Source organism: Phacochoerus africanus, chromosome 11 (genome assembly GCF_016906955.1).
Source record: "Phacochoerus africanus isolate WHEZ1 chromosome 11, ROS_Pafr_v1, whole genome shotgun sequence".
NCBI lineage: Eukaryota > Metazoa > Chordata > Mammalia > Artiodactyla > Suidae > Phacochoerus > Phacochoerus africanus.
This window is the reverse complement of record NC_062554.1, coordinates 22894968-22967056: the sequence shown is the minus strand read 5'-3', so window position 1 is coordinate 22967056 and position 72089 is coordinate 22894968. Positions and strand designations below refer to the sequence as shown.

Genomic DNA, 72089 nt, shown 5'->3' with positions numbered 1-72089 from the left:
AAGGCAGTAAGTTGGATCAATAGTATGGTTGACCTCATTTGCTTTCCCTCTCTCAGATGCTGATGGTTCAATTTCTAAAACACCATTGACTCTTATACTTTGTCCTACTTTTTATTTGTTTAAGGCATGAGGGTATATCAAGGCCTTTATTCCATATGGCCAGAGGCTGATGCCTAACCCGATGTTGTAAATACCAGCTCTATGCTAGTACCACAAAAAGTAAAATTTTAGTTCCGAACTCTCCCTTGAACTACAGAGACATCCACAATTGGATATGTGTATATTACGACTGACTCTCTTTGCTGCACAGCAGGAATGATCACAACCTTGTAAATAAACTAAACTTCAATAAAACTTAAAAAAAGAACTCGGAAGACATCCATTTCCCATTTTATGTTTCCTTAAATCCTATTGACATTCTAAACCCAACTTATTCAAAACAGAATTCAACTTATCCAAAGCATGAAGCACATTCTTGATTCACTCCACACACCCCCATCCATTTCTCTCCTGCTCACCCCCAGCCCCCTCCCTAGACGTTCAATTCAAATATCTGAGTTATCCTTGACCCCTCTCTTCCCCTACTGTCATATCCAATACATTAATAATTCCTATTATCCCATTTCAAAATGCATATAAAATACAACCTCTGTCTCTTTTTACATTACTTCCACTCTCAGAATCCCTCATCTGAACCATTGTAGAAACTTCTAATCTCTTTACTTCTACTCTTGCTTCTCCTCTTTCATTCATTATATATAGCAGCCAGAATATTTTTTAAAAAGTACATGATATCCTGTTACCTCTCTCATAAGACATTTTCAGTAACTTCTCATTGCAATTAGAAAACATTTCATGCACACTGCCATAACCCTCAAGGCCCTACTTGATCTAGTTACTGTCTTCATCTATACTCTCATTTTATACCCAGTATTCTAGGCCCAGAGTCTTCCTTGCTGTTCACAGAATACACCAAGCACCTTCCCATCCCAGAGCCTTTATGCTTTTCCCTTTCCTGGGATATTCTTTCCTCAGGCTCATGGTACGACTAGTTTTCTCCATCATTCCGGTTTGAGCTTTCTTCAGAAAGTATTTCATGACTACCCTATTTCAAGTTGACGTCCCACCTCCAAGTACTTTCTTTCCCATCATAAGATTTATTTCCGTCGTAACACTTAAAATGACTTTTCATGATCTTGTTTACTCACTTCTGTGCTCATTTATCATGTTTCCTAGACAAAAACCTCTATAGAAAAGAAGGCCAACTATGGTTTTGGACGACTGTTTCGCAGTGTACAACATGGTGTCTGATAGTTCTTTAAAATTTCTTGAATAATAAATCAATGAAGATGTAAAACTTTTTACACAGAGAGGAGGGAAGCTAATGTCATGGTCCAGGCAAAATCTGACTTAGTGAGCAAGAATCTAGATGAAGAGTGGATCAAATTAGCTTATTACCTCCTTTTGTAAATAAAGTCATGTTGAAACACATCATGACCATTATATTATGTATTGTCTGTGGCTCCTGTGGAGTGGTTGAATCAGAGACCCTCTGGCTTAGAAAGCCTGAAATGTTTACCATCTATCCCCTTATAGAAAATGTTTGCCAACTTCTGATTTAAACATATGTGGAGATAATGGAGATAAAGCAGGAAAACAAGAATACTTAAGCCCCACTTTTGACCGCGCGTCTGTGTTCCATGACAATACACATGCAATTCATCTCTCTCCCACTTCATGGTCTGTTCCATACATTTTCCCCACCACCATCCCCCTAGGGCTAGAACAACCTTTTTTAATAGTGTACGTCCTATGTTTCTGAGCCCCTGACTATAAATCTTAAAAACTCCTTCTTTATTACTATAAAGGTATAGTCAGGATACGATTTATACACTTCTGTAGTTTGTCATGATATTCCAGAACTTTCACGTTACGTATCCTGGGTCCAACACTACCATCACTCATGCCATTTCTTTTGCATTTTGAAAATGTTGCCATTTCATGCAACTTATTAAAATGCATATTGTTTTTGCTAGAATTCTATTAAAATGTAATTTCAACCAGAAACAGTGATCCATCTTTCTAGCATCATTAGGTCCTTTTAAACGGGCATCCCATGCATTCAACCTTCCAGACCATGGTAATGTTAGCTAGGCCACTGGAAATGTAGTATATATTACCAGTACTTTCCAAAGTTCTTAAAATCAATCCAAAGAAAATATTTCACTCAACTAGCAATGAGTGTTTGTGACAAAAAACAAAATCATCCCCTTTTTCCTGCCTTCCAGCATACTCATACTTGGAGGTAAGAGGCCATGGAAGACTTAATTTGTCTACCAAGGAAGCCTCAGATTTTCCCAGGGTCTTCTCACTTTGTCACCATGAGCTTGTACAAATGGTGACCTGTCAACTTCATATGACCACATATCAAATACACAGTACTATTACCACCTAAACACAGACGATGTTACAGTGTGACTATTTTCTGCTCCAAGATGAAAAGTGAGTGAGAGACCACGAGGTCACAAAGGAAAAAGCTGAATTTAAGGAGGAGATTATTGTGGGTCCATGCAACTTACTTCCCTGCCTTGTCCTACCTGCTTATATCCTTAAATGACTATAGAATTAAAAATTAGGCTATTGATATTAAGTGGAAATCTGTTACCACATACGACATTGGTCACTACAGGTGAAAATGGAGACATATTAAGACAATGTGAATGCTCTTTATGGGTGTCTGTCTTAGATATTTTGTGTCTGTGAATAAGCAGCCCACATGAAAATTTAAATGCCCTGGAAACCTGCAGCCTTACACTTTTAGCAAAACCAAAACAAAATAAAATGGTATGCTTGCTTGCTTTCTGTAACTCCATCTTCCATTACTTAGTATGTCCTGCAGCAAAGATCTAGGAGTCCTTTCAAGTAAGTAGAACCAAAACCAAAATAAATCGAGACAAACCTAACAAAACAAAACCCTGAGAAAGTAATCTTTAAAGACCAAGTTATTTGCAGAATGCATTATTTAACATTCAAGCCTCTCATATCAGCATGGTAACATCTAAAAGGTATGCAATATAAAATTAATTATACTAAGGTACCAAAGAACCAAGTATATCAACTTTTCAAATGCTCCTCTGAATATCAGAGCAATATGTAAATTTACCATTAAAAAATCAGCTTACATTGTTTTGATGTGTTAGACTTCTGTCAACCAGAAAATAATCTACTTTTCATGATTATTGACCTTATAGATTCATTTTTATTCCCAAATTTAAGAATATGGAAGGTAATTTTTATAAGTACTAAATACCAAGGATTTTAACTTTTCTTTTTGCTAGTTAAATATCAATCAATACCAACATCTCACTGAAAAGGGGTAGAAAAAATCCAAATTATAAAAGTAGGAGTTCCTGTTGTGGCTAAGTGGTAACGAACCCAACTAGTATCTATGAGGATGCGGGTTTGATACCTGGCCTCACTAGTGGGTTAAGGACCCAGCATTTCTGCGAGCTGTGGTGTAGGTCAAAGATGGGACTCAGATCCTGCCTTGCTCTGGCTATGGTGTAGGCTGGCAGCAGCAGTTCCAGTTTGACCCCTAGCCTGGGAACTTCCATATACCTCAAGAGAAGACCTAAAAAGAAAAAAAAAAAATTATAAAAGTAATCATTTGGGGGCGGTCCTGTTGTAGATCAGCCAGTTAAAAACCCGACATAGTGTCTCTGAGGATTCAATCCCAGGTCTTGCTCAGTGGGTTAAGGATCTGGCGTTGCCACAAGCTGTAGTGTAGGTCACAGATGAGGCTCAGATCCAGCATTGCTGTGACTGTGGCATAGGCCAGCAGCTGTGGCTCCGATTCAACCCCTAGCCCAAGAATTTCCATATCCTGCAGGTGCAGCCATAAAAAGGGAAAAAAATCATTCGGGCCTAGGCAACGATGCTCAATATTTTGTAATAACCTAAAAGGAAAAAGATCCTGAAAAAGAATAGATAGGTGTATAACTGAATCTGTGCTGTATGCCTGAAACTAAAAAAAAAAAAGAAACATAATGTACAATAAAAGGATATTACAAAATTTGAAAAAGATACATTTGGATGTGTAAAGCAAAAATATTTATGATATGCCAATATCACAAAATAGTTTATTCATCTGTTCAAGCAAACAAGACACAACTTGAAATGTGGATAAGAGGATGGGAAATTGGCTTAGATGATTTCCAGTTTGTATAATTTTATTTACCTACTTTGCTGAATACGTACACATACTCTATTCTTTCCTTGACCAAAAATTCTCTCAACTTCTCAAAAAGAGCTTGGTATAAGGAAAACAATGCTTTTTATGCAGTCTTTATAAAAGGTTTTTTTTTTTCACATAAAAACAGCCTCACTTTTTCCCTGCAAAAGAGATGATAATAATCTAATGGTCTCCATGTGAAGTAGGCGATCTCCCCTTCTTCTCGAATTAGCCCATCGTTCATACACATTTCCACCTCCTGAGCCTTTGGTCCTGCCATTCTTTCCAGTGAAATGCCCTTCACTCATGCTCTCTTGCATCAGGGGACAATTCAACTAAAACTGGTATCATCAAAACATTAGGAATCTCAAGGCCTGTGGACTCAGCTCCTCTACTAGCAATATTCCGCATGTTTGGTATTCCTCGGGGTACTCTGCTTATCATGCCCACCTCCCCTTCTCTAAGCGATACTCATCATGCTCAATAGTAAATATTCATTACGCTATATTATGTACTACATACCTTTCTAAATGCTGGTACTACCATGAGTTGTAAGAGGCTACAGTTAGTTTACTAGGTACCATTCTAAATGCTGGGACTTCAATAGAGTTGTCAAATGACCACCAATTTAATTGGGGGTTCAGCTCCTATATATTATAATAATAATGAATCATAGAAAATATGGCATGTCAGGTGATTGTCCTAGAATGTAAAATGAGAATAAAGTTCAGAGGGAAAAAAGGCACTGTTCTCAGTAGGAGTAATCAGGAACCACATTTTGGAGTAAAAAACAAGTAAAGTAGGAAAAGTTTTTTTTTTTTTTTTTTTGGTCTTTTGTCTTTGTAGGGCCACACCTGTGGCATATGGAGGTTCCCACGCTCGGGGTTGAATCAGAGCTACAGCTGCCGGCCTACACCGCAGACACTGCAACACAGGATCTGAGCCAGTCTGCGACCTACAGCACAGCTCAGGGCAATACTGGATCCTCATGAATCCTAGTCGGGTTCATTCACTACTGAGCCATGACAGGAACTCCAGGAAAGGATGATATTCTAAAAGAGAAAAAATAATTGTGGTGATTATCTGATCACTGACACAGATAATTCACATGAAAAATACATGGGCAAAATGTAATGATATTACTGAAAAATCATAGAATTGGTGAGTGACATTACATAGAGAGGAAGTTAGAGAGAGGCTAAGGCTAGAAAGGAATGAAATGTACACAGAGGAAAGTCAAGATCAGTTCCTACGTAGAAAAAAGTGCTGTTTTTTTCCATTGGCTACCTTTTTTATTTATTTTATTTATTGTCTTTTTTTTTTTTTTTTAGGGCCATACCTGCGGCATATGGAAGTTCCCAAGCTAGGGGTCAAATTGGAGCTACAGCTGCTGGCCTACACCACAACCACAGCAATGCTGGATCTGAGTCACATCTGCTACCTATACCAGAGCTCACAGAATGCAAGATCCCTTAACCCACTGATTGAGGGCAGGGATCAAACCCACAACCTCATGGTTCCTAGTCGGATTTGTTTCTGCTGCACCATGACAGGAACTCCTCCAGGCTACCTTTTTTAAAATCAAAGGCACAAAATTCTTAACAAAGAATTATTTAATAGGATCATTATACATGATATTAGATAAAAGTACAGAGGGCTGTGAGACTTTATAGTGGAAGGAATTAATCTGGTAAGACATTCTGAGAAGGATTCCCTGACAAATTAAAACAATCTTTCATGTGAAACTTGAAGGATGAGTAGGAATGAGCTAGGCTAGGAAGGGGGGGGGGTGTGAGAGAGAGAGAGAGAGGTGCATGAGATACCTTACATGGAGGAGACAGGATGTGCGAGAGCCATAAAGGCAAAAGAACTTAAGTGTATTTCAGGAACAGAGAATACTAGCGTGGATGGAGCAAAGTGAGGAAGAGAGAGATGCGTGAAAGATGAGGATGGAGAAAGAAGCAGAAACCGTATTTTCTAAATCTTATAGAATTTATGTTTACCTACAGAGCAACGGAATGCTATTAAAGGCTTTTAACAAGGTGTTTCACACTCCGGTAAAAGTGTGGGTAGTGAAATGGAGAAAGACATGATAAGAAATAAGAAAACCAGTGAGGAGGCTATTTGCCTAAGTCCAGGAAGTTGATCGTGGGGGATTACAGTTGCAGCAAGAGAAGCTGAGAGAAGTGAACACAGTCGAGACAAATTTTGCACATGTGGGAAGGAGAACTGACAAGATTTGAATTGAATATAAAGGAGTAAAGCAGAGGGAATGTCAAGGATGACTCCCAGGTTTCTGAAAAGAACTCAGTGGACTTTTTATTATCTAAATGGGTGTTGAGATCAATTTAGATTTAAGGGTCAGTGCCTAAGTAAATGGAGCCTAGGTAAACTTAAAAGCTCTTACGCAGCAAAGGAAACCATAGACAAAACAAAAAGACAATGTATGCAATGGAAAAAAAGTATTTGCAAATGATACAATCGACAAGGAATTGATTTCCAAAATATATAAATAGCTCAATATCAAAAAACAAACAACCCAATAGAAAAAATGGGCAGAAAAAAGTGCTCAAAATTTTTAGTTTAAATTAGAGAAATGGAAATCAAAACTGCAATAAGGTATCATCTCACACCAGTCATAATAGCCATCATCAAAGATTCTATAAATAATAAATGCTGGAGAGAGTGTAGAAAAGAGGGTTTCTTCCTATACTATTGGTGGGAATGGAAATCAGTACAACCACCATGGAAAACAGTATAGGGATTCCTTAAAAAACTAAAAATAGAGTTACCATATGGCCCAGCAATCCAACTACTGGGCATATATCTGGAAAATATGAAAATTCTAATTCAAAAAGATATATTTCCCAATGTTCATAGCACACTATTTACAATAGCCAAGACATGGAAGCATCCTAAATGTCCATCAACAGATGAATGAATAAAGAAGTGTAGTACACACACACACACACACACACACTCACGTACACAATGGAATATAACTCAGCCATAAGCATGAATAAAATGCCATTTGCAGCAACATGGATAGACCTAGAATTATCATATTAAGTGAAGTAAATCAGACAAAGACAAATATCATATGATATCACTTATATGTGGAATCTAAAAAAAGGATACAAATGAACTTGTTTACAAAACAGAGATAGAGTCACAGTCATAGAAAACAAACTTTTAGTTACCAAAGGGGGAAACGGAGGAGGGATAAATTAAGAGTTGTGATTAACACATACACACTACTACATATAAAATATATAAACAAGAAGAAGGTACTTGCAGCACAGGGAGCTATATGCATTATCTGGTAATAACCCATAATGGAAAAGAAAAAGAGAAAGAAAAATCATACACATACACACACACACACACATACACACGCATGTATGATTCACTTTTCTGTACACATGAAACTAACACAACATTATAAATCAACCTTCAATTTTTAAAAATCTCTAATGGTCAACGCTTGACTGAATGAAGCATATTTGAGGGGAGATTTTTGATAAGTAACATTACGTAAAAATCGTTTTCATTTACAGTTTTTATATTAGATGAACATGAACTATAGCTTCTCTATTCACTTTATCCAAAGTGAACCTGGAAGCTTAGAGACTATGTACAGTTTATTCATTTAATTAAAATTCTGATGAGAAGAAATTATCTTTTCAAGAGAAGATCAGCTAATTTATCTAATGACAGTATTAAGTAAGTACTATTCATTTAAACACAAGTAAGGTCAAATTTCCTCCTTTACAGAAAGGCATAATATTTAGCAGGCTAACATGCCATCCCTCCCAACCACTTTGTACCTTTCCTTTTTTTTTTCCCCACACAAGTAGCAGTGTATTTTTTTTTTAAGGATTACCTGTGAATCAAAAAAGATATGTAGTTAAGAAGAATACATTTAATAGACACCTCCTCCTCTCAAAAGATCAAATCTTCAAGAAGTAAATGAACGGCTGGACTAAAGTTATCTTAGAGATAATTAGCTTTTCTCCAATGAATGAGTTCTTTCCATATCTGAATATGTTGTTCAAAGAGTTCAAACTTTGCTTGAACTCTTCTAATAACAGAGAAACTATACTTCAAGGAAATGATTTTATGCAATCATCCAATCGTGCAATTATTTCTTTATTCCTTCATTTGTTCTACATATAGTATATTAACAAAGCACTATTAACAAAGCACTATGGTAGATGCTAGACAGGGAGAAGTGGATAAAAAAGATGAATCGGCTATAGGTACTTGCTCTTCCAGCAGCTTAAAGCCTCGTGGATGTGAAAGAAAATTGCAATAATATGAGGAAAAAATAAGAGCAAAGAAAGTACATAAAGAAAACATGATGTAATTTGAGAGATGGAAAGTCCATTTTTAGTTGGTAAATGACTTAAGGCTTGTAGTGAATATTGTACTTTACATACTCAGAATACAAAGTTTTTATCTCCATTATGAAGCAGCTGTGAAGTTGATAACTTGCAAGCTCTGGGGTGAGGAGGGGGGTTATGAGCTAGCTTAATGTAGAAGTAGGGCCTTGGTGACCTAATTTAAACAGCATTTTTCTGACCACACAAGTGAGAAGCCAAGGTAATTCCGTGTGAAGCCAAGGATGTTTATTGAATTGGGTGGTCACAGGTAGGGTGGGGGAGGTGTTTTCCTTCCTGCTTTTGCTCTGTGTGATGTGGAATGCAAATATGAGGCCTTGAATTGCCACAACATTGTGTAACCATGAAGAAAAACAAAATGAGAAGGAAAACAACATGGCGGGATGGCTTTGGGATCTGATAAAACTACTCATAAAGCCTTCACTTTATCTTAGTTTTTCACTGGCATGAGCCTTTATTTCCTTTCTTAATCACAACAATTTGAGTGGTTCTCTGTTCTTACTCTTCTAAATGCTAAAATAATCACAGAGGAATTAGGGAGTTCCCATCGTGGCGCAGTGGTTAACAAATCCGACTAGGAACCATGAGGTTGCAGGTTCAATCCCTGGCCTTGCTCAGTGGGTTAAGGATCCGGCGTTGCCGTGAGCTGTGGTGTAGGTTGCAGACACGGCTCAGATCCTGCATTGCTGTGGCTCTGGCGTAGGTTGGTGGATACAGCTCCGATTAGACCCCTAGCCTGGGAACCTCCATGTGCCGCAGGAGCGGCCCTAGAAAAGGCAAAAAGACAAAAAAAAAAAAAAGGTTTAAGCATCTGAGCTAGAATTTGAAAAATGTTTAAGGAGCCTAAAAACATGAAAGGAAACAATCCAGGCAGAAGGAAGAAACACTTAGGAAATCAGGGAATGTCTGTGGCTAAATGTAACTAAATTTGACTATAATAAAGACTGAATGAGGATACAGTGTGAACGTGATGGTTAAGGTTCTAGAGGAAATGAGTGCCTGGCTCAGGATGGCATTCTAGATCCCAGTGGTTTCCAATTATTAATAATCATACACCTTTATCAGAAAAATATCTCACCCCCCACTTTGATATTTGTTCACTTATTTATAAAATACAGATTCTTTATTACTATGGTAATACAAATAAAGCTTTAACATTGTTCTTCCCATATCCTAGTGCATCATCTTGTGCTTTTGCTCAAATGTGCTCCAGCTTCTTTGGAATGTATTGCAAGACAATGACAAGCCACAGCAAAACTTTTAAATAAAGCATAATGTGATATCTGTATATTAGAAAGATCTATCTGAGAGAAACATCTACAATTAATTTAAATAGATGGCATATAGGCAATTGATCGTGGGGGTTTGGGAATAAGCCAGTAATCCAAGAATAATTAAGATCTTTAATTTGTGTAGAAGCAGAGGAAAAGAGGAGGTGAATCTCATAGCTCTCGTGTAGGTTGAACTGGTTAAAAACATACGTTAAATATCAACCCAAGGCCAGTCAGTCACTTGGTAGGAATGCAGTGCATTATACTAGTTCCTTTTTTATTTCTCTAGAATTGACCATACTTAGCAAGGGAAATAAAACTGGACTCAGCATTAATCAGGCCAATTTTGTTTCTGTATCCATTAATACTTTAAGAGTAAGCACCATATATACAAATGTGCATGTATGTATATAGGATCTTAGGCTAGCTTAGGCCGGACTTTGGAAGATTGGATAAAGTGTAAAGAAAAAAGAATAGGAAAATCATGGATCATCAAAAGAGCCTACTTGAAATGGTCCAGACTGAGTAGGGAGGCATTGGAGAATGTGATCTCTTTTGAATAAAAGATGCTATCAAGTGATTAGAGACATCGACCTACCGAAACCACATAAAAGCGCCATTCTGTGCAGTGTAAGCAGGAGCATTTGAGGAGTAGTTCTGTCGGACCTGACAAAGTCACAGTTTGTTGATTCACAGCGTTTCCTTGCCTTTGTCAACAAAATGCTATTTCCAGAGAAATCAGATTGAGCACAAAACTGAAAATGTTTTGACTACATTACTAAATGTAAACTGAAATTCAAACAGCACATGTAAGTGCTAGGTGGGAAATAAACTAGCATAATAATAAATTTTGTGACACGCTATAAAGTACTTGTTTCCTACTAATAGAACAAACTGTGTTAGGTACTTAAAGAAATGCCAATAACCTAATCTCAGAAAATATTATATATTCTAGTATTTGTCACTCTAGATTATGAAAATTTCATGTGCTAAGCATTCAATACTTGGCTTTATTTTTACTGTTGTTCTTTATATTAACATATTATTATGCTTTAAGAAATTAAAAAAACATGGTCTTAGTAACATTCACCGATGCGAAACAGTCATTTTTCACGACTTTTTGATGAGTTTATGGTTCACTTCCTTTCCTCATGTATTAGCTATTTCCACATATATAAACAAACATTAGATTTTTATAAAAACATGCTGTACATACTTGAAATGTATAAATGCTTTGAACTTTACATTTTTGACAGATATTGCAAAAATGTTCAATATTGAATTGTGCAACTCATTAAACATGGATTTTTTTTTTTTTTTTTTTTTGGCTGTACCCAGGCCAGGTATCAAATCCATGCCACAGAAGTGACCCAAGCTACTGCAGTGGCAATGCTGGGCCCTTAACCCACTGAGCCTCAAGGGAAATCCCAAGGAGATTTTAAAAAATACTATCAAACTGTTGAACTGATTGGAAACTAGCAAAAGATTATCTTATTATTATGATTCAGAACTATATGTATTTTTTTTTCTTTATAGGGTTGCATCTGTGGCATATGGAAGTTTCTGGGCTAGGGTTTGAATCAGAACTGCAGCTACAGTCCAACACCACAGTGACAGCAAGGCCAGATCAAAGCTGCACCTGTAGGAGTTCCCGTCGTGGCTCAGTGGTTAACGAATCTGACTAGGAACCATGAGATTGTGGGTTCGATCCCTGGCCTTGCTCAGAGGGTTAAGGATCCGGCATTGCCGTGAGCTGTGGTGTAGGTCACAGATGCGGCTTGGATCCCATGTGGCTGTGCCTCTGGCGTAGCCCGCTGGCTACAGCTCCGATTAGACCCCTAGCCTGGGAACCTCCATATGCCGCGGGAGCGGCCCAAGAAAAGGCAAAAAAGACAAAAACAAAACAAAACACTGCACCTGTAACCTACACCACAGCTTGCAGCAATGCCAAATCCGTAACCCACTGAGCAAAGCCAGGAATTTGACCTGAATTTAGTGTTCATCTTCATGAACACTATGTTGGGTTCTTAACTGATTGAGCCATAATGGGAACTCCTGGAACTATATTTTTAATGTACAGCTTCCAGACAGAAAAGAAGGGGAATTTTAGCATGATATAAAACAAGCAGAGCATGTACACCGCTAAACCCATTCATGTAGAAATCTCCCCATCGCCTTCTTCCAAGTCCTGCAAAGCACACATCCATCACAAAGCAACTCTGAGCAATTACTTCTCAAATGTCATCGGCACGTGGAAAAGATTCCTTTTAAAAATTTAATGTTTGCTTAAATCTTAATATTTATGGCTTATAGATGTTTAATTTTTATTTTTTGAGGTAGATACATTTGCGGTTTTTAATTAAAGCATAGTTGATTTATGACGTTATACCAATTTCTACTGTAAAAATAAACAAAACCCAACCAAAAAAAAAAAAAACCTAAACAAATGAACAAGCAAAAGGAGTTCCCCTGTGGCACAGCAGGCAGGTTAAGAACCCAGGGTTGTTACTGCAGTGGCTCATGTTGCTGCTGTGGTGTGGCTTCAATCCCTGGCCTGGGAATTTTCACATACCACAGATGTGGCTAACCCCTTCCCACTCCCACCCCCCAAAAAAAACCAAAAAACAGAAATTAAAAACCCAACATATGTTATCGAATATTGTCATTAAAAATGTTAAATTGCAGTTGGCCCTTGAACAGCACTGGGGTTAGAGGCAATGACTCTCTGCACAATCAAAAATCCTAGTGTCACAGTAAGCCTTCCCTACACCTGCTTCCTCCACATCCAAGGGTTCAACCAACCACTCCAGTATAGTATTTCCTGTTGAAAAAAACCCGCATGTAAGTGTAAACATTCAGTTCAAACCCATGTTGTTCAAGGGTCGACTGTACTTTGATTCCCTTGGGGGGACAAACAAGTGCTTTGTTAATCACTAGCCAGAAATTTATTTCCCTCAAATATCAGCCCCCTGGAATATATGCCTCCTACTTTCCAAAGACGATGCTAAAAGTTCCCAGGCTAGTGGTTGAATTGAAGCTGTACTGGCCTGCCACGGCCACAGCCACAGCCGTGCCAGATCTGAACCACATCAGATCCAAGCCACATATGCAACCTACACCACAGCTCATGGTAACCCTGGATCCTTAACCCACTGAGAAAGGCCAGGGATCGAACCCACATCCTCATGGTTACTAGTCAGGTTCATTACTGCTAAGCCACAACAGGAACTCCCATATATTCATAATTCTTGGCTAAGACTCTGCTCACAAATTCTTTTTACTCTCTTCTCCCCCCAAAAATAAAAATAAATAAATAACCTTTTCAATTCTCACTCAAATCCTAGACAGAATCATCTCTGCAAAGTCATTCCATATCTCCTTTTCTCTTAGTGCTACCATAGACCTGTGTCTGGCCTTTGCAAGAGGAGGGCTTCTCCAGCAGAACACATACTTGGCATTAATGCTCCAGATGCAAAGGACAGAAGAAGAACCTTCCACTAAAAAATGATCTCTTTACCTCCCACAAAATTCTAGATCATGTTTGTTGGCTACATTGTTTGCCTTTCAGGCATCACACCAAAGCTTTGTACATACTCACACACACAATTATATTCTTATATATAGTCACTTTATTATGTGTGTGGTCATAATACAAATTTTATAACTGAGTTATGAAAACATAGAGAGGTGAAAAACTAACCCAAGTGCACACAGTTGAGATCTGTGTACCGTTTGAATTTAGAACAAAAAGGTGAGGATATGCGATAACACAACCGTTGATGCAGAGATGTGGCTATTTCTGTTTTCCTGTACTATCTTAGCAAAGTCATTTACAATAAAATCATAACTAGAAATCTGTGGGGAGCTTCATATTTATGTAAATTTTTCTATAGAAACTTGACAAAAGCTTATTGAACATCCAAATTAATGATATGAAATAGCTCACACTTACCATATTTATATTTTATTATCTCAGGAAAGATAATATAAGCAGGAAAGATTACATAGGCATGTCCCTTATAGAAGTACAATCACATACCTTGACCAATTATGTTCAATATACTTTGGAAGAATCTTTGCATATATTATCTCATTTAATTCTCAAAAAGAGATAAGTAACAATATTTCTATTTTTAGGTTGAAAAAATGGAGGATCAGGTAATTTAAACTACTTTTCCAGAGTCACTTAGTTTTATGTAGTGCTATTGAAATTCAGTTTTCACTCCAAAGCCCATGATTTTTCTTCTGTACTAAACTCCTGTACTTTTCCTTTCTGCTATAAATTGTGTTTCCTTAAGGTTTTCCTTAAATGTCCCTCAAGTTCCACACCATTACTTGTAAATTAAAAGAGAAAGAGAAAGTTATTCACTTGTAAGAATAATAGCATCCACTCTTCATTAAGATAGGTATTGTATTACGACCTAATTTATTCCCTACATCCACCTACATCAACCTCATGAGGTAGATATTGTTGTGCCTACATTACAGACAACGGAATTGAATCTTAAAAGACTTGAGGAACTTGTTCAAGATCTCACAAGTAGCAAGAAACAGAACAAGAATTTGATCATAGGGGAGTTCCCGTCGTGGCGCAGTGGAAATGAATCTGACTGGTAACCATAAGGATGCAGGTTCGATCCCTGGCCTCGCTCAGTGGGTTAAAGATCCAGCGTTGCCATGAGCTGTGGTGTAGGTCACAGATGCTGCTCGGATCTGGTGTGGCTGTGGCTTAGGCTGGCAGCTACAGCACTGATTGGACCCCTAGCCTGGGAACATCCATATGCAGTCCTTAAATGACCAAAAAAAAAAAAAAAAAAAAAAAAAAACAGAAAAAAAAGAATTTTATCATAAATGCAACTATTTTATACTAATGACCATACTTTCAGCCATTATTTTAAAGTTGGTAGATCTAGAGATGTTTGGAATAAAAATTTACTTTATATGGAAATCATATTAAAATTCTGCCAATTCTCTGGTACAAAAATTAAGGAAGCATTAAAAATAAAGTTAATAATAGGGAGAACTCTGTGCAAGACAAGAGAAGCTATGTGAGAGCGCTCTATAATTTCTGCTGTCTTTCTAGAGACCTAAAACTGCTCTAAAGCAATCTTTAAAAAATAGTTAGCAATCTAAATAAAAAATAGTCCAATCAAATGTCGATGGACATTTAGGTTGTTTCCATGTCTTGGCTATTGTGAACAGACAGAACACTGTTAACCAGCTATAATGGAAAAAATAAAAATCATTCTTAAAAAAATAAGTAAAGCCTAGTAATTTTTTACAGTGCATTAGATTTCGGATCCCGTAAAATCATCAGATGAAGGCCTGTAGTATTGAGCTATTGATAAGACCTGAAACGTCCTAAGCACAGTTCTGTAAACTGTAAGGATTCAGGTTATCATAACCACAAACAGGTGATTTGCCTCCGAACAAAAGACAACTGGTTTGGGAAGGAGTAGAAAGGTGCTTTAAAAAATACTATCTGGACAAAATCTACTGTAAGAGAGCCATTTTTATTATCAGTGAGGTTGAATATCTTTTTCTTTTCACAATGCCTGTCTGTTCCCTTAAGCCCTGTGCCCGGCAAGAGTTCTTGATATCTTGTCGAGAACCCTGGCTATTGATTCTGCCACAGGATGGTGCCACTGGACTTGTTTCCACAAGTCTTTTGTGTAGCCCCTGACAACAAATTTGATTTCCGACTGAGAAATACAGATCATACAAATGTTAATAATACTGCTAAATTTTATACCGTAGTCATAGCCTTCACATTAAATTTTCAGTCAAAAACCTGTAAATTGATACATATATCCACTTCTAAAAAGTAATTTATACTCTGGTTCATCGTTAACAATTTTTATTAATGCCAAGTAAATTACTTAATCCTCATTCAAAAACACTTCATTATTAAATCTTTTTAAATTACATTACCACATAATAAAAAGTATATTCTCTATGCTCTAGAAGTATAAAGTCTTGTGTCTCACAAAGGAATGGACAGTCTTAGAGGACCATATAGGTGCTGTTCAGTCCAGTAAAAATATCACTAGCCTCTTCTTCCCGACATCTTTACAGATACTGTCTGTACACTGAATGCTGCTAGTTTATGTGCTTCTTAGCTGAATTTATTCCAAAGCACAAATAGAAGCATTTGTATTCTGCTCCTTCTACATTTGGTATTTTAAAAGATACCCTATCAGTTTATCTTACATTTTCATGAGCTATGGTCTAGAGTCTAAACATAACCTATTCAGATCTTGCAAGGTATTCAAAATGTAAAGAAACCAGAAAAATAAACCTTACATGACACAATAACTGGAGGATACATTGATTTTAAAATGGATAAAATTAGATCTGTATTGTTGTAGTAGGAAATTCAATGCAGTGGTAGTGGGAGGGAGAGATCAGAGTAATATACATTTTTTAATGTATTTTTAAAGGCAGGAAAAGAATTATTTAAGCAATTGACTAAAGAACTCTGTTATTCCTTATATAGAATAAGCACTGCAAAACATTAATAATAAAACAATTAGATATCCCACATGTTACACAACATGCAAGAATCCAAGGATGCATAGGTAATTTTCAAAAATGAACAATGGCATGGGAATTCCCCATTGTGGCTCAGCGGAAGTGAGCCTGACTAGTATCCATGAGGATGCAAGTTCTATCCCTGGCCTCACTCAGTGGGTTAAGGATCCAGCATTTCAGTGAGCTGTAGTGTAGGTCATACACATGGCTTGGATTCCGTGTTGCTGTGGCTGTGGTGTAGGCCTGCAGCTATAGCTCAAGTTTGATCCCTAGCCAGGGAACTTCCATATGCCACAGGTGCAGCCCTAAAAAGCCAAAAAAAAAAAAAAATAAAGGCCGAAATAGCCCTTTAAGATTTAGTGATTTAGACTATATTGACCCAGAGAGACTGTTGTAAGTTCTGAGTTTAAAAAAAGTAATAGGTGGGGGGATGTGCTTGGGCTGTGGGATGGAAATCCTGTGAAATCAGATTGTTATGATCATTATACAACTACCGATGTGATGAATTCATTTGAGTAATAAAGAGAAAATAAAATGCAGCCCAAAAAATAAATAAATAAAGTAATAGAATATGATGGAAGAGAGTATGAAAAAAAGGTTGTGTATATATATGACTGGGTCACTATGCTGTACAGCAGAAAGTGATACAACATTGTAAATAAACTGTAATAAAAACAACAACAACAACAACAAAAACTAATGTAGCCCTGCTCCTCATGGAGCTCATATTTCATTTAGGAAGATATGCAATAGCAACTAATGTTCAGAGCTTGTAAGAAGCATAAGCAAGAACAAAATAGACTCTGTGTTAGAAAATGAGTGTGGATCAGGGTGTAGGCAGAGAAAGTCTTTCTGTAGAAGTGACATTCAAGCTCAGACATGAAGGATAAGAAGTAACAGGATAAGAAAAATAGGTACAAGATCCCTCTGGGAAGAGAGTATAGCGAGTGCAAATGCCCTAAGCTGGGCAAAGAATTTTGCCATAAAAAGAATTTGCATCTAAGAGTGTAAGTGGGAGAGGGAGAAAGTGACACGAGATGAGACGGAATAGTGAACAGGTTCCAGATATCACATGATCTTATAGCCAATAAAAGGTGTTGGGAATGTATTCTACATGCAATAAGCATATATCCGGACAGAACTTTCCTTAAAAAAAGACGTATGCACCCACATGTTCATTGCAACACTATTCACAATAGCCAAGACATGGAAACAACCCAAATGTCCATTGACAGATGATTAGATTAGGAAGATGTGGTATATATACACAATGGAATACTACTCAGCCACAAAAAAGAATGAAATAATGCCATTTGCAGCACTCATTACTTGAGTGAGGTAATTCAGAAAGAGAAAGACAAATACCATATAATGTCACGTATATCTGGAATCTAATATACAGCACAAATGAACTTTTCCACAGAAAAGAAAATCATGTACTTGGAGAATAGACTTGTGGTTGCCAAGGCAGTGGGGGAGGGAGTGGGGTGGATGGGGTGCTTGGGGTTAATAGATGCAGACTATTGCCTTTGGAATGGATTAGCAATGAGAACCTGCTGTATAGCACTGGGAACTATGTCTAGTCACTTAGGATGGAGCATGATAATGTGAGAAAAAAGAACATATGCATGTATGTGTAACTGGGTCACCTTGCTGTATAGTAGAAAATTGACAGAACACTGTAAACCAGCTATAATGGAAAAAATTAAAATCATTATATAAAAAAATAAACGCAATAAGAACCATGAATGTTTTTAAGGTAGCTGAATAATACAACTGTTTTTTCAAAGCAGTATCAATATTTTTTTAAAAGTTTTGTCAAAGTATGGTTGATTTACAATGTTGCGATAGTTTCTACTGTACAAGAAAGTGATTCAGGAGTTCCTGCTGTGGCGCAGTGAGTTAAGAATCTGATTGAAGCTGCTCAGGTCGTGCAGGTTTGATCCCCCACCTAGGGCAGAGAGTTATAAAGGATCCAGCATTACCACAGGTGTGGGGTAGGTCACAGCTGTGGCTCAGATTCAGTCCCTGGCCTGGGAACTTCCATGTGGCGCAGGTGAAACCATTAAAAAAAAAAAAAAAGTGATTCAGTTATACACACATCCATTGTTTTTCAGATTCTCTTCCCATATAGATTATCACAAAACATTGGCTAGGGTTCCCTTTGCTATATGGCAGTTTCCTATTGGCCAATCATTCCATATACCACAGTGTGCATATGCCAATCCCAAATCCCCAGTCCATCCCTTCCCCACTTGCATTGATGGGAGGTTTCCAGTTGACCATTGGCTCCCAGAAAAAAAAAAATGCTATAGATTTCTGAACTCTGCATGAGCTATTGTATCTTTCCAATTCTGAAGTTAATTTTAGTTCCCCTTGGCCATGAGGGAAAGCCAAAGAAAGTCTATCCTGGAGCAGAGGCCAGTTTAGTGAGGAAAGCATCAATAGGTCCTCACACTTCTTCCACCTCTTTTCAAGTACAGCACTTTTCAACTACTTGACCAAGGACTTAATAAAAAGAACAGCATGTGTGAAGTTTCACCAAAATAGTTCTAAATTTAGATGATATAATTATTTATACTATTATAAAACAAAATCATGAGTTGGTGCTTAGTCATTCATCACGATTTCCCTTTTTGTTTCATAAGAAAAACAAATTCAGAATGGGAAATTACACCAAGCAGTAGGCACTTAACAGGCATGTATGTTTATAAAGCAAAGTAACTTCATGTGGGGGACTGAGGGCTCTCATCCTCAGAACGATGTAAGCCCCCTGGATTGAAAGGAAAAGATCTTCTCTATTTAACAAATAACAGTGGCTGTCTGAGAATCCTTGCTTTCATTTAACTTCAAATTTGAGTAAATAAGCAAAAAAGGAAACAAGTAGTAGTTTAAGATAATGATAATGACCTCTATGGAAATAGAGAAACGAGAGTGATTGGGGTGATGGGTGGCTATACCAACTGAACACATATGGAAGTTATGGCCGAAGTGCATCCTCTCTTACTTCCATGAGACCGTGTGGCCTGTGCTCCTTTAACCACAGTTTCCAGGCCGTGGTTGCTCTCACTGTAGCTTATGACACGGGGAGGAAAGGAAATATCTCACCCCATTCCACGCTCACAAGATCTCCCTTCCAGATCACACATGCTTGAATTCTGTAAGGTCAAAACACCTTTCCTCCCTCCAAAGACTATTGGTACTAAGTTCACTAAATGCCTCATATTCCTGCTTCCTACCACAGCTTCCGTGTCACGTCTATGTGAGGGATGTGCCATTGTGGCAGTGACACCGTGGAGAAACAAGCTCTTGAAGCTATCCAATGAATCTATACTTTTCAGTATGTCTCACCTGCTATCACAATCACACTTCTTTTCCATCCAAGACAATTCCATCGGGCTTTCTGGAACACTCCCTGTAAAACCAGCCCATCCCTACCACCTGACCAGCTTCCCTAAATACTGCTTTAACTGAAAATGTATGACTACTGAGAAACCTTCTACAGCTCTCCCAAGCAGAAATTATTTAACATTCTAGAAAAAATAGCCAATAATAATAGCAAACATGTATTTTGCACTTCCTATGCACAGCACTGTACCTATGTGGTACATGAATGTATTTCATGAATGCATTTCATAAACTTATTTATTTATTACAGCAATCCTGTAAGGTGAGTATTTTATCCATATATGAGACACATGAAATTGAGGCATAGACACATTAAGTAACTTTAATCAAGGGCACTGAAGTGTAGAGAGATGAAGCCAGCAATGGAATCTAGGCAGGTTGAATCCAGAGCTGGGACTGTTAGGCAACATTCTCTTCTTACTGCTTAGAAGTGGGGCTTGAGTTCTCATTGTTGCCTTGCTCAACAGATGTTCTTCCATCCACTTTTAAAAACTCCTGTTCTGGAGTTCCCGTCGTGGCGCAGTGGTTAACGAATCTGACTAGGAACCATGAGGTTGCGGGTTCGGTCCCTGCCCTTGCTCAGTGGGTTAACGATCCGGCGTTGCCGTGAGCTGTGGTGTAGGTTGCAGACGCGGCTAGGATCCCGCGTTGCTGTGGCTCTGGCGTAGGCCGGTGGCTACAGCTCTGATTCAACCCCTAGCCTGGGAACCTCCATATGCCGAGGGAGCGGCCCAAGAAATAGCAACAACAGCAGCAATAACAACAGCAAAAGACAAAAAAAAAAACTCCTGTTCTTTGTTGTTTTCATCTACCAACAGCCTGTCCAATTCATCTCATTCACTTAAGATTTTGGTACCCAGCTCAATGTATTTCTTTCCTCTTCTGTACCTGCCATCATCTCAGAAAATCCAGTGTCCGCATGGACAATCTATCTAGCATCATACTTCAGTGGTTCCCTGACTTCCTCATTGTTAATGGTATGTTTCACATCGTCTCCACCAATTCCCTCTAACTTATCATTTTAAAATGTCCACTTCTGGAGATCCTTTTGTGGCTCAGCCGTAATGAACCCAGCCAGTAACCATGAGGACATGGGTTTGATCCCTGGTCTTAGTAGGTTAAGGATCTGGCGTTGCGGTGTGCTGTGGTATAGGTTGCAGGCATAGCTCAGATCCCTTCTTGCTGTGGCTGTGGTGTAGGCCAGAAGCTGCAGCTCCAGTTTGACCTCTAGCCTGGGAACTTCCATATGTCAGGTGTGGCCCTAAAAAGACCAAACGGAAAAAAAAAAAGTCCACTTTCAAAATTATAAGCATTTGACTCTCTTATGAAGATTCCTATTTGCCTATTCATGAGCCCTAACTCTCACTCTTCTTCAATCTCTGAGCTTTCAGCTCCATTGATCTCTTTACTTCTTCCAAAATAGCAAACTCCTTATACGTTCAACTGATTATACAACCTTTCACTTCAATCATTATGGCACCAATGTACTAACCTCCCTTGTCCATGTGTTCTTTTAAAGCCTCCAAAAAGAAAAACCCAAATCCAGAATCTGACAATGTTTGTCACCTTTGTGTCTATATTCAGATAGATAAGCACTCATAAATGGATTGCTATTATCATAAATCCAATCAACTTCACCTACACACAACCTTAATATAATTCTCTAACCATCTTAATCTAATTTCTACATCAAATATTTCAAAATTCCTATATTCTTTATAAACTGTGGTACCCTGTCTATACTTTTCACTCTCAGCAAGTGATTGTGTTGTACTGAAATGATTAGAGCCAACAGACAGGAATTCCCTCAACGTTCTGCTGCCAAATCTCTCATGAACTTGCATGTGTACCAATTTCTCCTGCCTTCCTGATGATAGAAAAAAATACAAATTTCTCATCTTTTTGAAGGCTGGTCCCTCTGAGTCCCAGTTCCTCCCATGTTCTTCAGAATCTACGCTAACATTTAATGCTTTCACTTTCAGAGTATGTTTTTAAAACTAGGAACCACAGAAAGGAATATATGCATTACATTGAAAACCAATATATTCACATTACACATATATATTACATGTACTTATGTTAATATATACACTATGCATAAGTATCATGTATAAATATACAAAGTATCTCTTTTTGTGGTTTGTAGTTGGCAATTTTCATAAAAAAACAAAATTTTATAAGATTACCTTGCTCTGCAGGATGCACTGATATTTTTTCTTCTTTCCCTTTTCCTTTTTTAATTGATGCTAGTCACCACTCACTAAATTGGTGCATGAACACACTAATGAGTCATAACCTGCAGTTTGAACCACTGAATTACTCTATTCCCCTGTCACTTTATCTTGAAATTCTTTCATCGAAAAAAAAATTTTAATATGGTAGCCAAGGGGGAAGGGGGGATGAGTGGGATGGGCTGGGTGGGAGTTTGGGGTTAGTAGATGCAAACTATTATATATGCAATGGATAAGCAATGAGGTCCTACTGTTGAGCACAGGGAATTCTATCCAATCTCTTGGGATAGACCTGATGGAAGATAATGTAAGAAAAAGAATGTATATATGTGTGTGTGACAGGGTCACTTTGCTGTACAGTAGAAATTCGCACAAAATTGTAAACCAACTCTATTTAATTTTAAAAAATAATAATAACTACAAAAATTAAAAACCTTTTGCCTCCAGTGTTCTTTTAACTCATAGTCTTTGCACATTGAGACTTAACAGAAAAGTTCTTCGGTTCCTACTTTTTTGTCCCATTAATTTCACAGACCAATTTAATCTGCCTTGAACCCCCACTACTCCATGAAAATCACTTTGCTTAGGTTCCAGTTAGCTCTTTATAACTGCATTCAATGGACACGTTTCTGCCTTCACATTACTCTGTATCTCATTTAATTATTGATGACTCCCTCCTTGCTTTCATGACACCACATTCCATTGGTTTTGCTCCCTTCTTTTCAGCCTCTTTTCACCGCCTCCTCCATCAGACTCTCAAGTATTAGAGGTCATCTCTCCATTTCACCCTTCTCTCTCAGCATCTCCTTCTCACTTTCACTCTTGGTCCAGTTCACGTGTTCATTGGTGGAATTACCATCAGGATTTAGGAGAGAAGAGAGATGTGCTGTGTGTAGACTAGAGGATACCAGCTATGAAATGTCTTTCTATCCCTGGAGAATATGGGAATATTTGTAACAATTCAGAATCCAAAGCTTCTCCTGAATCACTTCTAGGCATATGCAGTTTCAGAACAGAGAAATACTGCTTTTTACATTCTGTGCTCAGGAAGGGTTTTAGCACATTTAGGATTGACTGAATAATTTTTGGCATATCAAAGAATTTCAAGATTTCCTCTGCATCTCCTATTTAGTTAAATTCAAGGTTTCTTTTTCTCCCTATAGGACTGATGCATCCGCAGAAGTTAACAGCTTCTCTTGGAAGTCAGTTGGAAGCCTTTGAATGTTACATGCTCAATATCTGAGGGATGGATTTTCACAATGTATGAGTCATCACACCAACCATTCCTAGCTTTGAAATCCTGTGACCTTTCCCAAGACATTTGGCAATTTCTCCTATTTTTAATTGCATTGCCTGAAGTGTGACCAGAAATCCTTTTGAAATGTCTTAATGACAAAATAAAACTTAGCTTTATCTTCTTGTGTATTTTTACTCAAACTAGGTACGGTAAATCACTCGGTTGATATTTTAAAAATGTGCAGATACTGCTCTAGCCAAAAATATTTGAGCAATTTGTAATAAATTTTTCATCTGACAGATCTATGTTATGCTCTTCTGACCCCAATACTTTTCATTTCAATGTTACATCCCAATGTAATATTGTTTATGAATTTGGGGCTACAATTATGGTTCCAAATTAAATTAAAATTCAGTCCTCTATTTGGTTGCCATTTCACAAATAACCTTGCTGAGCAAACAGATAAATATATATTTATAACATACTTAAGTTCACAGGCAGGGTGGATCACATGGCAACTTATTGCTTTACCAAGTTTTTGCATTGAGGTTGCAAATTTAACACAGATTATACAATTTACCTCAATTTCAAAATGTTAAAATGTGGAGACAATGCATCTCTGAATTAAATAAAAATGCCTTCACTAAAATCTATTTTTTAAATTACTAAAATTTCAAAGAATCAGTAAACATTTTGAACAATTGCTTGCTTAAGATATGAAACAAAATAATTTTATTTCATATACATTACTTATGCATATGTGTAATTAAAACTTTTATATATAGCTTCAAGCTACAAACATACATATATTAGTTAATAAATGTTGACATTTTATTGAAGCATTTTGTTTCTCCTGTAATTTCATCATTCTGATTATTCTTTCTGCCCCCAGGCTGCCTTTCTGTTTGGTTTTAAAATGACTAAAGTAATTCCTTTAAAGGATCAAATCTATGCCATTTCTTCTCTGAGAATCATAACCAAACAAATCGTATTTGTATACTTCACTATTATATTAATAATTAAATACATACAAAAACAATAAACTATAAAACTTTTATTAGAGTAACTAAGACTATTATTATTACTGTATAAGCATTTGGTTTCTATGGTTTAGTTGTTATGAGGACAAGAAATTCTAAAATTACAGTCTCATGTCCTAACTATATTTAGACTTAGAGGAAGAAAGGAGCCAAATTATCAAGCCATTTCTTAAAAAGGGTTAACTAAGTTTTATATTTGGATTGTTTTACTCAGTAGTGAGAATGCACTTGGTGAAAAACATTTACATTAGATTCAAGTTCTGTTAATGAAGTTAACTAAAATAAAAAAAAAAAAAACTACTCCTATCCCTGACTGGACTAATTCATAAATATTAATTAAATTGAGTATAGGAACAACATTTAAAATCAGCAAGAGAAGGGCAAATACCATATGATATCACTCACATGTGGAATCTAAAATATGGCACAAATGAATGTATCTGCAAAACAGAAACAGGATCACAGACGTGGAGAACATGTGCTCGCCAAGGGGTAGGGGAAGGGAGTGGGATGAACTGGGAGTTTGGGTTTAATAGATGCAAACTATTACATTTAAAATGGAAAACAATAACGTCCTATTGTATAGCATAGGGGACTATTTCCAATCCCTGGATGGAATGGAAAATATTTTTTAAAATAATGTGTATGTTTATAAACATATATATATAAATATGACTGAATCACTTTGCTTATAGCAGAAATTAGTGCAACATTGTAAATCAACCATACTTTAATAAAAATTTTTTTCCAAAAGAAATAGCCTTTAAAGGATATAAGTATAAGCCAAATGATTTCCAACTCTAGTAGTTTTATCTAATTGTAAAACATTCTCTTGATTCTTTCTTTTTTATTTATTTATTTTGTCTTTTTAGGGCCGTACCCGTGACATATGGAGGTTCCCAGGCTAGGGGTAGAATCAGAGCTGTAGCTGCTGGCCTACACCACAGCCACAGAAATTTGGGATTCAAGCCGCATCTGTGACCTACATCGCAGCTCACAGCATTGCCAAATCCTTAGCCCACTGAGCAGGGCCAGAGATTGAAACTGCGTCTGCATGGCTGCTAGTCAGATTCGTTTCTGCTGAGCCACCACAGGAACTCCTCTCTTGATTCTGTTTATGGTTCAATATGGCCAGACGGGAAATAAAAGCTCTACATCAAATGCAAAGCCTTTACCAGGTCAATCCAGGACAGTCCAAAAAAGGGTCAGTCATTCTGAAGGAGTCTCCCAAAATAAAGTTGAAAATGTTTAGGTCATAGAGCTTTTTCCTAAAAAAAAGTAATCAAATTTGGTCCTTACAATGGCCAAATAATTTCCCCAATTACATAATTTCCAAAAAGGGTTGTGTTAATGTACTGACTGGATTGCCAAAGGGTAAAGACAGCTTTGAAAAATGCAACCTGTAGAATCAATTGACTCAAAGCTTGGCTATGATTAACCACCTAGATGATACTAATTTCCTTTTGGCAGAAATAATACCAAGTAAGAAATTAAAGTCACAAGCTACTGAGTCAGATAGCCTGGTTTAAATGGTACCTTTCCAACTATTAATTGTAGGATCTTGACTAAGTTACTTAAACTCTGTCCCTTAGTTACTTCTGTAAAGGAGGGAAATAATCAATATAACCTACCTTGTAAGGTTATTTGTATGAGTAAATGATTTAATACATGTAGAAAACCTAGAATAGAAGCTGGAAAATAGTAATCGTTTGATAAATATTGGTTACTAATATTATAAATGTAATGTGAATATCTTGTTTTCTAAGCTTGTTGTTAAACTTCTCCAGGGCAGGGGCCAAGGATTAATTTTATTTCACTTCCAGTACCAGCATGCAATTGATATTCAGTGGATACCTGCCAAATAATGATACAAAAATGCATAATGTTGGAGTCCTCTTGTGGCACAGCACATTGGGGATCTGGCAGTGTCCTTGCAGGTGCTGGGGTAGTTGCCATGGCGTGGGTTTGATCCCTGGCCCAGGAACTTTCACATGCTATAGGCATGGCCAGAAATGCATAATGTTATATTTTAGAAGCATATTATAGTACTAACTATAATTCAGAAGCAAATGACAAAGATTCCTTGTAAATCCTTCAGAATAAATTATCTCAAAGCAAATACCTATAGGTAAATCACATATACCTATTTCTTCAAAAGTCTGCCATTAGATATGTTTAGGAAGATATGATTTTCACAGAAGATCATGCAGCCAGCTTTAAAGAGAAAGATTCAAGATCAGCATTTCCCAAAAGATGCTTATTTTGTTTTATGTATTTTGGGTGATTATTGTCTGTAAGATTTTTTAACTTTATAATTTAATTTATGTGATATATTTGATATTCTGGATCATCTGAAAACCATCTTAAACCTAAGAACAGCTTATAAATTCAGTACGCATTTGGTGTCTATGATAATGATATAACAAGGAAGAGCTTTTGATTATTGAGTCTAATGAGAAAGTGACCATTTATATATAACTAATGAGTTGTGTCAAGTGAAGGCCGACTCTATCGGTGTATTGACTGAGCAAGGTATTCAAAGTAAGTCAACATAACAAAATTAGAGATGGAGTTCCCATTGTGGTGCAGTGGAAATGAATCCGACTAGGAACCATGAGGTTGCCAGTTCAACCCCTGGCCTCGCTCAGTGGGTTAAGGATCTGGCATGGCCGTGAGCTGTGGCGTAGGTCGCATATGTGGCTCGGATCCGGCAGCAACAGCTCTGATTAGACCTCTAGCCTGGGAACATCCATATGCCACGGGTGCGGACTTAAAAATACAAAAAAGGGAGTTCCTGTCATGGCGCAGTGGTTAACGAATCTGACTAGGAACCATGAGGTTGTGGGTTCGATCCCTGGCCTTGCTCAGTGGGTTAACGATCCGGCGTTACCATTGAGCTGCGGTGTAGGTCTCAGATGTGGCTCAGATCCCGTGTTGCTGTGACTCTGGCATAGGCTGGCAGCTACAGCTCCGATTAGACCCCTAGCTTGGGAACCTCCATGGGCCCCGGAAACGGCCCAAGAAATGGCAAAAAGAAAAAAAAAAGACAAAAAAAAAGTTAGGGTTGAGTCAGCATGTAGTCATTCAAACTAAAAGTAGTCCTTGGTTAAAAGAGTCAGTACCATTTTCCTTTTTTTAAAAAAAAATTTTGAGTCAGATTGCTTGACTTATGATGGGTTTATATCCTTATAAACCCATCCAAAGTTGAAAATATAAAAATTCAAATATTCATTTAAAACACCTAATCTACTGAACATCATAGCTCAGACTAGACAGACTACCTCAAACTTTCTCAGGACACCTACCTAAGCCTGCAGCTGGGCAAAATCATCTAACATAAAGTCTATTTTTATAATTACGGGATTGACATCTCATGCAATTTATTGAAGACTATCCTGAAAGTGGAAAACAGAATGGCCATGTGGGTACAGAAGAGTTGTGAGTGTGTGGGTGGTCTACCCTGACACCTGGATTGCTGACTGGGAGCTGTGGTTCGCTGCTGCTGCCCAGTGTCACTAGAGAATCTTACCACATATTGCTGGCCCAGGAAAAGATCAAAATTTAACTTTGAAATACAGGATTTCCCTTCGTGGCTCAGTGGTTAACGAATCCGACTAGGAACCATGAGGTTGCGGGTTCAATCCCTGGCCTCACTCAGTGGGTTAAGGTTCCGGCGTTGCCGTGAGCTGTGGTGTGGGTCTCAGATGCGGCTTGGACCCTGCATTGCTGTGGCTCTGGCACAGGCCGGCAACTACAGCTCCAATTGGACCCCTAGCCTGGGAACCTCCATAGGCCGAGGGAGCGGCCCTAGGAAAGGCAAAAAAACAAAAAAAAAAAGACAACTGAATGCATGTCTACTGAATGCATGTCCCTTTCAGGCCATCATAGAGTCAAAAAACCGTAAGTCAAGAAATTGTAAGCCAGGGACCATCTGTACGTATAAATCTAGGAAATCTGAATAAGATGAATGGATGGTATCAATGCTAATTTCCTCACCATGGTATTTGTGCTATAGTTTTATAAGCTATCGCCATGAGGAGAAACCAAGTAAGGATACATGGGAGTCTCCGTATTTTCACTGAGGTGGTGGCGGTGAGGTAGAAAAGGATTACTTTATTTCTTTAGCAAGCAAAGGCGGCCACAGAAAGCTAATGCTCTCCAAAAACCTGTGTGTCCCCTCTCCGGATTTTTTTTTTTTTTTTTATAGCTTCATGTGCATCTTCAACCATCACAAAAGAAAAATTTAGGAGTTCCCATCATGGCGCAATGGTTAACGAATCTGACTAGGAACCATGAGGTTCGGTCCCTGGCCTTGCTCAGTGGGTCGAGGATCCGGCGTTGCCGTGAGCTGTGGTGTAGGTTGCAGACACGGCTCAGATCCCGCGTTGCTGTGGCTCTAGTGTAGGCCGGTGGCTACAGCTCCGATTAGACCCCTAGCCTGGGAACCTCCATATGCCGAGGGAGAGGCCCAAGAAATGCAAAAAGACAAAAAAAAGAAAGAAAAACTTAATTTTTCTTAAAAACTTGCTCCGTAGAGTCAAATATCTTTCCTCTCCCTTTTTCGAGCAACTTCCTCTGCAAAATTTTAATATATAACTTATTCAATAAACATACACTAGCTATCGACACACATAATGACAGTGTACTAGGCACATAGAAATGCAAATAGGACATCAGGGAAGATAATGATAGCCACTTTCTACCTGAAAGTGTCTTCAAATTAATTTCACAGTGCTATAAGATATACTGGAACTTTGTTAACTCCTAAACTCCCAAATACCATAGAAGCTTGTTCTCAATGCTTTAGATAGAGCCCCATAATATGAACTCTGGGTTCAGAATGCCTGGGTTTGAATGAAGTCTTCACGACCTACCAGTTGTAACGACTAGGCAAGTAAATTTACCTCGTGCCTCATTTTCTTAATCTGAAAACTTGAGATAATTTTCTGTGAGAATTATTTAAGATAAAGATTGTGGATCAGAATAAGCAATGAATTGTTCCTGTTGTCATATGTAGTGGAGAATATAAAAGAACAAAACAGGAGTTCCCGTCGAGGCTCAGTGGTTAACGAATCTGACTAGGAACCATGAGGTTGAGGGTTCAATCCCTGGCCTTGCCCAGTGGGTTAAGGATCTGGCATTGCATGAGCTGTGGTGTAGGTTGCAGCTATGGCTCGGATCTGGCATTTAGGTGCAGCCCTAAAAAGACAAAAGACAAAAAAAAAAAACTTTGAATAATACGGGAGGGGGGGGGTAAATGTGCCCACCCTCTGCACTGTCAAAAATCTGAGTGTAACTTCTAGTCGACCCTCTGTATACATGGTCCCTGCACATCTCTTATTCCCTGTCTGTGGTTTCAACCAACCTCAGACTGTGCAGAACTGTAGCCTTCACTACTGCAAAATCCACCAAGGGATGTGCGAATTTCAAACCCATGTTGTTCAACTGCACTCTTAACTTCTGGAGTTGTAGTTTACATCATTGTCTTTCAGACACACTTATTTTTAATGATGAAAAAATGAAATACTATGAAGCAGATATTCAAAAGTTTAACCAATGAAAAATGTATTTCATGAGATTTTGCAAAGGATAGCGCTACCAGTAAAAGATCAGTATTCACAAACAGAGAGAGTATTAACTTTAACACATTCGAAACAGAAATATCTCCATTTCTTTTTTTATTTTAGTATGACTAAATAGTCCTTGAACTGGTCCCATTACAGACTGATATTCTTTAGGGTACCTGGCAGATGTTTTCTGCTTTCTCTTTTATTTATTTTTTTCCTTTTCTCTATATTAGTTCCCTTTTTTCCCACTTTCCAGATGATAGAATTATTTTTCCAGAGAAGTCATATGTGTGAATAAAATATGTATAATAGAGCCCAGCAATACTTCATAACATTTTTTATCTTCAAAATCCTTTGAAAATTATCATTACTCCTATTATTTTATAGGTTAGTAAAATGTGACTGCATTTTATTAAAAGAATCAAGTTACCTGTGCTGGTCACATTGTTTTTTAATTTCTACTTTCCAGTGGCAGGTACTATATAAAAGTTGCCATTTTACTTGTCATACCAAGTAGAGATGGAAAAAGCCTATTAGGCTCCTAGTCGGCTCAACTGCTGTATAAAATTACTCCCTAAGGTTTACTTTTTAATGCTTTTTCCAGACTGGTTTTGAATAACTGAAGTGTTCACACTTCCCATGGGAAGATATTCCATAGCGTGATTTTACTATTAGAACATATTTCCTGAAACTATATTTATTTAAACTTTCTGTTCTTAAATTACAATTATTATCTTATTTTTCCCCAGTCCTCTAAACACATTCTGCTTCGATTGTTATGAATTCTTCATTCAATTATCTCATGACCACCTGAGTAGTTTATCGCTATTTCCCGTAAAATAATCTCTAATAATTCAGCTATTAAAGAAATGAAGAAAAGCATAAGCATATATTATTCAAAACCACATAGTTGATCAGCTATACAATTTTAGAATGATTCCTTAAATACTATCTATTAAGCTGACTCATTTTACAGACTTTAAGAAAAAAAAAAAAAAAGCTATGTTATAAATGTAGGAAAACATTGAATTAGAAATACTGCGCGGTCACAGAATGAAAAAATAAGGAAGAATTGGCTAACCCACATAGTAAACCAGCCCTGGATATTAGCTTAATCTTAAATTATCTGAAGGCAATTGTTTTATATATTTTCCCTAAGATTTAGCCAAGATATAAGTTTATACTTTCAGTCTTTGAAATTTTGTTGAATATGATATCATACATAAATGATTTTTAAAAATAAAAATAAGTTATTTTGATAGGACTCAGGATAGAACAAATTATTCTCTATTAATTCATGTAATAAACATTTGCTGAAGTAATTTTTTTTTTTTTTGGCTTTTCAGGGCCACACCCACAGCATATGGAAGTTCCCAGGCTAGAGGATGAATCAGAGCTACAGCTGCCAGCCTAGGCCACAGCCACAGCAACAGGGGATCCAAACCTCGTCTGCAACCTACACCACAGCTCCTGGCAACGCCAGATCCTTAACCCACTGGGCAAGGCCAAGGATTGAACCCACATCCTCATGGATCCTAGTCGGGTTCATTCATCTCTGAGCCACGAAGGGAACTCCTACTGAGGGAATTTTAACTGGCAATGTATGCTTAGTTATAAGAAGCGAATTGCTGTCAATATGGATATCAAAATCTGTGAAACTTATAGAGAATCGCATACTATAATTATAGTAAAGCTGCTTACATAAAAACTGTGATGTACTTTCGTGTGAGTGCTTCTAAAAATTTACTCATGTTTTCATAAGACTTTGTGGCTCATAACATATTTTCACAGAAATTTTTTCAACTGACACTGTACCAACCTATTTCTAGGTTAGAAAGCACGTGAACCAGAGAAGTAAAGCAGCATCCCCAAGACTGTGCCTTTGGACTCAGTGTCACTTATGTCAAATCTTGGCTGTTCTCATTATTCTCTCGATTACTATATTGATATCCAACTGCTTTTTATTATACTTTTTAATTTCATTTTTCTTATGTATTGATAGAAACTCACAAGTTGTATAAATAATGTAACAAAACTTTAAAATTACCTTTGGGAAACTTAAACAGAAACAAAACAAAAATCAAATGAGCATTTCCTTACTTTTCAGCAAATCAAATCTAATATACATTTTACATTTAATAAGAGTGAAGCTTCTGTTTTCAAAAGCCCACGAATTGAATTAAATTTTAAGAGGACTGAATATCTTTTCTAAAACTCCTAAACCGGATTAAAACAAAGAGCCTCCTCCACTTCCTATAAGATTCTCTTCTGTGGTCAGACCACGGGAGAGCATATACTCTAAGATTTTTATCCTAACCACCACCCCTCCCACACACACACACACACACACACACACTTGTCTTGTTTCCCTCCTATATTCTATGCTGGTTGTGTTTTGGGAGATAACATTGACGTTCAGATAATGAGACGTCGCGCTTGAACTGGATCATGTGATGAGGATAACACCGAGTAGGTATAAGTTGTTTGGACCCTGAAGAATATGTACGTTTTACACATGGACAGATTGGGAAAGAGAGAATGAATGAAAGAAAAATCAAGTGTTAAGGAAATCATGGGACGTCCCAGGGCAAGAGGAAGTAATTCGAGTTGACTCCTGTATAAGCCACAAGAACTGTATTAATAAAGGATCGAGAGCTGGTGTAAAGATCCTTAAATGTGAACTCTCCACCTGATCCGCAAAAACTTAGCTATACGGACACTCCTTTTTACAGCATTTCTTCCAGACTCGGAAAGAGAAAGAAAGAAACAAAGCAGTAATCTCCCCAAGTATAAACAAATGTTTCACCTAGTTTTTCATCACACCTGATCATTGCCAGAATCTTATTAGCTAGTCTCTATTTTTCTTGTACTTCCTCTCTTGGTCTTCCAGGCTGTTTCTTCACAAATAATAGGCTTGTTTTAATTTCTTCCATTTGTAATAACCAAACCAATCAATCAATCCATCCTCTACCTCTCTTCAGACTTTCTATGGAGCTCCTATCCTGTCTTCAGAAGTGACTCTTCTCGCAGGATTAGTTCAGCCCACAGCAGTCAGGCTGGTGCTGTTCTAGCAGATCACCGTCCAGAATATTAACTGCCAAATCCATGTTCCCTTCTCAGTTAATCATTCTGCAGAATTTAACACTAAAATTTTCCATTTCTTACTTCTTTTCCTTTTTTTTTTTTTTTCTTTTTAGGGCTGTACCTGGGGCATATGGAAATTCCCAAGCTACGGGTCGAATCTGAGCTGCAGCTGCTGGCCTACACCACACACAGCCACAGCCACACAGGATCTAAGCCACATTTGCAGACTACACCGCAGCTCACAGCAACGCCAGATCCTTAACCCACTGAGCAAAGCCAGGGATCGACCTGCGTCCTCATGTATATTAGTCCGATATGTTTCCACTGCGCCACATCAGGAACTCCAATTTTTCCATTTCTAAAAGTTGTTTAATTCTTGTGATTCTTATACTGCTTTCTGGCCATTTTTTTTTTCACTCATTTGCTGTCTCTTCCAGCTCTCCCTTTGTGACTTATTGTTAAGTGAATTGCAATTATAAAAACAGAATGTATATTATGATCCATATTTAATCTATTATGTATATACAGACAGATATTTAGAGTATGCACATATAAATTATACCTATGTGTAAGCTAAGTCTCTGGGGTGGGTGTGTGTGTGTGTGTGTGTGTGTCTATACCAAAATGGTAGCAGGCAATGGAGATATTCTGGGTGAATTTCACATTACTCATTTATATAGTTTTTTAATGCTTTTTTAATTGTCATGTATTAATTTTTAAATTGGAGAATCAATTACAAATTCACCAATTATATTATGCTATTCAATTATACTGGTATGTTAATGATTCCCAAACGGCACTCTCAAGCCGAGATTTCTTTCCCCTGAATTACAGACCTGTGTAACCACAGTCGCACTCACCTCTTCTTTTGTGCCTCAACAGTCCCCAGATCGCACTTTTCTCTAGGTAAATGCTTTGCTGAGGTCATATCTTTACATATTTGTAATTCCTGAACTGGAAAACTCCAGGCATTATCTTGTTTCTGTTCCTCGTGCCTATCATAACACTTTGTGAATGTAGTTACTGAATTGATCAAGTGAATAAACTAAAAGGACTGTTTTTTATTCTGTGTGGTTTAGGGGGAATTGTAGAAGGCTTTTTTTCTTAGCAAAGTACTGGCATGTTCAGATTTGTAGTTTAAGATTAATCTGGAAGTATATAAAAAATGAAATGAAGCATTTAAAAGAGTATAAGACAAATATAGGGAATCACAGAAACTCTAGATCCAGTGATAGGATCCTTCTGATGAAGTGCTACCTCAAAGGAATAATTTTTTAAAATTCCCTGCTTTTAAAGACATACATTATTTAATTATGGTGTGTCTAGTGATTCTAAAATCTTTGCTGCCATCTTGTGGCCAAAAGCATTCATTTTTTTATAACAATGTTAAAGCTTTGTAAGACAACTGAAACTGTAATTATCCATAGTTAAATTACTTTGTCTTTAAAAAACAATTTAACCCTTACCATTTAAAAGTATCCCTCATTCTGCTTTCATACAAACTTACTTTTCAATTTACAACAGACTTTTTATATCTTTTTTGGAGTCTGATACTATTTTGTTAATTGTAATGTACATACCTAAATTAATTTCTACTTTTAAAATTGTTTTCTATAATTTTGCTCTAAATTCTACAGGGTAAAGAAATACTTCAGCTACAACTTAACTGTGAATTTATCACCTTTTAGCTCCTTTCCTAAGTACACATGAATTCATTTATTCAATTTATTTAACAAATATTTACTGAGTGCCTAGCTTATGTCAGTCATTGTTCTAAGCATTTAGATATATAGTGAATAAACAGACAAAAATTTCTGCTTTCAAGGATTTTACATTTTAGTTAGAAATATAAAGTGGATTTTTTTTTGTCTTGTTGCTCTCTAAAAACACCTTTGTTATCTGCTATAATAAACTGCCTAAGTTTCTAGTTTGAAAGAAAGGAAGATATTAAAAAAAAAAAATCTCTAAAATGGGCCTTTTTTTAATTCTCTTTCTTTTCTTTTCTTTTTCTTTTTTCTTTTTTTTTTTTTTTTTGGCCGCACTCGCAGCATGTGAAATTCCTAGGCCAGGGCTCAAACCCGAACCACAGTTGTGGCCTGAAACAACTTAATCCACAGTGCCACAAGGGCATTTCCTAAAAAGGCTTTCTTTTTAGGAAAAAAAAATGTAGTCTAGCATACTCCAATATTAAAATCTTGCATATAAAATCTTGGAATTTAGATTCTAGAAGTCTTTTTTTTTTTTTTTCACACCTGTGACACATGGAGGTTCCCAGGCTAAGGGTCGAATTGAAGCTGTGCTGCCGGCCTACACCTCAGCCACAGCAACGCCAGATCAGAGCCGCGTCTGCGACCTACACCACAGCTCATGGCAATGCCAGATCCTTAACCTGCTGAGTGAGGCCAGGGATCGAACCTGCAACCTCATGGTTTCTGGTCAGATTCGTTTCCACTGTGCCACGACAGGAACTCCTAGACTCTAGAAGTGTTAGTGATTACTTTAGTAGTTATAAGATTACAGAAAAGTGGGCTACAAATAAAGAGTTAGCAAAAATTTTTTCCATTTTGGTTAGTTCACTCAAATCTACTAAGTCATTTAGCACTCACATGCATCATCTAAAAAAAGGAAAGTTTAATTAATATTAAAATTGCCTAGGAGTTCCCGTCGTGGCGCAGTGGTTAACGAATCCGACTAGGAACCATGAGGTTGAGGGTTCGGTCCCTGCCCTTGCTCATTGGGTTAACGATCCGGCGTTGCCGTGAGCTGTGGTGTAGGTTGCAGATGCGGCTAGGATCCAGCGTTGCTGTGGCTCTGGCGTAGGCTGGCAGCTACAGCTCCAATTTGACCCCTAGCCTGGGAACCTCCATATGCCACGGAAGCGGCCCAAAGAAATAGCAAAAAGACAAAAAAAGAAAAAGAAAAAGAAAAAAAATTGTCTAGAAAGGCTTGTATTTTAGACCATAAAGAAAATATAATTTGATGGAGAGACCAGCAATGATTGCACAAGAAAATCATTCTTCCTAATTGACAGCAGCTTCAAACTTTCAGGGTTCTCCTTTTTCTATTAATAGAGCGTTTGTCTATAACATTCTGAAATACAATGAATTTCATTTTCTGAAGCTTGAATTATTTTTTTAAAAAAAGGATATTCAGTAAGAATACACACATAGCAATATATTTCAATTTGTTTCAACCTGGGTCCTCCGCAAAAGCAGAGCTGAAAACAAAAGCTTGTAAATAGTTTAAGAAATTACTCCAAAAAAAAAAAAGAGAGAGAGAGAAGTGGAAAACTACAGAAAGAAGGAGAGGAAGAACACTGAATCCTAGGATATACTCCTAAGCGATAGGATTTTGCAGGAAATAGCTGGGCTCAATTCCTCTAAGAAGCCTCGTGCAATACATTTTGAATGGTCCACCTAAGATTCAGAATCAGGCACGCTTCCCCACTAGCCCCATTGCAAAACCGGTCAAGGGCTGCACCAGTAGGTGTTTATTCCTCCCACTCTCAGGTTTAATAAGCTTCAGAAGGGCGGACTGGATACTCTCGGGCATTTTACATATCAGCCCCAGAGAAGTCTGGGAATAAGGAGCAGGGAAAAGTATTTGATGTAGAGGAAAGGAGATGCCACCAGGTTACACCCACAATGCCCGGAGTGAAATGGTGAGCCTAGACGATAGGAGGTGAGGCTCCAAACCTTCTCACCTCTCACTTTGTGATGCTGTTGAAACGAATAAGGACTCCATCTTAGATGAGAGTTTAAAAAGTAAACACAGGAGTTCCCATCGTGGCTCAATGGAAATGAATCTGACTGGCATCCATGAGGACGCAGGTTCAATCCCAGGCCTCGCTCAGTGGGTTACGGATCCAGCATGGCCGTGAGCTGTGGTGTAGGTCGTCAGCTGTAGCTCCGATTTGACTCTAGCCTGGGAATCTCCATGTGCTGCAACTGCAGCCCTAAAAAGACCCCCCCAAAAAAGTAAAAACAAATAATTGAGAATCTACTATAAGAAAATAGATTTCAAAATTTCAATATGAGAATTTAATAAGTTACTTCCATCAGGATTGCTGCCTATAGGGAAATTCAAATATAGATAACACTAGGAAAGTCGTTCTCTTTACATAAGTGTGTGCATGTGCATGCACACACTAAAGAGTATAAACATAAATTTGTGTTTTAAAATATGCAAAATTATCATCTCTAGTCTCTCTTATTACTTATGTTTATTTCATTCTTTGCTTTGTAGGGATAAATTTCAATGTATTCTTTTTTGTAATATATATATATATTTTTTTAGGGCCACACCTGCAGAATATGGAAGTTCCTGGGCTAGGGTTTGAATCAGAGCTGCAGCTACAGCCCTACACCGTAGCCACAGCAAGGCCATTTCCGAGCTGCATCTGCAACTTAAACTGCAACTTGCAGTAACGCCAGATCCTTAAGCCACTGAGCCAAGCCAGGGATCAAACCTATATCCTCATGGACACTATGTTGGGTTCTTAACCCACTGGACCACAATGGGAACTCCTATAATCTTTGCTTTTTTCTTTTTAATTGTAATTTTCTAAGGATTTCAAAAGCTGAAGTATTTTTCAGTAATCCAACTCTATAAACTATTTCAGTTAAAGATATTCAGCTTACTTTGAAAAAGAATAACCAAATATTGGCAGAATCATTTACAAAATATGCAATACTATTATAAGACATTTATCTTGATTTACAGAGTAAGTGAAATAAGTTCAGGCTGTTTCTACAAGTTTGATTATTGCAGGAAAGCAAAAAGAAAAGCATGCACTGCTCTGATGAGGTCTTTTGTTTTGGATTCAGCATAGGTTTATCACAAAAAACTGAATTTATTTGTCATTCTTAGTAAAAAAATTTGCAAACTCTGACAATCAGATTTCTTTTTCCTTTTTCTTTCTTTTTTTTGGAGGGGTGGGGCGGGGGCACAGTGTGTAACAGCTTGAAGTGGGATCTCAGTTCTCAGACCAGGGGCTGAGCCTGGGCCTCAGCAGTGAAAGTGTCAAGTCCTAACCATCTCACCACCAGGGAACGTCCTCTGAAAATCGGATTTCCACTTAATTAGCAGGCCATCACAGCTTAAGTAAGTAAAATTGTACATGAACCATCATTAAACTCAAATACATTTCTGCTTCATAAATTCCTTTATTTGATAAGAACACATTGTGCCATGGTGTTTTACTCCCAGCAAAATTGGTATTCATATTGGTACAATCTAATATTTTGTACAAAAAAGCATGCTATAATATTTAAAGCTATATTACCACTGGGAATTTTGCATAATTACTCAGTGCTCAGATTCTTGTGACATGGGAAGGATATGACAGAAAGTTACATAAGGTATAAATGTACTGCTTTTTGAGTCATTATAAAGGGAACATCCACCAGCTAGAGAAGTGAAATCTGCCAACACATCACACACGTTCCCCTTTCTGGTCACCACTCCCTCCTGCCTCCCTAAAAGTAACCATTATCCCAGCACTTATGGTAATAACGATATATTTCTTCCTTTTTGTTGGTTTTTGTATTTTATTTAATTTTTATTTGACGTTGAAGCAAGTGGATTTGCAATGTCATGTTAGTTTCAGGTACACAACCAAGTGATTCAGGTTTACACAGACATACATCCATTCTTCGTCAGAGTCTTTCCCCAGATATGTTATTACAGAAAGTTGACCAGAGTTCCCTGTGCTATACAGTAGGTCCTTGTCATCTACTTTATGTATATTACTATGTATCTGTTAATCTCAAACTCCTAATTTTTCCTCCCCCACACATTTTCCCTTTGGTAACCATAAATTTGGGTAATAACTTCTTAATTTTGCTTTATGGTTAACATGTTAATATGTATTCTTAAACAAAATAGATTATGTATGCCTGTTGTTACCCTTTATGTGAATGGAATTACACTGCATGCATTTTTCCCCTTCCCTTTCCCTCCTTTTACACAACACTCTATTTGTGAAATTCATCCATTTCCTCGTGTGTATCTGCAGTTCGTTCATTCACAGTTTTGCATACTAGTACATGGTATGTCTATACCACAGTTTACACAAATTTTTTTAATTTTTATCGAAGTACAGTTGATTTACAAGATTGTGTTAATTTCTGCTGTACAACAAAAGTGATTCGGTTATAAAGGTACACACATCCATTCTCTTTTGGATTCTTTTTTCACATAGATATTCACAGAATATTGGGTAGAGTTCTCTGTGCTTTAGAGAAGTCCCCCATTGGTCAATCATTCCATATACCTCAGCGTGCATATGCTAATCCCAACCCCTCAGTCCATCCTCTCCCCACCCCTCAGCTGTCCCCTTTGGTAACCATAAGTTTCTCAAAGTCTGTGAGTCTGTTCTGTTTTGCAAATAAGTTCATTGGTAACCTTCTTTTAGATTTCACATGCATAAGTAATATCACATGGTATTTTTCTTTCACTATCTGACTAACTTCCTTTAGCATGGTAATTTCTAGGTCCATTCATCTTGCTGCAAATGGCATTATTTTATTTTTTATGGCTGAGTAATATTCCATTGTATGTAGGTATCATATCTTCATTATCTATTCCTCTGTCAATGGACATTCAGCTTGCTTTCATGTCTTGGCTATTCTAAATAGCACTGCAATGAACATTGGGATACATGCGTCTCTCTCTCTCTTTTTTTTTTTTTTTTTGGTCTTTTTAGGGCTGTACGCACAGCATATGAAGGTTCCCAGGCCAGGGGTCCAATCGGAGCTGCAGTCGCTGGCCTACACCTGAGCCACAGCAACAAAGGACCTGAGCCATATCTGTGACCTACACCACACCTTATGGCAATGCCGGATCTTCAACCCCACTGAGAGAGGCCAGGGATTGAACCCACATCCTCATGGATACTAGTCAGGTTCATTAACTGCTGAGCCACAACAGGAACTCCCACATGTGTCTTTTTAATTATGGTGTTCTCCAGACAAATGCCCAGGAGTAGGATTGCTGGGTCATATGGTAGTTCTATTTTTAGTTTTTTGAGGAACCTCCATACTGTTTTCCATAAAGGTTGTTAACAATTTACATTCCCACCAACATGTAATGGGGTCTCTTTTCTCTGAAACTTCTCCAGCATTTGTTTGTTCTAGACATTTTGATGATGGCCATTCTGGCTGGTGTAAGTTAGTACCCCATAGTAGATCTGATTTGCATTTATCTAATAAGTAATGACGTTGAGCATATTTTCATGTGTTTTTTGGCCATCTGTATGTCTTCTTTGGATAAATGTCTATTTAGATCTTCTGCCCATTTGATTTTTTTTTTAATATATTGAGCTGCAGGAGGTGTTTGCATATTTTGGAGATTAATCCCTTGTCAGTTGCTTCAATTGCAAATATATTCTCTCATTCTGTGGGCTGTCTTTTCATTTTATTCATGACTTCCTTTGCTGTGCGAAAACTCTTAAGCCATTTCAATGCAATCCCTATCAAATTACCAATGGCATTTTTCACGGAACTAGAACAAAAAATTTTTAAATTTGTATGGAAACACAAAAGATCCCAAAGAGCCAAAGCCATCCTGAGAAAGAAAAAGTGGAGCTGGAGGAATCAAGCTCCCTGACTTCAGACAGTTCTACTAAGCTATGTCATCAAAACAGTGTGGTACTAGTACAAAAACAGAAATATAGAGTTCCCACCGACGCTCAGTGGTTGACGAATCTGACTAGGAACCATGAGGTTGCAAGTTCGATCCCTGGCCTTGGTCAATGGGTTAAGGATCTGGCGTTGCCGTGAGCTGTGGTGTAGGTCAAAGACGCAGCTTGGATCCCGTGTTTTTGTGGCTCTGGCATAGGCCGGTGGCTACGGTTCCAGTTAGACCCCTAGCCTGGGAGCCTGCATATGCCACTGGAGTGGCCCTAGAAAAAAAAGTAAAAAGACAAAAAAAAAAGGAATATAGATCAATGAAATAGGATAGAAAGTTAAGACATAAACCCATGCACCTATGGTCAACTAATATATGAAAAAGGAGGCAAGAATATATAATAGAGAAAATACAGTCTCTTCAATAAGGGTACTGGGAAAACTGGACAGCTACATGCAAAAAAAATGAAATTAGAACACTCTCTAACACCACACACAAAAATAAACTCAAAGTGGATTAAAGACCTAAATGTAAGACTAGATACTATAAAACTCTTAGAGGAAAACAGGCCAAATACTCTCTGACATAAACTGCAGCAGTATCTTCTCAGATCCACCTCCTAGAGTAATGAAAATAAAAAGAAAAATAAACAAATGCACATACCTTTTCATAGTTAATATCTGGATTATTTCTAATTTTTGACTTTTCTAAATAATGCTACCATCCTTTTTGTTTGTTTGTTTGTTTGTTTGGCTGTGCCTATGGTATATGGAAGTTCTCAGGCTAGAAATTAAACCCAAGCCACAGCAGTAACCCCCCCCCCACCAAGCCATAGCAGTGACAACATTGAGTTCTTAAGTGCTAGGCCACCAGGAAACTCCAACTCTAAATGATCTGTAACCCCTGGCCTACACCACAGCCACAGCAACACCAGATCCAAGCCACATTTCAACCTACTCCACAGCTCATGGCAATGCTGGATCCTTAGCCCACTGAGCAAGGCCAGAGATCAAACCTGTGTCCTCATGGATACTAGTCAGATTCATCTCCACTGAGCCATGACGGGAACTCCCAACATAGTTCTTGACATCTTGTGCATGCGTTAACATGAGTATAAAGGAATGCAACCACTGGGTGATAGATTATGCTCCTCTTCACCCTTTAGATACATTTGGATAAATAAAAGATACTGTCAAAATTAATTTCACCTCTTTCTTTTTACTTTTTTTATTGTGGCTATTAGAAAATTTTAAATTATACATGTCTTCACGTTTGTGTCTCATAGAATATTGATATTTAATAGCTCTGTTCTAGTCCATAGAGATCTAGACATGGATCAACAGTCTATCTTTCAAGAAGCTGATATTCTAGCCTGAAAAATACAAATAATAAATGTAAAACCACATGCATACACAAACATATGTAAATACATTAGATGGTATGTGTGCTTTGAAGAAAAATAAAACAATATAAAGAACAATTCCATGGTGATAATTTCCCTATAGATGAAAACCTTAATTGTTTGCAAAATACTGTTAAAAATTTTAAATAATAATTCAGTTAAATTCATTTTTTAGATAAATACAATTTTGTACCTTACCAAAATTTATTTTTTATTTTGAGGAATATTTTAAAATGCAGAAAAGTAATGAGAGTAATATAATAAACATCTATTTCTTATGAAGAGTAATTGACAATTGTATTATGTTAATATATTTAAATCTTTTGTTTATGTTTTAGTTTGTTTAGGCTAATATAGCAAAATACCATAGACTGCTTGGCATAAACATCAAACATATTTCTCACTATTCTGGAGGCTGGTGACTCATAGATCAAGGCACAGATTAAGATACCAGAAGATGGTGAAAGCCAGGCCCATTTCCTTATTCAGAGATGGTTATCTTCACTTGGCAGAAAAGAGCTAGAGAGCTCTTGGGGGTATCACTCATAAGGGCACTAATCTCTTCATGAGGGCTCCATACTCATGTCTTAATATCTCCCAAAGGCCGCATCTTTTAATAGCATCACATTGGGGTGATACAAGGATTTCAACATAATGAGTTCTGGGAAATATTCAGCCTATAACAAATAATAACAGATAAGATAAAATTAAATTACCTTTTTAAAAATTTATATATTTTTTTATTACTCAAGTGAAATTATCACATCTGTAGTTGTATAATGATCATAACAATCTGATTTCACAGGATTTCTATCCAACAACCCAAGCACATCCCTCCACCCCCCAAATTGTCTCCTCTGGAAACCATAAGTTTTTCAATGTCTGTGAGTCAGCATCTGTTCTGCAAAGAAGTTCAGTCTGTCCTTTTTTCAGATTCCACATGTCAGTGAAAGCATTTGATGTTGGTGTCTCATTGTATGGCTGACTTCACTGAGCATGAAATTTCTAGGTCCATCCATGTTGCTAAAAATGCCGGTATTTCGTTCTTTTTAATGTTGAGTAATATTCCATTGTGTATATGTACCACATCTTCTTGATCCACTCCTCTGTTGATGGACATTTAGGTTGTTTCCATGTCTTGGCTATTGTAAATAGTGCTACAATGAACATTGGAGTAGATGTGTCTTTGCAAGTCGTGGTTTTCTCTGGATAAATTACCTTTTGGTGTTTCCAACTTTCAAACTTATTATTTCCTACCCTCTCAAGAACAACAGCTGTCATAAATTTAATGTAGAAAATAGGTAGAGTTCAACCTTACAAAAAATTTACCCCAAGTAAACATATCATGTAACACAGAATTATTCAATACGGCCTACAAAAGTAGATATAATATATTATTTCTTCTTTGACTACAATGAAATAAAACAAAGGCAATAATAGAAATAAATAAAAGTAGAAATAAAAGTAGTCAAAGTCTTCTTTGACTACAATGAAATAAAACCAAGACAATAATAACAAAAGTTTAAACAAGAAAATGAAATAAAACCAAGACAATAATAACAAAAGTTTAAGCAAGAAAATAAATACATTAACTACTTGTAAATTTAAAAGTTCACTCATTAAAAACCTATTAGATCAATGAAAAAAATATATATATAACCACAACTTTAGGCTAGTAAGTAAAATAGCAAAATGATAATATGTAATTCGTGAAATGAAACTAAAGTAGGCTAAGGCAAATTTACAGCCTTAGCTATCATTGCATCTGTGAAGAAGGGAAAAAAAAAATTAAGACTTTAACCTGGAGTTCCCGTCGTGGCGCAGTGGTTAACGAATCCGACTAGGAACCATGAGGTTGCGGGTTCGATCCCTGCCCTTGCTCAGTGGGTTAAGGATCCGGCGTTGCCGTGAGCTGTGGTGTAGGTTGCAGACGCAGCTCGGATCCTGCGTTGCTATGGCTCTGGCGTAGGCCGGCAGCTACACCTCAGATTAGACCCCTAGCCTGGGAACCTCCATATGCCGCGAGAGCGGCCCGAGAAATGCCAAAAAGACAAAAAAAAAAAAAAGACTTTAACCTTAAAAAAGGGAAAAAGAACAATAAAATTAGAGAAAACAGATGAAGTAATAAGAGAAACAGAACAGATAATAATTTCATAGAATCAAATAGAAAACCCAGAAATAAACCAGAGTATGCAGTATGTGTGCACTACATAGAATGATGGAAGCAGCTGTCTCAATGGTCCTAAGTATAAAAGTACCAGGAAAAAAATGACATAAAGTAAAACATGCATATATTTGATTGCATAAAACTACATATTTCTACATATCAAAAATGATAAGAAAAAAGGTCAAGTATGAAATAAATATTTCAAAAATGCCTATTTTCATATTTTTAAATTATAAGAACCTCTTCAAAACCAAAACAAAAATCTTCAGTTCTCCAATAGATGAATGAGAAAAGGATATGAGGAGTCAATTCACAAAACACAAAGAAAAAATTATTAGATGTTATAGTATTTAAGGCTGGAAGGATGCTGAGAGCCTAGGACTTTGATCAATTGCTGTTGGGAGGGTAAATCTATTTATTTAGTCTTAAATATGCTCATATTCTTTTGCCTAGAAATTCCACTTTCAAGAACCTAGGCAGAGAAAATAGGAGATGCAAATATTTGTATATAAAGATGTTAGTCGTTACGTATAGAAGAGTATTAGAAACCACATCGATGTGTAAAAAATGCCTATTACTGTCAAAGAAAACATTGGTATTTGTGGCAACAGGATTGAATACCATTCAGCTATAGTATTTATTTATTTATTTATTTGTTTATTTATTTTTGCTTTTTAGAGCTGCACCCATAGCACATTGAAGTTCCCAGGCTAGGGGTTGAATCAGTTACAGCTGCTGGCCTACGCCGTAGCCACAGCAATGCAGGACCCACGACTGTGACCTACACAGAAACGCTGGATCCTTAATCCACTGATCCTTAATCCACTGAGTGAGACCGGGGATTGAACCCACATCCTCCTGGATACTAGTTGGGTTTGTTACCACTGAGCCACAGCAGGAACTCTGACTTTTAGCTATTCTATAGCACTGCTTCCGTAGCATGGGAAAAATCTCAAGAGTCTAACTAAGAGTCTGTGTGTCTCTGCAGAGAAAAGATGGGAGCTGAATTTAAAGCCTGAATATAATGATGCATATTACCACCACAAAGTTTCTCAAACAGCTCCTCGTAGCCAGCATTGAATGTGGGAATGGAGGTGGAAGTGTGATTGGGAATGGATCAGAATGAACTGTTGCTGTACTTTCTTTTCTTGCTAAGAATAATTTAATTTTATAGTTTATTGGAATACCTAAAAGAGGAGCATAAACTTCATATGCACTATGATTCTAATTCTTTTTTTTTAACATTCGCACCAGAACTTGCTAAAAAAAAAATAACAACTGGAAATAAATTTATCAATTATCTTAGTGATTTCAGTCCTTATTGATGAGTAGTCAAATTACTGATTTGTTTTTAATACATTTCTGTATTTTCAAATTATCTGCTATAAGCATGTATTTTTTTCTGATTGTAAAATGCTGTAGTTGGGAAAAAACTGACAGTAAATATTAAAACCTTAAATGAGTTAGCTTACTAATAAACCTAGCAATGTTACGATGATGCTAGGATACTCAAAAAATGGATTTGGCCACAACCCAAACTTTCCAAATCTCTTCATCTCTCCTCCTCACATCCATGGCTGGTCACATAGCAAACTGATACCACTTTTTGGAAACGACTGACAATACATTCTGTAAAATCTTAAAGTTATTTTAAAAGGTTTAAGCACTCATAAACCAAAGAGCTTTGCCCCCAGTCCAGGTCTGTAAGTAAATAGCCACTGTTGTCAATGACCCACAGTACACCCTGAAAAGAATTAAGGATGAAGAACAGGATGAGACACTCTGTGCTTTGCAAAAACAGGCCTATCTCAGGAAGAATTTTTATGAAACCAAATTCTTGCATCTTCCCTTACATGGGGAAGAAAATCACTAAGTTCATTAACTGAGATACCTGTTCCTCCTGGCTAAGCAATAGTCTTGCTGAACTGTGTGTTTGACTGTATGTATTCCCTGTACAAAATCACATGTATATTGGCTGCTCTCCCTACTTACTTCCTCAGAGCTGAGAGGCAGTCCCCTGGACTCTATGGTCCTCTAAGACCCTGAATAAAACTCAACTCACAGCTCTTATGTTATTTTGTTTTCAGTCCATATATTTTACTGCCACTTCTCAAAAATCTAAAATAAGAAAAACAACAATTATTGTACTGCATTGTATAGATTATTGAAGTTTATGTATAATAACGGTGAGATGAAAGGAAGAATGGTTATAGTGCATTTATTCGTGACTATGAAACAAAACAAAAAATAGTCCTTTAAAATAAAGGCGAATACAACACTGTATATATCTACGTTGGGATTACTACGTAAAAATCTAATACTTCAAGTATGGAGCAACCGGATATGTAAAAAAGAAGTCTTCTTTACTGGGGGGTGGGAGAACTCAGCTCATTTCTCATTAACAGACTTGGGATCCCTAGAAACATTGCATAGCTTGTTTCTCTTCCTAAGAAATACTGACAGTACTGATCGCTGTAAGTGTTATCGGGAAGCATCCACTTTTATTTCAAATGCAGCAAGTTTGGTAAATATATACATTGAAGCGAGAGCTGTTTGCGAGTTCCGGTTAGTGTTATCACTATACTTTTTATGACGCAACTTGATACAAATCTTACTAGAGAGTCCAGGATTGGAGAATTAATCATTGAAAACTAATTAAAAGGAAGCTAACATGAAAGAGTAACAATTATCCCGGCGTCTTAACGCAATAGTGATCATTTCCAGCATTATCTGATCAACACTTTATTTTCTGATTTTCAAGTGCTTTGTAATTTCAACGTGATTTCACCTCAATTACTCCGTTATTAAAACTGCTCCCGATGCCTACATTTCTTCAATGCTTCTGGGATCCGTTCACTGGAGACACGGGAGATGAGTCCACAATTTGTCTCATCATTTACTAAACCATCACGTTCCAGGCAGAAGATCTGCAAATACTGCATGACTGTACACTTCTTTCGCAGGCAGCTAAGGAGCTATCGACCAGGCTTTGCTCGTAATTATAATCTGAAAGGTAAGACTGATGCGCGAGGGGGCTGGGTAGACCCTCTGCAGCGCGAGATACCCTCAGCCAATCAGGAGTGAGGAGACGCGGGGAGAGCGCGTCAGTGCCTCCGATGCCTTCATCTCCATCCTTTAAGGTTTCTCTTCTGCAAACACCCGGGTGCGTCTCTGACTCCAGCAGCCACCCGCTGGAGTCCCACCTAGAGGAGCCCCGGCCTGCGCCCGGCCTGCCGCCGCTGCCGGCACCTCTTTCCATCGCCTCTGCGCCTGCGCGACCGGAAAATTCGCGAAGGTTCCTGAAACGGAACTGGCCGTTTCCGGAAGCCGGCAGCCGCCCCAGCCCGCAGACCGGTGTCTGAGATCGGGGAGTTGGAAAGGCAGCTTCTGGCGGTTCCCCGTGTTTGGGCCGGACCCGTAACGGTGGGAAGAGAAAATGGCCCTGCTGTGCTACAACCGGGGCTGCGGCCAGCGCTTCGACCCTGAGACGAATTCCGACGGTAAGAGAAGCGCGCTGCCGGCCCTCCCTTCCCTCCACCTCTTCCACGGGGACGCCCTTGGGCCCGAGGGCATCCCGGGTCTTCCCGCGAGCTGTGGCTGCGCTGCACCCCGCTCCGGGGCCCTCCCGGGCCGCCCAGCCCGCCCACCGCCTCCCCCCGAGTGCCCCGGGCGGCTCGGCAGGCGCCCTGGCAACGGCACCTGAATCCCTCTTTCTGGGGCCGCCGAGCCCACTGCCCCTCTGCCCCCCTCTGCCTCCCGTCCCCACCCCCCCAACCCGCGCACGTGTTTCCCAGAGTCGTCGGCTCGCTAATTCACCTGGCATTTGGAACAGCTTTATCCCTACCCCCACCTGCGTCTCTTAGCGGAATCCGAGTTAACGAGATGCTACTGGGCTCACTTTGTAATTGAGTGGGTCGAAGGAAGAGGCAAAGAGGACAGAAGCGCGCGCGCGCGCGCGCGTGTGTGTGTCGCTGGCGCAGGAGGAGGACAAGAGGACAGAAGCAGGAGGGGGAGAATTGGGCAGCGGTCGGGTTATCCTAGCGTTTAAGTTCGGCCTCGTTATATTAATATAGAAGTTTATTTGTTCGAGATCCGCTGTTGGCACAGTTGACCCACTCGCTGTTTCAGTCTTTTTAAAAAGGTGTTCTTGATGAAGAAAATTATTCCGTATCTTTACGCTGTTAAGTTTTGGTACATCAGCCCAAGCATAGCATTCATCCTTTACTTGGTAGCGGTGTTGGGTATTTTTGCATTGGCCTTCCCATTTTAGTGTTCTGCGGTTTTCAGGGTTAAGCGATTAAATGTCCTTTACAGGTTCTAGGTATAGAGTAAAGGATGTGAGGATGTAAAGAGAAAGTTAGTGACTCGACTAGATGACTAGAAACTGACTTTTTGGTGAGTAGGATAAAGAAGTGAGTTAATACCGTGAGTAACGTAGGCAGTGACGCTTTATCAGATTCGATTAGGATTTATTGTATGTCTTCGATATGCTAGACGGTGTTCCGACACTTACCTAGTAAGTTTGGTCTTCACAACCCTGTAGAGTGTGCATTGTACTCATTTAATAGAGAAGCATAGTTCAGCATCGGGGCAACATGGTTACTTGTTAGGTAGAAGAATAAAATTGATACTTGAAAAAAATCTTTTCTACCTTCGAAATGCCTGATAAGACCCTTGGCTGGATACATAGGGAAAGGTAGGTCACATTTTTGTGATATTAATACGGAGTTGTTTAGGGAGAAAATTATGAGACTTAAATGGATGAAGAAAAGCCCTTTGGTAGCCTGTGTAAAAAGTAAGTTGCCTTTAGTGTCTGTACATAGTCTGCTTTAATATTGAAAGGGTCGATTGCTACTTTGTTGAGGTGGACAATATGGTTATAGGGTGTTATGTACCAGCCTAATTCTAAGGGCAGATATGGCCAATTTTTGGAGGTCAGCTCTGAGCATGTGAGATGGTACAGTGCCTAGGAAGGAGGTTAGAGATGGGGGGAGCAAAACTGACAAATATGATTTAGGGGGGGAAAAAAAAAGGCTAGAGAGGAAAATGTCCATCTGCTTGTTATTTACCAGTGATTTTCAAATTTGTTTGTATTAGCTGATTGGCTAGGATCTGACTCACTCTTGCTGCCCTTCTGCCAAAACTGTCCATTATGATTATGCTTCTTCCTGTGTCAGACATTTTGCGTTTTATGCCTCTGACTGTATGTAAATTAGATATTTGGAAATACTTTATCTGTTCCCTACTTTGATTCCCTTCTCAATTTCATATTCCTCTGCATAGTCATCTCTTCTTTGAACCTCTCTTTTCAGCCCTCAGTTCCCCTACTACACTTAATTAACTGTCTTTCTAAACTGCGGTTTACTTACTGTACCAAGAAAATACTTAGCAGTTTCTTACTTCACTAGCTAGTATAGTATTAATGTAGTATCTGGTTCCTGAGGGAACCATACAGCTATGGGGAGATTTCTCTGAGTACTAGGAATAATCATTTTAAGGCAGCACCCGGAATCAGACAGTAGACAGTTGAGAGCTAAGCAGACATGAAAGGTTGAACAAAGTAGCCTTATAAGAAAACTGCACAGGTGTGGAGCTGACCTTTTTTTTTTTTTTTTCTAAACTCATAGTTCTATCTAGCTAAGGAATAAGTGTGTCTATTATCTAGGTTTTTAAAAGATGTAATACTCCATATTACAAACTATACTAAGTCCTTTTTCTTAAGAGAGGTAAGTAAAAATTGATGATACAATGGAGAAGGGATAGGGAAATACAGACTAACAATCAGTGACAAGCCAAAAAATAGATTATAGAATTTAAACTTTTTAATGAGAGTTACATCTAGGAATTGACACCTACCTTAATTAGCAATTAGTTATTATATCAGTTTTTTAAATTTGAACCTATTCTTCCAGAATATCTCTCCTTTTTTTTTTTTTTGACTTCCAGAGGCCCCCAACAGGTATTTTATTTTTTATTTACTATTATTTTGTAATTAAAGTACAGTTGACTCACAGCAGGATATATTTTTAGGGACTCTCTTGGGCAACCTTTATGGATCATCGCACATAAGAACACTTAAGTTTGATAGTATTTTTGTAAAAACAGAATTAAGTTGATCAAAATCTTGGAGTTTGAAGTTTTGGTACTAAACAAATTTTACTCCTAAGAGTAGAGAAATACAAAATATAGTTTGTTATACTTGATATAATCTGTGTTTTTATTTATAGCTATTATACTCAAATTAGAATTTTAACCTTTACTGTTTTTATACAATGTTATATTAAGCAGTGTGTGTCATGCATCAAACTTGAGCATTAATAAATTTTTAAGGAAAAGTATTACCTGCATGCAGAAAAAGAATTATATGTTAACACTGAGGAAATAATGATTTTTCTTCATTATAAAGTGGTTTTTTTTTCCTTCTTTGTTTTTGGCCAGATGCTTGCACATACCACCCAGGTGTTCCAGTCTTTCATGATGCATTAAAGGTAGGAGCTTGATACATTTCAGTTCTTTTCACATTTGTGTGGTAAATTTGAGCTGTAATACTAAATCTTTACTTTCTCATTTTCTCCTTCATCTTGTGACTCTGCTTTCTTAATGACCATTTTGGGTTGCTTTAAGCAAGTGCTCCACTAAAGGCAAAGAAGACAGTAGATGGTGATCTTAAGAGCTTTTCCAATTATAAAATTGTTATTTCTATCCCAACTCTCATTTTCTGTGCCCCTCACTTCTTCACTTTCTCAATTTTAAGAGGAAAAGAAAGCAGTTGTAATGAGTCTTAATTTTTCAGTATATTGAAAGTTGCTGTCTAAAAAGAGCAGCCCTAAAAATTTTAGGAAAGGTTGTTATAAACACTTAATGGGGCCTCTCTCAAGACAGGCAAGTTTAGAGTAAAATTATACAGAAGAGAGATGCTACCTGTTTTCCTTGATGTCCCAAAGAATTAGGGAAATAATAGAACGTTGTTTGACCAGGTTTTTTGTATTGGGTTTATTGATCTTTTAAAATTTGTAATGTGGTACGTTTTCCGTTATATCACAAAAGAAAATGTTCCAGTGTGGCTTCCATGGTTTTAGTCCTGTGTTTAAATATTGTTGATGCCCTTTGAATTTCTCATTTTACCTGTCAGGGAGTAGTTGAACCTTTTTTTGGTGTTTAAGTGTTAGCCAAGTGTAAATAATGATGTATAAGCAGATAGCAAGTTTATGTTAATCTGGTTCTAAGTAACCAGAATAAATAGATATAAGTGGGAGTTAGGTCACACTTTGCCCTACTGAACATTTATTCTGTCTTTTTAGCCTCTTTACAGACTTTTATGGGGATGGAACTTGGGTTTGTGGGAATATTTATTTTTGCTGGGGATGAGGGGATTTTATCTTTCCTGGACTGCCTATGTTTGATTCTCTTATTGTACGTTTTTCTTTTTCCTTTTTTTCTCCCCGTGATGTTTTCTTCTTGTCTTCTAACCACGGGCATGCTTCACTGCTCAGTCTTTGGCTTCCTGTTTCTCTCATTCATTTCATTCATTCTTGTCCTTAACTCATTCATGTCACCTCTGTGCCAGTGACTTCTACAACATATTTTCATTTGTGTGGGTCATCGGGAACCACAGAGGATTTCTCAAGTGAACTCTTATTCCAAAAATAGCCCGCCTTTCAAGTTGGCTGCTGCTGGGAATGATATCACTAACTCTCTAGTCATTTAGTCCATTGCTGCTTTTTATGCCCAACTGTTAATTACTCTGATTAATTAAACAGTGTTTTACTTTGCAGTATTTTTGTTTCTCTGCTCCAATTCTACTCTTTATTACAGTCTCTAAAAATATTTGTTGAAGACCTAGACTTTGTAAGACAACTGAATTTCACCGCCTAGTAGATTTCAGGCAAAATATGTAAATCAATATAGTGTCTGCTGTTGCCAGTTTTCTATCTAGCCAAGTAAGAAGTTAAACATCGCATTGACAAAAGAATATGCATTTTAATGTTCACGTTAGGAGAGGCATATTCAGGGAAAAGGACAGTCCCTAAGAAAAGACAGTTTTCAGCCTTGTGCTCACATACTTAATTTATCCTTCCTTTTCACGTTTTACTGAGCGTTGCCATAGATCCCAGATTGGCATTTAGGGACAGCTGGTCCATGTCATATGTGTATCCCAATATTCCCAGAATATCTGATGTAATTCTTCTATAAACTTAAGACAATAAAGCCTTTTTTCCTATAGAATAACTTTTCTGGTGACTGTATTATCAATGCTAATTAAACCTTATATTTAATTTTGTAGTAATATTTCATCTATATCTCCATTCAGAGTAAGAGAATTAAATTTCAAAATAAAGGAGCATTTAATTATGGAATATCTAACATTTTCTTTAAAAAACTTTATATATTGTAAAAAAAGTCGCTATCAAATTCTTCATGCACTATACTGAGAAAAATAGTGAGGCCCCGATGGATGTATGCGAAGGTGGCCCTTAGTCTGAATTTGAGACATCCTAAGCCTGGACACTGCACATTTGTATTTCCTTATTCTCTACTACATTGGAGTTGCAGGTGACAACCTAAAGCTATTTTTTTGGCTTAGCTACTTGATACTTTGTTCATTGTTGAGAAATCTCACAACTGCCTTACAGTTTCTATATTTGTATGCCTCCAACTGAAAAGATCACTTAACCTTAAAAGAGCTAACAATGCTTAAGCTGCTACATTAATTGATCTATGTTTTTCTGAAAGTAGAATACTTACGTTGAGAAACAGGTATGCTGAGTTTGTTGGGAAATGGAATTGGTATCTTTAACGTAACTGGATTTTTAAAGTAAAGCACTTCACGTACTCCCTAGATCCTTTAAAGTATCCAATGTTTTTAGAAATTATAAAATGTTTTTCTTCTGAAAATAAAATCTTGAAAAAACAGAAGCAATTTCTGTTTCCATATTTTAAGGTGCTTCCATTCATGATGGATGACAACACAGATCACTTGTAGCATTGCTTAATTCATTTTTTTAAATCAGAGACTAAAAATCATTTCACTGACTAAGGCATTTTAAAACTATGAAATTATATATACAGGTCACTTTAGGATTCAAGGAAATGAGTGCAGGTAGGGTGTTTTAGTAGATTATGCTTCTTTGTGCAAATAGTTTTCATTTTTTTTCCCTCTTATGTTTCTTAGGGTTGGTCTTGCTGTAAGAGAAGAACAACTGATTTTTCTGATTTTTTAAGCATTGCAGTAAGTATTTAATGGTTTTTGTTTTTTTTCTAGACTGTCTCCCCAAAGTACATATTATGGGGAACTCTAGTTTTGAGGAATCTGACTTTGGACATCTGTTGACTAGTCCTTGCTAACTTACAGAAAGTACCTTTCTTTCAAAATGGAGCTCACTTCCCTTCTGTGGCCTTTAAAATAAGGAATTTATCTGTTTTAGAGATTAAAGTATTCAGATATTAATTAACCACTTGTCAGTTTAGGTTTGTTTTTGATGTTAGTAATCTTTTTTTTTTTTTCATTTTCAGTGTACTTTATTCCTTTACATCCAAAAATTACAGCCTAGAATTTTTCCTATAACTTATTTTTCCTTTAGTTTTTTAATTTATTTATTTATTTTTAATTTATTTTTAATTGAAGTATAGTTGATTTACAGCATTGTGTTTCAGATACATAACAAGGTGATTCCGTTTTATTTATATGTATTTGTAAATATTTATTTTTTTTAGATTCTTTTTCATTGTAGGTTATTTCATGATAGTTCCTTATTCTGTATTGTTGGTCCTTGTTAGATGTTCGTAGTCTTAAAAGAACATCTGGAAGAAGGAAGCATCAGGCAACAATTTTCAGTTAGGAACAATAAACTTTTATCATATCTAAGATCCAGATGTACCATAATTTTTGTGCTCTTAAGAAAGAAAACTGAAGTTGTTAATTAAGACATATCATTGACCTTATGATTTTAGGGATGGTAACATGTATGTATAACTCAATGGAAAATGGAAAAGATGCACATTTATTGTATGCTCCCCATCTGTTAGATGTGGGAAGTATTCTATTGCTTTATTAATCCCTTCAACAAATACGTAATTGCCGTTGCCTCCGTTTTTACTGATGAAAAAGTTGAGGTTTAAAGAGATTAACTAACTTTCCCAAGGTCATACAAGGAGGTAGGAACTGAAGCTCAAATGGAGGCCCTTTCGTATGAGTAATTTGTAGAATTTTCTGTCGGAGATCACCAGAATTTGTTTTCTATAAACAGGTTTATGTTGTACCTTTAATAGAATAAGATATTTTTTAAGTGTAATTGCCTTTTTTTAAAATGCATTATTTAGGAGTTCTGTTGTGGCACAGTAGAAACAAATCCGACTAGTATCCATGAGGGTAAGGGTCCGATCCCTCGCCTCCCTCAATGGGTGAAGAATCTGGTGTTACTGTGAGAGGTGGTGTAGGTCGCAGATGCAGCTCGTATCTAGCATGGCTGTGGTTGTAGCCAGCAGCTGCAGCTCTGATTCGACCCCTAGCCTGGGAACTTCATCTGCCGTGGGTGCAGCCCTGGGGAGAAGAAAAAAAAGCTAAAATAAAATGCATAATTCACATCTAAGAACTTACATATATAGCAAGTTTGAAGTTTAACTTTTAGTTTCTTAAAATAAGTCAATGTGATAAAAAGTGGAGAAGATATACATTTGAATTTATTAATAAAGAATTTGAAAAGTAGTATTTGTATCATGACATGTGAAGTAGATGAAAGGGTAACTGTCAGTGAATGAGTATCTTTCACCAACAGGGCTGTACGAAAGGAAGGCATAACAGTGAGAAGCCACCAGAACCAGTCAAACCTGAAGTCAAGACTACCGAGAAGAAAGAACTATCTGAGTTGAAACCCAGATTTCAGGAACACATCATTCAAGCCCCTAAACCAGTAGAAGCAATAAAAAGGCCAAGGTACACTTTGCACAGTTGTACGTTTTTGTGACACTTGAATAACAGCATTTGTTTCATTTTATGATTTTGCATATCGTTTGTAGTTATTACGTAGGTCACCAACTTTTGAACCATTTGGTTTTCTCTTAGATAACACCTTTCACTTTTATTCACCCTCAACTCAAGGACATATACACAGTACAGTTTCATTGCAGCTTTGCTCACTGTACCATCACAGTTATGCTCAAGGTTGGGGAGCCACACATCTTTCTTGTGCCTTGGTGTGTATCTTTTTCACTGTGGTATAATGGGATTCTGTAAAGGAATTGTCCTTGTCAGGGAATCAGTTTGTGTTGAAAAAAGAAGTTAAAATTCCTTTTGCTCGTTTTACGGTAGAATTGTACAGAATCTTCACATTCACCTTCTGGTCCACCAGACTCTACTACAGAGCCGCACAAGCGTGTTGGTCTTCATCACGTTGCCCTTGAGTACTGAGTTGTCCTAGAACCAGTATCCAGGACTTAAAACACAGATGGTTTTTGGCCTTAAACGTGGCCTTTGTTGATATTTTTATTCACTTGATAGGCATAGGCTTTTTATAACTCCTTTCTTTATTGATCTTATATAAACCAGTTTATAGTGTCTTAAATAATACTCGACCAAGATAAGAATATAAGAAACTTTTTTGATGTTAGTTTTGTTTATTTAACCAAACTATATAGAACGCTTTTATTCTATATCCACCTTATTCATAACCATGAGAGAGAGTATCTCAGTGGCATCTATTGTAATTGTCAGTATGTGTTCATACTTTTTAAAATAAGTTCACATAAAAGAACATGAGGGAAATTAGTTTATCCTAAATTCATTGGCTAGTATTGTACAGATTATAAGGATATAAGTTTTTATGTATTTTGTTAATGCCTCCTGTCTCAGTCATTTTTTTCATTAAGGATGTAGAATGAATAAGCTAGCATTTTTAGTTTCATTGCTGAATTTATTAACATTCTTAATACTGAGTGCCTTAAATTATACATACAACATTTAACCATTATGAAATATTAGGGGAGATTGTTATAACTGTTTTATTAGCCCTACTGAAATTGCCTTGTGATCTGTTTGTATCTGAATTTATAGATGCGTGTGCTAATGTCCACATAAAGGGAACTCTCCCCGTCAGTAGGGATACGGATTCACTTAGGACATACTTATTGTCTGTATTATGTGCTCAGTGTTTTGCTTAGGCATGGAATGTAAAGGTACTTCATGGCCCCCTCCTTTGTCATCTTGGCAACTTTGGATTCTTTGTCTTAACTTCCTTCCCATTAGCCCTATGATTATTTATTTATTATATTTATTTATTTTGCTTCTTAGGGCCGCACCCGCAGCCAAATGGAGGTTCCCAGGCTAGGGGTCCAATTGGAGCTACATCTGCAGGCCTATGCCACAGCCTCAGCAACACCAGATCCTAGCCGCATCTTCGACTTGCACCACAGCTCATGGCAATGCAGGATCCTTAACCCACTAAGCGAGGCCAGGGATCAAACCTGCAACCTCATGGTTCCTAGTTAGATTCATTTCCGCTGTGCCACAACAAGAACTCCATTGATTAATAATTTAACGTGTTGACAATAATATGATTATTTGAGACAATATCAGAACTTTTTCTGTTAAAACTTCAAAATATATATTATTAGTTATTTGAAAAATATATTCTAATAAGAACAACTTCATGCACAAGGTATTTAGCTTTATTTCATAAGTAGGCGCTTAAGTATATTTATCTTTAGTACAAAGAAGTATTCTGGTACATCAATGGTGGTAGTAATAAAGTTTCCAAATTCTCCAGCCCAGATGAACCAATGACAAATTTGGAATTAAAAATATCTGCCTCGCTAAAACAAGCACTCGATAAACTTAAACTGTCATCAGGGAATGAAGAAAATAAGAAAGGTAAGGTTTTGTTTTGCATCGTATTTTTCTTTCAGTTAACTAATTATCTAAAGGAGACAGCAGTATAATTTACTGTATATAAATATAAAAAGTAGGACATTGTAGTAAAGAACTTGTTTTTGTTTATTAAATGTCATTAATACCACAGAATGAATATGTGGATTATTCTGGGCCTATTAAAAATGGGAACTTGTTAAATTTTTTTTCTTTTATGACTCATTGCTGTCTAACAGTTAAATTTCTTCACTGTTTCGTTGTGCATGATATAAAATGTATTCAGTGTTTTCTGACCAACAAAATGTTGTGTTTTAATGCTTCTAATTCAGTTTTTTTTCTATGTTTTAGAGGAAGACAGTGATGAAATTAAAGTTGGAACCTCATGTAAAAATGGAGGATGCTCAAAGGTATATGTTGTAAAATTTGTGTTGTGTTGTGATTTTAATTTTGAGAAAAGAGTATAATTTACTGACTCAGTTGAACAAACATTTGCGTGCCTGTTGGGTGCTGGGCACTGTGCCGTGGAGCAGGGCTGTGAGCATGGTTGGGAGGCTCAGTCTCTGAGGAAAGCACACAAGGAGCTCAAAGCTATTTCAATACGCCTGCCAGGGTAGTTAGTCCTTTTTGAAGCGGTAACACTAAATCGGAAATCCGAATAGCGTAGCAAATGAGTTATGTAGTCCTTGGAGGAGATGTGAGAATATTAGGTGTAGAGGCTCCAGAGCTTGGCTACTCAAGAAATTACAGGAAAGGTCGGTGAGACCGTCGGAAGGAGTGAGAGGAGGGGTAAGAGAAGTAGTCAAGATTATGGGGGTCCTTCCCAGCCCCAATGAGGGGTTTGCACTTTATTCTAAGGGTACTAGAGAGCCATTGTTTTCATAAAGGAGGAGTTTTAAAAAGATACATTTGGCGGATAAGTGGCAAGATTAAGGGGGTAGGAGTGGAATCAGGAAGGAAATCAGCTCTTGGGATGTATTTTTGAGAAGTGGTTACATGTAGGATGTAATCAGACTTGTCAGTGAGACTTCTTTTTGCTTGGTCTCTGTGATACTGTACACGCTCCAACATGTCCACACTCTCCTTTTTTTCTCCATGGCACTTAGCACCTAATACTACTTGCTTTTTACATGTTTATTTTGCTTATACTCTGTCCCCTCTAACGGTCCCTCCCCTTCTTCCACTTATGTAAGGAAAGAATTCTGTTTGTTGTCTCTGCTGTCTTTTGAATGCTTAGAACAGTGTCTGGCACATGACAAGTGTGTGTAGAAGGATATTTGCAAAGATTAGCAGGACATGCTAATGAACTGGAAGTGAGGCATCTAGGTGATTGGTACACTGTTAACTGAGAAGGAGAAAATGGGGTTGAGGTTGGGGGCAGGTTTTCGGTTTTTTCCATGTTAAGTCCCACATCACCTTGCTCATTTAGAGCTGAAAGTGTGAGTGCATCCACACACGTACAGGGTGGAAGTAGCAGATCCAAGAGAGTGCTCGTTCTTGGGATGAGGGAGATAGTGCTAGTGGTAGGAAGATCAGAGAGACAGTATCCCAGATGAATGTTGAGAAGTGAATGACAGTCTTATAAATAAACAAAAAGGAAAAGATATCCCAGGCAGAGGTGATAACCATAATATACAGAAAACGAAAATATTCAGTGATGATGCTGTAAAAACTGCTGATGTCAAGTTGAGATTAAAAGAGAGGAGGAGCTGGATGCTGAAGGGCTTTGATGGTGCTCGAAAGGCAGCCCTTTCCTTAGGTCACTGTAGCTGCTGAAGACATTTGTTAAAGTTTTTTCATTGAAATATAACATTAACCACATGTAAAGATAAACTTATGTAAGAGTAAGGGATTTTCACAAAGCAGAGCCCTCCTTATACCTCCTCTCATTATTTCCTCTTCCAAAGGTAACCCCTTTTTTCCATCAGCGTAGATAAGTTTTGCCTCCTTCTGAGTGTAACGTGGAAGAATCATAGAACATGTCCTCGTGTCTGTCTTCTTTGGTTTAATACAACGTTTGTTGGTTGCATGGAGCTGTAATTTGTTCATTGTCATTGCTTTAAAATATACCATTGTTTGAATGTGCCAATCAGTTTATCCTTTCTATTGTCTTTTAAAGGGTTTTTTTTATTATTATTATAGTTGATTAACAACGTCCTATCAAATTTTGCTGTACAGCAAAGTGACCCATTCATATACACATATATACACACACACATAACACATTTTCTCACATTATCCTCCATCCTGTTCCATCGCAAGTGACTAGATACAGTTCCCTGTGCTACACAGCAGGACCTCATTGCTTATCTACTCCAAATGCAGTCTTTTAACGTTTTTTGATTAATGCTACTATACACATTTTTGTGCATGACTTTGAACACGTATACATTTCTTTAGATATCTGACTAGAAATGGGGTTGCTCGTTTGTGGCGTACAGAGATGTGTTCAGCTTTAACGGATACTCACACATAGTTTTACAGTGTATGAGGCTGGTTCCATTTGTTCTGCACCATGGTGACATTTTGTAACGTCGGTCTTTTATATTGTAGCCATTCTGGCGGATATGGCGTGTTCCCATTGTGGTTTTAATTTGCACTTTCCCGTTAATGATGTTGACTACTCTTGTGTATGTTTAGTGGCCATTTGGATATCCTCTTCTGTGAAATGTCCAAAATCTTTTGTTTTTCTGTTAAGTTGATTTTCTTCTTAAGGATTGTAGGAATTCTTGGTATGCTTTGGCTGTAAGTACTTTGTCAGAGAGAGACACTTGAACTTCTCGTTGTCCTAATAATGCTTTTGATAAACAGGCTATGAAATTCAGTTTGTTGTTTTCTGACCAGAGCTTTCTGTGTCCTGTTTAAGGAACCTGAAATTTTAGGGCTAAGAGGTTTTTTTTTCTCATTTGTAGAGACACATTTAAGTGTACAGTCCACCTGGAACTGATTATTATTGTGTGAGGTCGATGTAATTAAACGTCTTTAAACAGGAGAGTGATATGTGTTTTAATTAGATAATGGAGTCCAGAAATTGAAGGCAGAGAAAGGAATTCACATCTGTTAGCATAGTTTCATTGCCTAAAATCTGCTAGTGATCATGAGGAAATTTAGCAAATTAAACTCTTATGTTTTTAAGTCAGATTGACAGGATTTTGTGGTAGACTACTAATGAGTAGATGGTAGAAAGAAATTGAATAGGACTTCGAATTTTTGCTTTGAGAGACTGTGTGGATATGCTGCCATCAAGGAGGTTTGGGGAACAATAGTGATTTAAGTTCATACATGCCGAGTTTTGTGTGTCCATGGAATACCTTTAGGGTATACACATCCAGTAATTTGAATTTACAAAAAGTAAACATACAGAATTTCATTTTCTGTGCTTGTAGAATGGTTGCTATAAATACCAAAATAGAGAATATACTACTGGCTGCATCTGTGTTTTATTAACTTAACTTTTTGTGAATTCATCTGTAGAGCCTTCATCTACAGCAGCAATTGGGCCCGGATCTTCCAGACAAACCCTGGATATATATATAGGTCTGCAGCTCATTTTACCCTTTGTAGGGATAAGAAGTCGTCACTCTAGAATTTCCAAAATTGCTTATTAGATTTTCCGTATTAATTCATAATGTTCACACTGAGTTTACTGTGCACATAAGTCATGCTATAACTGTATTCCTGTTGAGAGTACTAATCTTGTGGTTTCAATATTGTTCCGAAAATTCGTAGAAATACTGAATACGTTGGGATGTGTTCTCATACCCAGAAGTCTGAGAGTATCTTAATACATCCTGTTGCCGACTTTTCTATTTGCCTTTTTCACAGGAAACTGAAACTTAAAACATATCCAAAAAGGAATCACTTTTCATTCCTTATTGGAATGGCGTGGGGTGCATTTATAAATGTTCTAGGTAATTGTTATCTCTTGGGCATTTTCATAGTTCATAGAGGCCACCAGTGCAGATATATGTGAAATTTAACATTGAGATATGAAACTAATATTATTTATCTTTTTTCTTTTTTAGACATATCAGGGTCCACAGAGTCTAGAAGAAGTCTGTGTATATCATTCTGGAGTACCTATTTTCCATGAAGGGTAACTTACATCTGATTAATTGAACCTTTATGGTAGATGTTAAAAATGTTCATATGCCTTTAAACATTATTTGCTACGTAGCAGTGTTAGGTATTTTACTTATATTGTCATATGATCTTTACAAGAACCTAAAAATGTAGGTTTGTCTTCTTTTTACATGTGGGAAGCTGAAACAAGATTATGGTTAAGTGGCCATTGTGATTCAAACCTCATGTTTTTCCTTGTTCTCTTATATTGCAGTGTGATACTCTTTCTTTTTGAGTTGAATGGGTTTTTTGTGGAAAGGTTGTCCTGTGCATTGTAGGACATTTAGAATTGTGGGCCCTGAGGCACTAAGGCTTCTGGGAAAACCTATTCTTTTCCACAGGCCTCAGTTGAGGGCCTCTCTTAATACTTTACACTGTAGTTATAGGAACCCAGTACTGTGCTAAAATCGTCCACTGTTGCCATATTCTTTGGGACTTAAACCCAGAGTTTTACTGTAATTTTTGTGTTCTGGTGTTAGATTTTTCTCAAGTAAGCAAGAGTGGATTTCGCCTAATTTGGGGGTTGACCATCAGAGGTTGTGTAAACATGAGTTTTTAGTTTGTATGTTCTCACTTTCCTGGTTTATTGAAATATGAAGGTTTTCAGTCTTTGGTCATAACACGTTGTGGTAGCTTCATGAGGAAACCAGAATGCAACTATCAGTGAAAAGCTGATTTTGAATTTTGTGATGGTTTTGAGCATCTTCACTTAGGAACTCCAAAATTGTTACAGTAAATGGCATTGTGATTTTAAAACTTGAGTCTTCTGGTAGTTTTAACTGTTTAGTAACTTAGACACTTATAAGACACTAAAGTTGCGTGCTTATTTATTGATTTTTAAGTCATATTTACAGCTGTAACGTCTAAACTTAATTGATTGTGAGGTTTTACTTCTGAAATTTTTCTATAATAATTTAAAGGATGAAATACTGGAGCTGTTGTAGAAGAAAAACTTCTGATTTTAATACATTCTTAGCCCAGGAGGGCTGTACGACAGGGAAACACGCATGGACTAAAAAGGATGCTGTAAGTAGCCTTTTCAAAATAGCACATTGGAGTGTATTTATCTGAGTCATTTTGAAGAATTTGAAGAGATTTGAGATTATTCTTCAGATTAAAAGAAAAAAGTTTTTCTCTCCATCACACAGTAAAGTTTGATGAGTCTAAAAACTAATCTGAGTCAAACTCCCAGAGCATCAGTCTTTGATCAAAATAGCCATTAGGTATATTGATATAAGTATATACATTTTTATGAAATACTTAGGCCTGCCTGAATTGAAGAATATTTTGCTATAATTCCTTGTTCCTGCTTTTTGTTTTTTAAAAGTCACTTTTCTACTCATTTGGTGTTAATAATTTTAACCTCTGATTCTCTGTTGGCCACTTACTGACATCGAGTCACTTACAGATGTACAAACTCTCCATCTAGTGGCCAAAGAGGAGTATTGCAGATTTGTTTCATTGGTATATTTTTGAGAAAACCTGCTTGCTACCAGGAAATTTATCAAAATAAAGAGAAATCCTTGGTTCCTTCTTCCCTGGAGGCATTTTTTTTTTTTTTTAATTTTTTGGCTGTGCCTGTGGCATGTGGAAGCTCTCAGGCCAGGGATTAAATACACTGTGCCACAAGAGAATCCCCTGACAGCATTTTAAAAGACTTGTGGCTGTGCAAATAATCCCCCCAAATCCCATTCAATTGCAAGAAGGGAAGGAATTTATTGCCAAATAAGTTTGTTAGCTATTACTAATATATTAGCTTTACGTGCTCTATTGGCACTAATAACCAAGACAGTGAAGCTTTTCACTGTATGTGTCTTTATGTTCAAGTTACCTCAGAAATTCTTTTAGTCCACATTTGCATATTTTATAGTTTCTGAGTTTCAATAGCACATGGATTAGGTATTATAAAAGTTTCCATTAGATTATAGTAATTTATCTACCACAAAACCTCTAGGAATTAGTAAGAAGTCAAATCCCCTTGTGTTTTCCCAAGGGCCAGAAGTTTGAAAGTTTTGCTTTGAAAAAAATAAAATATTATATTATGCAGAAGTTTTCAGGGTGTGACCCTTGGCGAAACAAACTGTTTTTTTTTAATGCATGTAGTTATCAAGTCTTAATTGCCTAAGTTAATAGCTAACAGCAAAAAGTCTAACTGATGTAAATAATTTAAGTTAGTATACTTGTATGAAAATACAAATACTGTTTTTTAAAACAGTAGTGTCTCACAGTTTCCTGCATTAAGTTGTCCTCAGTTATAGAACAAATCACAATTTGTCTCTTTAAAATAGTTGATATAGCAGTGTACCACTCATAGGTAGTAATTATTTCCATAATAGTAATCAAAAGATTACTTGTACAAATTCTCCTATACAAATTACTTGTACAAATTCAGTAACAGAGATGGTTATAACTAGTCAATTATTTTTTCCCAAATTTCAATTTGTAGAAAATGTTAAGTTCCTATGCATGAGGTTAAGATGGTCTGCTTTATTCTGCTAATAAGCAAACAACTTTCTCACTTCAAATCATAAAACTATAAAGATTCTTTGTATTGTGATTTCATTGTTTAAACTTCCTGATGAGAGCTTTAGAAGTTGTTTGCATAAAAATATTAAGGGCTCAGTTGTGTATTGCTCTTTATCAATTGAGATGTGTCAGTTCCTCTTTTAAAGAGGTTAATTGTATGGCACTTTGTAAATTCATAAGGTCTCTCTTATATTACAGGGGAAAAAGGTGGTTCCATGTAGACACGACTGGCATCAGACTGGGGGTGAAGTCACCATTTCAGTATATGCTAAAAATTCACTTCCAGAACTTAGTCAGGTAGTGGCAAATAGTACGTTGGTAAGTACACTAAATATCTTTGAGTGAAAATTGTATTTATACATTATTCTTTAATGTATTACAAAATATTGATCTTCTTTGAGCTATATTTAAGATCTTTTCATCTTTCATTTCAAAAAGATCGTTTCATCCTCCCCATTTGAAACTATTTTAAATGAAAGTTTCTGCATAGTAAAGTTATATCTGAAGTGTTCTGGAGATATAGTAGCTAAATGATTTATCAAATAGTAATGATACTTCGTTCTCAATATGAAATTCCAAGTTAATTTTTCTTGAGGTGGGGTCAAGATGGTGGAGGAGTAAGATGTGGGGCTCACTTTCTCCTACAAATACATAAAAAAAAAAAAAATCTAGGGAGTTCCCGTCATGGCACAGTGGAAACGAATCCAACCAGGAACCATGAGGTTGCGGGTTCGATCCCTGCCCTTGCTCAGTGGGTTGAGGATCCGGCATTGCCGTGAGCTGTGGTGTTGGTTGCAGATGCGGCTCAGATCTGACACTGCTGTGGCTCTGGTGTAGGCCAACAGCAACAGCTCCAATTAGACCCCTAGCCTGGGAACCTCCGTATGCCACAGGTGTGGCCCTAAAAAGACAAAAAGACCAAAACAAACACTACATGAAGAACAACTCACACAGAACATCTACTGAAGACTGGCAGAAGACCTTAAACCTCCAAAAAAGGAATCAGGATGGACTAGCACTCCTAAGAGGGAGCTGTGAAAGAGGAAAGGAACCCACACCCAGGAAGCCACCTAACTGACGAGTTCAGCTGGGATGGAGGGACCTCAAAGCCTCAGAGAAAAGCACAGCAGCTGAACTGAGGAGGGCAAAGCAGAGAACCACACAAGACTGTCAGTACCACCTCCCAGAACACCACATCCTGAGACATGTGGAAGGGGGCTGGGCACTGAGGCTCAGGCTCCAGAGGTCAGTTCCAGGGGAGAGGACTAGGGTTGGCTGTGTGGAGACAGCCTGAGAGGCTGGTGAGTGGAGCAGCACAGCCCAGAGAACCTGGGAGGAGGTCTGGGCCTGCAGGAGAAGCAAGGCACCATGGTTGGGGAGGGCAAGAGGAGGAGGGGTAGATGGCCATGGTACTATCTTTCTCCATGCACACACAGACTCTTAGAGGGCAGGGCCATGGGCAGTGAAGTACCTCTTGCAGGGGCTACAGGTGACAGCCTCCTCTTGCGTCAGCTGTGGGTGGTGGCACCTCCTGAGCAGGCTAAGCATGACAGGGTACATCTTGCCTGGTCTGTAGGAAGTGGGGGCAAACCACCAGTCATCTCATCTCAGACTCCGGAGGTGGATGTGACCTGCCACCACTAGGGATCCGTGAACAGGTACCACTTGTGGCCCCATTCACCTTAGATGTCAGCACAGAGGAGGGCACTGCAGCCGAGCATACGTGTTGTTGCTGTCACTCCCCTGGGAACACACATGCCCTGAAGCTGCCACTGCCAAATGCTCTGGGCACCACCTAGACCTCTCTGAGGATTACTACCACCTCCCGGGGCCTTGCAGCCAGGATTAGTTGGTGCCACCTTCTGGTGCATCCTTGCTACTGGGAAGGACTCAGCAACCAGGCACTGGTACTAGCCCTGCCTGTTGCTGCCCTCTCTCTGGAAGCAAGTGCTATCAAGAGAATAATAGGCTGCACACACTGAAGAAAGAGACAGCAAGCATCCAAATCAAAAGCAGTCCTCATGGCAAAAATAAATAGTAAGACCTCACAAAATACGAAGGGGTGCTCTCGCATGTAAGTAACCCTCCAAAACTACAGTAGTTGTTTTCCCTAAACTCACAGAATGAGAAAAATGTAAGCAAGATGAAAAAACTCAGGAACCTTTCCCAGTTAGAACAGGAGAATTTACCTGAAGGAGCAAACCAAGAAACAGACTTTTGCATTCTAACAGACACTGAGTTCAAAAAGCTTACAGTGAAAATACTGAAGGAATTAAGGGTGACTATGAGGGAATTAAGAGCAGATATGAACAGTAATGCAGATTACTTTAGAAAGAAACTAGAAAGTACAAGGAGGAGCCAAGAAAAGTTATAAAATTCATGTGCAGAGACACAAGCTGAGTTAAAGGCACTGAAGAGCAAAATGAATATTGCAGAGGAACAAATTAGTGACTTGGATGATAGAATAATGGAAATCACCCAATCAGGACAGCAGACAGAAAACCAAATGAAAAAACATGAAAGCAATATAAGAGATCTGTGGGATAATATAAAGCAGGCCAATTTATGCATAATAGGGATCCCAGAAGGAGAAGAAAAAGAAAAGGGGATTGAAAATATATTTGAAGAAATTATGGCTGAAAACGTTCCAAGTCTAAAGGAAACAGGTATGTTGATATCCAGGAAGCACAGAGGGCCCCAAACAAGTTGAACCCAAACAGGCCCACACCGAGACATACTATAATAAAAATGGCAAAAGTGAAAGAGAAGATCCTAAAGGCAGCAATTATTAGGGAACCCCCATGAGGCTATCAGCTGATTACAGAAACGCTACAGGCCAGGAGGGAGTGGCAAGATTATTCAGTTCTAAAAGGGAAAAATTGCAGCTGCGAATACTCTACCTTGCAAGAATATTATTTAAAATAGAAATTATTTATCCAACAAACAAAAGCGGAAAGTACAGCAATACTAAACCTAGTCTTTAAAAAAATATTAAAAGGGCTCTTCTAAATAAAAAAGTAATAGGATGGAGGAAATCACAGTTGTAAAGCAATCACTTAAGTCAGCCAGTATACGGATCTGAAAGGGGGAAAAGCTCCTACTGTGAAAGCAACAATAAACACGAGGAACAGCAAAAAGATGAACGTGAAGATGTTTAAAAAAGGACATCAAAATCATAAAATGTGGGAAAGGAAAGTAAGAAAATCTAGTTTCTTTTTTTTTTTTTAATGTGTTTGTGACTATCAGGCTAAAGCAAGCAGATATAGGAAGGTGTTAGCATACTTGAAAAACAAGGAAACCACAAATGAAAAGCAAACAGTACATTCGCAAAAACTAAAAAGAGGACACAAGCATAAAATAAAAGGAACTCAACCAACCAAAAAAAAAAGAACAAAGGAGAAAAATAGAATTAACTGAAAAACAAGGTTTAAAATGGCAATAAATACATATTTATCAATAATTATCTTAAATGTCAGTGGACTACCCCAATCAAAAGAGTGGCAGACTGAATAAAAAAAAAGAAGAGCCTACAATATGCTGCCTTTTAAGAGACTCACATTAGGGCAAAGGACACATAAGTTGAAAGTGAGGGGATGGGAAGAGATAATTTCATGCCAGTGGAAAAGACAAGAAGGCAGAATTTGCACTACTCGTATCAGACAAAATAGAGTTTAAAACATAGGCCGTAAAGAAAAAGGACATTATTTAATGACAAAAGGATCCATTCAAGAAGAGGATAGTACAGTCATCAGTACATATGCCCCAGTACAGGTGCACCCAGATAGATAGAACAGATGCTAACAGACATAAAAGGAGAAAGTGATGGGAGTACAGTAATAGTGGATAGATCCTCTAGACAGAAAAAATCAGGCAACAGAGATCCTAAATGACAATAGAAAAGACTTAATTGATATTTTCAGGACATCCGAAAAAACCAGAATGTACATTCTTTTCAAGCGCATATGGAACATTCTCAAAGATTGACCACATACTGGGGCACGAATCTAACCTCAACAGATTTAAGAGTATAGAAATTATTTCAATGTTTCTTTACCGTTAATGGTTTTCTGAAAGAAAAGGCGCAATATTTCCAGTTCCTTAAAATAATTTAAGTGATTTTTGTCATTATCTTTTTATTATCAGTATGTCTTTACTTTTGTTTGATCACTTAATCAACTTCATATTTTTCAGTTAAATGTACACATCGTATTTGAAGGAGAGAAGGAATTTCATCAAAATGTGAAATTATGGGGTGTAAGTATTAAGAATCCAGCAAATATTTTCCCTAAAATTTAAAATACCATTTGTACAACAAAAGTACTTTAGTAAGCATTGATGCAAAGTAGATATGTAACATATCATTTCTTGCCAAGAAGTTTAAATCTAGAAATGGCCTTAGAAGCTTGAAATTTGGATTTAGAATAGCCCAAAGGCATAGACATGAAATCTTGTTTATTGTTTGGGCATACTTGGCTTTAATAAAACCACCCAGGTGTACAGTAATTCTCTTTGATACGTTGCAGGTGATTGATGTAAAGCGAAGCTATGTAACTATGACGGCAACAAAGATTGAGATCACCATGAGAAAAGCTGAACCTATGCAGTGGGCAAGCCTTGAACTGCCTGCAGCCAAAAACCAGGAAAAACAAAAAGAAGATACAGCAGAATGAGTTGAGGAAAAAAACAAGTTATTGCCTGTTTCCGAATTGTTAACGTGTGGTCAAGTGGTGACTTGCTGCTGTACTCTTGTTTTCTTGTTGTTGTTGTTATCGAATCTGGCATTTCAGGGTCTGTAGTAGGTTGAAGCCAAAGTCATTTTATCTTTTTGTGCCTCCCATCTCCCTTTTGAGTTACCTAAGATTGATGTTCATTTCTCCTCACTATTAGAACTGTAGTCGTGTCCTATACTTGAAGAAGCTAGAAAATAGCTCATAACGGTTACAGTATTTCTTAGTATGATATTTTGTTAATCTGAGAAATGTAAAAGAGCATTTGTTTTTACATCTTTCTTCATCTAATGAGTAAAGCAAGATGGAATGTCACATTTTTAATTAGTTTTTCATGAGTTTGTGTTCCTATGATACTTGAAAATCTTTACGGAAGAGATGCAGCTCTGCATTGCTTTTTCCATGCAGCAATTACCAGTTACATTTTGTAGGGGGATTAACTCAAGATCGTGTGCTGAGTAGGTAATGGGGAATATAGGCATTGCTTAACCAATTAGAATTGCTTAAAACTAATTGGACTTAAAACTTACATCAGTACCTACTTGCTTGTCAAGCAGTATAATTTAAGAGTGTAGGAAACATAAATAAGGATATGAAGGTGTCAACTTGGTTAAAATTCACCATTTTATACGACTAAGCAATCATGTTAAACATCTCTTTGCTGATTATTTATAAGGCGTTGGTATGGTGTTACGACTGAATTGTACCTTATTTATAGCCCTCACTCTCTTAGAATCTTATCTTAGCTACAAAGCAGAATTGTTACTCTTAACTTGGCCTCCCTTATTAAAGTTGTAGACTTAAAGGTTTATGGAAATGCATTAAGGTAGCAGAAAAGTAAATACTTAAGTTTTGCTTTATGACAGCTATTACACATTAAACAAAATAGCTAATTTTTTTTTTAAAGCTTTCATGAACAACTTGACAATTCTGGGTGATAAAATGTTGATTATATATTGTACTTGATTAAATGTAGGTATCACAGAATTAGATTGTTTATGCTAACTGGACCCATTAAAAGATAGTTACTTTTTGAGGCAGTGCAGAGCTCTCATAGAAAACTAAAATTAAGACGTGTTATGACGGCCAGAACTCTGGCAGAACTTCATGTTTGGGTATGAATTATGTTTATATATAGATTAAAAATAATTATTTCTTAAGCTCCTTGAGTGTTTTTCTTTTCTTAGTATTCATGGACTTAAAAATTTGCAGAAGTACAATTTCAGTTAATAGTATATTTCAGCCCACTACCCTTAGCAAGTAACTGTCAGGTGTAGTTATGTGATTATTAAACAGTTTAGCTCTCTTACAAATAAAGACAGAAAAATTGGCCAGTTTTCATGACACTAAAATACCATGACAAGAAAACTTTAGTGAAGATTGGACCCAAAAAGAATATGTAAAGTTTCTAGTTTTGGGGGTTGTATTTAAATTTTTTAAAGTTATTTCATAATCTTGAGAACCTGGGTTCATTTGGAGGCGTGAAATCTTGTTTATTGTTTAGGAGAATGATATTGATTTGATTTAATTATTAATAGATACTTTTTAATGATTCCTTCTTAGGGCTTTTTCCCCTAAACAATATCTTATGTGTCCTTGAACTATTCCTTAAAGCAAGTATGTTCACCTAAGAGTTAGTTATAAAGCACTGACCTTTATGTATAAACAACTTATTTATTTAGCCTAGCTATAATAGTCACCATCTGTTTCCTTTCTTATTCCTATGACCCCTCTGAATTTGTTGCCCAAATAAAAATCTAAATGACAGTTTTCTTAGGCTCATACATACCCGGACACAGTTATAAGTAGAAGAAGTTTTGATTTATCAGTCTGTCAAAAAAAATTTTAAATGCTTGTTAAAGTTGTTTCTCTAGAAATGCTTTATCTTTCTTAGCATTCAAAGGAATTACTATAGCAAAACAGTCAAAGGTAGGTAGGCTTATTGTTGAGCTGACAGCTAATTCAACATGGAAAATACCGTTTTTCTGGCTTGGCACATTTACCTGTATAAAGGAAGTAAAGTCCTAGGAAGTTGAACTTTTATGTTTTTTTACCTCTGATTTTGAGATAATTTTGAATGTACAGAAGTATGGAGTTTTTTTATATCCTATGTTAATTTTCTCTTGTCAGTTAAAATCTTGCATAACCAGAGAACATTTACAGAAATAAGAATTAGCTTGGTACAATACTGTTTAAGTTTGACATAAATTTTGACCATTTCTTTTCAGTGGAATACTATTTTAAGAGGAGTTCTAGGGACCTATCTTAGTATTTTGGTAATAACTAAAGCCAGTAATTTATCTACCATTAAAAGTATGAAGTGAAATGTTGATATAGGTCAGTGATGCAACTTCTTGTAACCATATGCTGGCATGGTTCTGCAGTGATCCATTATATTAAAATTTATAATTTATGCCAGAGATTTTAATTCTCATTAAGTAAAACTTGTTTTGTTTGGTTTTCTTTAGATAGTTTTTCAACCACCTAAGGGTGAAGAGAACCTTAAAGAGTTCTTGCCAATATTTTAAGGTGACTTTGGTTTATTGCTCTACCACCCCTTGGTTTTTTTTTTAAAAAAATAGTCATGTCATACATACATGCATGTCATACATACGCTTATAATAAATAAATTCTTAAAAGATTGCTTATGAGGTCTGGTGTCAGTTCTAGAGTGCTTGGGTCTGGACTCTTTTTTTTTTTTTTTTTTAATGGCCAGGTGCTTTTTAGGTTGTTAGCCTCAGTTCTGGAATGCAAGCTAAGCCCAGCTTGCTTTTAAGTTTTGGTAATAGGTGCTTCATATATTGTATATGTTTGTTGGGTAGGTGGGAAGTTGGTTTCTTACCTGACTGCTTCCTTACTGCCCAAGAATTTTACAACTTAAACTCATGTTGCATGGCTTTCTGTTTTATTTTTAAGTATAGATGCCTGGTGCTGAATACATTTGACATTATCTCTAACCTTCAAAAACGGTTTTTTGAAAGAGCATGTTTTTATTAAATGCTAATTAGTGACTTTTTTTTAGTTTTCCAATTTAGTAGGTCCCCTTTATTTTGTACTGAAGTGAAATAAAACTTCCAGCCTTCAACATTTTTATGTTGCTTAAAGATTGTGTCAAAATAATTTTATTTGCTCATCCTTTTTGTCTAAGCAGATACAGTGTCCAAATGATTGGCTTGTTGGATTATCTTTTTTAAGGCTGACAATTGAAGAAGGATCATTGATTGAGCCTGGGAAAGGGAAATCTCCCTGAACCGGTAGTGCTTTCCCCTCCTCTTCCAAAAATGAGACTAGATGAGTATATATTATTTTTGGGAGCATGATCCTTTTCTTCATAGTGCTCATTTCAATGTGCAGTTCCATATTTATTAATATTTATTTGTATGATTAATGTGTTAATGTTGGTATCCTTTTATAGGCCTTGTCATTATAACCTTGACTATGTTTTGGCCAACCATTATCTCCCCCTTTTCTAGTGTGATGCTTGCTGTGTTGGTTGGCTCTTGTAAATACCAAGACATGTTATGGGCCAGTCACTGTTCTGAGGACTTTATGGATACGGACCTAATCCTCATGACAACCCTATGAGGTAGTTTCTGTGATCACAGGCAAGGAAACTGATTTATGGAACAGGTTAAGTCACTTGCGCAGCATCGAAAT

The 72089-nt window shown here is 37.3% G+C and overlaps 1 protein-coding gene across 1 annotated transcript; it reads left to right on the top strand.

The window, feature by feature from the left end:
• Positions 1 to 47508: 47508 nt before the first annotated feature.
• Positions 47509 to 69592, top strand: CHORDC1 (cysteine and histidine rich domain containing 1). Its single transcript, XM_047752372.1, has 11 exons — positions 47509 to 47698; positions 50637 to 50686; positions 53371 to 53427; positions 54974 to 55131; positions 56960 to 57063; positions 57409 to 57467; positions 61083 to 61153; positions 62100 to 62205; positions 63904 to 64023; positions 67897 to 67959; positions 68229 to 69592. Exons 1-11 carry the CDS (start codon positions 47635 to 47637, stop codon positions 68373 to 68375), a joined length of 999 nt encoding a protein of 332 aa, XP_047608328.1. The 5' UTR covers positions 47509 to 47634; the 3' UTR covers positions 68376 to 69592.
• Positions 69593 to 72089: the final 2497 nt, after the last annotated feature.

Excerpts from the sequence above, each read along its gene's own strand:
- CHORDC1 (XM_047752372.1), top strand. The coding sequence starts at position 47,635 with ATGGCCCTGCTGTGCTACAACCGGGGCTGCGGCCAGCGCTTCGACCCT. Across the intron at positions 53,428-54,973 it reads CTGATTTTTTAAGCATTGCA|GGCTGTACGAAAGGAAGGCA; the intron begins GTAAGTATTTAA and ends TTTCACCAACAG. Across the intron at positions 62,206-63,903 it reads CATGGACTAAAAAGGATGCT|GGGAAAAAGGTGGTTCCATG; the intron begins GTAAGTAGCCTT and ends CTTATATTACAG.